A 72,089-nucleotide genomic window follows, 5' to 3' on the forward strand; every position below is an offset into this window, starting at 1 on the left:
TAATTTTTCATTTTAATTATTGCTGTAATATTTCATATTCATTATGTATATGGGTCATATTGTACTTACATGCTCCTTATTTTGGCATTGTGTCATTAATATTCAAATAATACTGAGTTCATTTATCTAATATTTGTATATTAGAATTTACATTAATAAGTGAAGTTGGGCTGGGATTATGATTTGTATGAACATGTGGTTTATGTGTGTGCACATGTTTACATATGCACATGCATGTGGGGTTGCACCTTTGTTAATGTGCATGAAATCCAGGAGTCAAATGTGTTGTCCTTCATTGATCCTCACCCCCTTCTCTATGAGACAGTGACCCAGAGAGCCTGCACTACTATGTTTGCCTTAATACAAGGGTTTTGGAACCTAACATCAGTCCTCATGGTTAAGAAGCAATCATAATACCAACTGTGCCATTCCTTGAGCCTCTGGAATCACATCTTATACTGGACACACTTTTAGTAATTTTCCGATTCATAAAAATTGAGCCAAGAAGAGAGGGAGTTCCTCTATCCTCTGGTCCAGCCCAGTTTCCGTTGTTATTATTGCCTTCCATCAGCCTGATTAATGTGTTGCATTAAAAAGTCAAGACAGATGCATTGTCTAAAACTCAGTTTATATTGAACTTCATGCTTGAGGTAGTATTTCCTGTGTTTTCCTAAATGCACAATATGTGCCCACCATTGTAGGATCATACATAATGGTTTTGCCTCTTTAAAATTCCTTGTCCTTACTTCTGCATATCTCTCTCTCTCCAAATAGGTGGTTTTATTATTAGTGAATATCCTGTTTTATTTACAAGGTTTAGTATGTATATACATGCATGTGTTGAAAAGCATGGATCTGAGTTCTTATATATTGTGCTAATGTAGTTTAAGAGTGCCAACTGTACTAGAACGGTAAAATATTGTGGTGATATTTTTGTTTATGATCTAACAAATAAAGCTTGCCTGAAGATTGGAGTGCAGAGCTGGCCACACCAGTTAGCTATAGAGGCCAGGCAGTGGTGGCACACACCTTTAATCCTAGCACTCAGGAGACAGAGGCAGACAGATCTCTGTGAGTTCCAGGCCACCCAGGGCTACACAAAATTGAATCTATCTTAAAGAGAAACAGAGCTCACCCTTAGGTGTTCCAAGCACTAAGTGTGACATGCCTTTAATCCCAACACAAGGGAGGTGGATACAGGAGTGACATGGCTGGGTGGAGAGAGGCAGGAGACAAGAGAGAAATGCAGTGTGAGGATTTGTAGAAATGGACGCAATCTAGGCAGTGAGTCTGAGGATGCATTTGGTCTGAGGTTTCCTAGAGACAAAATCACCAATTCTGGTTTGAGGATTCATTAATGGTAAGAAGTCTCTCTAGTGGCTTCTCTGACCTTTCAGCATATACTCCAATATCTGACTCCAGGTTTCTATTATTAAGACCTATTAGAATTTATGCTACGAATTAGTTTTCTTTTTCCCTTTCTTCTGGATGACATAAAATTAAGACTGTCTGAACTTTGAAATTTGGTGAGAGTCTTTTCAAAACCACTTGAATCTCCCCCCTCTTTTTTCCCATTTTTAAAATTTTTTATTTCATTTTACATTCCAACCACAGTTCTCCCTCCCACACCTCCTGCCACCCTTCCTTACCTCCTTCTACCCAGGCTTACTTGCCTGCTAGCCCACCCCCCAGTCTGTTCCTCCCATGAGGAGTTAACAGAGTCTGGCACAATAGGTTGGGGCAGGACCAGCTCCTCTCCTGTGCATTAAGGCTAAGCATGGCATTCCACCATAGGGAGTGGGCTCCAACAAGCCAGCTCATGTACCGGGATAATATCATGATCCTCTGAACATGGCACCCCAAGCTAATTTTAGACTATAACAACACTTATTAGGAGAAGGAATTGTAGAGCACAGTGGAAGTGTTTGATTTTTCCCTGGGGAGCTGTGAACAAATGTCACTATACCCATGACAGAGTGCTGACATCAGACCAAAGAAGTGATTCACTTCAAGTCTGCTTGGTGTACTCATGATTGGGGTTCTTTGTAGAAGGATGGGTGAAGGGCTACTTATAAGAATACCCAATGATGAACCAAGGAAATGACCACACAGTATGGCTGATAACTCATATAAGTTGCATTTTTCTAACTCCCCAATGATCAGACTACTCAAACTCTATGAAAAAGGGTCTCTCCTCCCCCAGAAAATGTTTATATAACCTTGAGGAGGGGTCTTGAGATTTTTGCATCTTTCTGTTATTCCTAAGTTTTGTGAGCCACTGTCTTTCTTCCAAATAGAAATATTTCAGTCAGAGGAGGCACATGTAAGACAAGGTTAAAAACATAATAAAAGTAATTACCGAATGATATCTAGAGCATTTAAAGACTATGGATGTAACATACACATGACAAGTCATGACTACTCTGGCAGAAGTATAGTGCTCAAGAGAAGGACAAATTGGAATAGGGTTATCACCTCTTACCAGGTATGAAGGCTGATGGAAACTTCATTATTGCATGGTGCTGATTGGAGAGCTGCTAATGAATGTCCATAAGCTTGCAGAAAGTGAGGAGCCCCCTGAGAAATTTCCTTGGAATTCCACTGACATGCATCAGCAATCAGCCCATGGAAACCAAAGAGAGATGCCCCTTATTCTTACTGCCCCTCTAGCTCCATCTGTAGATGAACTAGAATTTTTGCCAACTTCCAGAAAGGAAAAGTGATATGGTCCCAGCCCACTGTCACAAAGTGGGGTAGAGGAGGCAGCGGCAGCAGCTCAGACATAGGAGACTGACAGCTGGAGTCACGGTTTGCTTTTTTTTTTTCTTGGGAAGGATAGCCAACTCAGAGAAATTTTTATTGTCATTGTAGTTTTTCTGGCTCCTGGACCAGATTTCTTGGTCCAATTTAGGCTCTTATTCCCACCCCCCCCCCTTAATCTGACTGTTGTAACTAAGCTTTCCACTTTTGAGTAGTTTTTCAAATATTAAAAATATATCTTTAAAACTCATAACATTTTATCCTTTTCATGGTCTACATTACTTCATTTGCATTTGATGCAGAGGCTAATGGTGCTTATGGAACAAGACATATAGTTTCTATAGCCCTGGCTTCTCATTAAGGGTGCATGCATGTGTGTATGTGTGTGCACACATGTCTATTCTATGTGCGTGTGTGTGGCTCTGTGCATGTGTGTGTGTGTGTGTATACATGAATGCTTGCGTCCATGTATGTGTGTATGTGTGTGTGTGTGTGTGCGTGTGTATGTGTGTAAGATGGCAACCAGAGATGCTCAGAACATGTGATAACCAGGCTGAGGAAGTTAACAATTGTTTCCACTCTTCTTCCACGGCCATTTACAGAGCCCAGATCACTTCATCTGATTTACTAAGGATTCTAATGTAAGCAAGGACTATTCTGATGCAAGCAATACCTGTTGTGTTAAGCCTGCAAAGATTGCACTATTTCAGGGCTTTAGGCTGCTGTCATCACCTAGCTTAGTCTCAAACTCTAACCAATCATTTCTCCCCTCCCTCTCTTCTCATATTCTTCATTCATCTTTTCCAAACTTAAACTTAGTGTAGCTCAGCTGAATGCAAACATTGTCTGCTCCTGGTCAGCTCAATAAGTCTTATCATCTTGAGATAATTTCTTTACCTATTACATTAACTCATGTGATGAGAACAAAAAGTTTTTCCTTTCTTCTTGACTGTTGTGAAAATCGATACACACAAAGCACTTAGAATTTACCATAGCAGACAATATTATGCTGTAGACACATTATTATCACTGTCTTGAAAATATTCCATTAATTTCTGTTTCCATCTTTGTTGCTTGTTTTCTCGCTTGTTTTTCTTTTCTAATTTATGTTTAGCACATTAACAATTATCTAGCTTTCTTCTGATGAATATTTTGTGTTCTGCACGTCCCTCAAATTACTGCCTTTTCTAGTTCCCAGAAATTTCTGGCATAGATTACTTGTAATCTCTTCAACTGTAAATTCCATACTTTTACTTATTTATTTATTTTTAATTCTATCATTGCATAATTGTATGTTATTTTTGCTTACAGGTAACCAGTTTCTTTAAGAATTTCCATGTGTTTTTCATTTACACTTTTATAAGGTAGTAACGGCGAAGTCTTAGATGCTGGTTTTTAGTCAGTTGTTGCTTTTTTAACTCAGCAGCTTGACTGAATCATGTGAAGTTGGGAAAAGAACTTTCACTCAGTATAAAGTTATTTGTGTACCTTTGTGTTTGGAGTTATTAATTATCATATATGTGAAGTTTTTATTTCCCTGAGTAATGTTCTTGTGACTAAATGCTTCTACAATCTCTGATTTCAATTACAAGGCTAGCTGTCTCCACAGTCTCTCACCTGATGTCAGAGATTTTGCATAAATCTTGTGTACTAACATCATCATTATTATCATGTCTTTTGTATCTTTTGTTTTTTTTTAGTCTGTCAGTATAAAAGGTGACCATGCATCATTAATGATTTTGTACCTAAATTTGATTTAGTCTGATATTAGTCTTACTTTCCCTGTTTATATAAGTCCTGTTGTCAAGTATATTACCTTCACCTTTTTCCTTCTTTGCTTTTTTTTTTTTAGATGTATTTATTTATTATATATTCAGTGTTCTGCCTGCATGTTTGCCTGCATGCCAGAAGAGGGCACCAGATCTCATTACAGAGGGTTGTGTGCCACCATGTGGTTGCTTGGAATTGAACTCAGGACAGTAATCTTAACCTCTGAGCCATCTCTCCAGCCCTACCCTTTTCCTACTTATAGATTGGTGGATAAAGAACATATGCTTAAATGTTCCTTGTCTTTCATTTATACATCTATGAATTATTGGTTTACTTAATAATAATGTCAGAATCTAATGGGAGCAAGGAGGTAAAGCAGCTATAAATGACATCAGCACATCTTGCCATGACATCTTTTCCTTCCTCCACATCTGTGTGGTGTGTGGCATCCAGAAACATTTTTCCAGAAGCCTGTGTCCTATAAGACTTGAATAAAATGGTGAATTCTGATTGTGCCTCTGTCTTTTAAAGCATTGGCTTGTAATGTGATGCCAGAAGTACTTTTAAAGCATTGGCTTGTAATGTGATGCCAGAAGAACTTAAACTACAAATCATCTGCTTTGGCTTATGAGATGACATGTGCACAGTTTGCTTGATTCTTGAGCTAAATTCAGCATCAGACCTGTCAGATTCCCATCAGTGCTGAGGACTGTCCATATGGTCAGCATCTCCACTTTCAACCTGATATTCCTCCGATGAATCTGTTCTTAGGAGTAAGTTACGAAGAATTTATTCTCTCTATTAAGTGTGGATATGCTAATGAGCGGTAACAAGTAAGAGCCCCAAATAGTACCATAATGACACTATTTTCATTGAAATTATGGCTTGATGGATTAATTACTGTTACTGTTGTTATAAAATGTCTGACAGAAGAACATTAAAGAAGGAAGGGTTCATCTAAACTGGCAACTTGAGGGTATAGTCTGTCATGGTGGGAAAGGTAGGCAGTAGGGGCATGAGGGAGCTACTCACATTACATCTGAGGTCAGAAAGTGGGGAGAAAAAAATTGATGGTTTTCAGGTCACTTTTTCCTTTTAATATAGTCCAGGATCCAGACCAAGGAATGATGATGCCATCCATATTCAAGACAAGGCTTTGCATCTCAATTAGCCCAGTCTAGAAACTCCCTCACAGACTTGTCCACATTCTTGCACCTTAGGTGCTTCTAGGTGTTTCAAGTTGACAATTGAATTTTAACCATCACAATGGGGACACAAAACTTGGTATGAGTCTACTACATTTACTGGTTTGTGGGTCGAGGCTGCTATTCTTAGGGTAAAGAGTTATGATTTGATTCAGAGATTAACTTTCAAGTTAATCAAGCAGGGGAAAGGAAAAATAAAGGTAGTCTGGTCATAAGAACAAGCCTTGAAAATAGACTATAGCATTTCTGAACACCTGCCATAGTCCAGAACTCAAGCACGTGGCCCCAACATAGCTCTATAAAAAACTAAGATATGGAAGATCAGAATATGTCATTTTTTCTTATATCAGACAGAAAAGAGAAGGTAGCAGTATGAACATTTACCACTGTCCCTGTCAAAGTCCCCAAAGGAAATGTTGGTTTTCTAACTAGCCTCACCCCCTTCTCTCCCTCCTTCTTGCTGACAGGATTTGACATAATTCAAACTGGCCTGCAAGCAATTCTGTGGCTAAGCCTAATGCTGAGCTCCTGATCCTCTTGGCTTTACCTTCCAAATGCTAGGATTACAGACATGCACCATCATGCCCAACTTTGACTGGCATCAACCTATTTAAATTTATTGCAAATGTTCATTATTTCAGAAGTCTCATTGACTGCTTTATACTCACATTGCTTTCTTCGGGCCCTTGTCCTTTTTTTACTCACATCCATATATTGAAGCTTGCTTTTGTAGTTTCAGAAAAAAAAAACTTAAGTTCTATTTTAATTTGAGTTATAATCCTTAAAATATTGTAACATAAAGATTTTATTTATTTTCTTAAATTTATCAGTACTTGTTTCTCTTTACAGCAAACCTGTCTTTCTCTTCCTCTTGTCTTTCCCATTGGTTCTCCTACATTATGGGTGGGAGGCATTAGTCATTATGTTATTTACTTACCACAACTTACTGTTTTCATTTTTATTTCTGGAGCATGTACTTGAAGATTTCTTTTTAAAAAAGTTTTTAGCTGTGGTGAATTTTCTCACCCATTTCTCCATAAGAATCATATTTTTATTTAATATATATATTAAATAAACTTATACTAATTGGGAGGACAAGGCTCCCCACAAGAGCCATAAACTATCGAACAAAACTCTTAGTGTAGGCATGAGAAATTCCCTCTGAGTTGGTTAGAGGAATCCAAAAATCTCTTCAAACAGGATAGATTATTGCTGTTACCCCTGATTGACTCTAGAAGGTTGAAGTCCCTATTGCTGAAGAAGCCAAGTACTTCAGACACAGATTATTTGAGATGAAGCTGACCTGGAAGCCTCCTTCTTTAGGACTAGCTTTCAAAGTATTGGAAGATATTATGCATGTTGCCAAAGGTGTGAAACTGTTAATACTCCTACCCAACTATGATGTCTATGAACCCAAAAAATGATCACTTTCCACCAAGATATTCCTAAAGGCAAAATAGTGACTCACATACTTTGGTGGTAAACAACAGCTATCTAGCTGGACTTACAGTCTTCTCAATAGGAGAGAAATAATGCCTGATAGTGGAATCTACCAAACTTCCTGGGCTAATGAGGTCGTGGGTTTACTCCTGTATTAGGAAATCTGTAGGATCCCCAATTGCATTCTAAGTATTTAGCATTATACTCACAGACAAGTATTTCTCACACCTCATTAAATAAAATTCTCTTCTCTATGCAGCAGGTAATGATAGAAAACTACAATGAAGAGGGAAAATAATCATGGGGTTCCAAGACACAAAAGATACACCTACAGCAACATTTGCACCTAGGCTCAGGTAACATCAAAGAAAGGCAAAGACAGACCGCAAAGAGGGAGAGGACCAGGAAGTCAGTTGCAAAATTGTATCTCCTAGAAATGACATGAAGCTACATCATGATATCCCAACAATATGGCTGCCATAACAGGACCCGAACAATGACAACACCAATAGACATGCAATTGTTGAAGGGGGAAATCTCATGGGTTCAACTCCTAGACAAAGCACTATAGGCAAGGGTTAGCTAGTTCTCTCTAGAGATGATCCCCTAATTGGTTATCCAATTCCAATTTTTCATTACTGAAGTAATATGCACAAGAATGATTAACAGACCCAGAAGGCTACGATTATATTTTAATGCATGTAAGTCCATAATATATTCATACTTGTATATATGATAAGTAAAGAAAAGGAAGCCATGAGTTTGACAGGGAGCAGGGAGCGGCAGAGTATTATGGAAGTGGATGGAGGGAGGGAAGAGGGAAATGATGTAACTATGTTTTAACTAAAAATAATATATGTATATAAAAGAATAGTCTACTTCAATTAAGTAACAATTTAACTAGTATCTGGGTATAGCTATTATTATTATTGCTGCTACTTTGAAACAGATGCCCTGGGTGACCTTGAATTTGAGATGCAGGTAAGGATAACCTTGGACTTCTGATCCTCCTACCTCCACTTCTCAAAGGCTAGGATTGTAGTCATGTACCACTAGTTCTTGTCTTTGTTGTTGAGGATCAAACCTAGGTTCCTCTACATGCTGGAGAAGCACTCTACCAACCAGGTCACAGCCACAGTCTCTGGGGGATGGATGAGTAAGTGTGTATTGCTTATACAAGCAGAGCCATATCAAGGATCCAGTGCCCCAGACCCGTGGAAATGCCCAGACCCCAGGTCAAGCTCAGCAGTGCATTCCTCTGGTTTTAGCATGGTTATTGATGAACAGTTATCCATTAGCTAAAACCAGTACTTGTAGAAAATGCCCACCACAGCTTCCTCATCCTGCATGACTAGAGCCAGGGCCTGCTCCTCTACAGAGACACCCAAGCCCCACCAAGGTTAGCTAACTCTCCTTTTCATTCCTGTTAATACACTATTCAGGGGCAGAAGACCCTTCTTGGCCTTTAGGACTATGTTGTTTTTCTTCTACTTGTTTTCAGATCATCTGTCTTTGCTCATCATTTTTTTTTCTGCGTGTTTTACAGCTGGCTAAGTTTCATAAGCAGCATAGGTATTATCTCCCTTATGTGTATGGGCTAATGTAACCCAAATTTTGTGCATGTCTTTAATTTGGACACATTCCTAGTCAGCATCTTTCCTCCCCATCAGTTTCTGAATCTCATCTTATAATTAATATTAACAAACAATGCTGGTATTGTTGCTTTTCAAGTTGCTTACATTCCTAATTTTCTTTCTTTTTTCTTTTTAGCTAGAAAACCTACTTTCTGACTCTTAAGAAGCAGATGTTTTCAAGGTATTTCAGGCCAATGTCACATTTTTGGTGTGATGCTTGATTATTTAAACGGGTAACTCTATGTTTAAAAATTTTATCTCACATTTTCCCAGTTATTTCCTTATTCTAATTTTCTTCCATAATTGCTTGTTTCCTCCCTGGCACTTTAAATTCTCAACTTTCTTTTTGAACATTTTGGTGTTAACATTTAAAATTCAGTTTCTTTCTTGCCCATTTTTCTGTGCCAATTAGAAAGACTTTTTAGTGCTTTGCTTTATGTATTGTACCTTTTAGTTATTTATTCTGGCAGTTGTTTCATTATTTACAAATAATATGCATTTTAAGATATCTCATTTTTGAAAAAATTCTCTTTAAATTATCTGGTTGTTTATTTTATGTAGTGCTGGAGATGGAATTCAGGACACCATACATATTAGGCAAGTGTTCCTACCACTGACCTACTTCCTCAGCTCTTCAGAAATCTCTTGATTCATCAGTTATGAATTAGTGCTGATGGACCTTCTATTATTATCAGCCAACCTATGACTTCCATTAACTTTCCTTTCATTACAATTTATCATAGCATTTTGTCCAATTCTTATTTAATATTTATACTGTTATGACTTTGAAAACATTGCTCACTGTTCAGTTTGATAATTTATGATTAAATTTCCTTTCTCATACACTATTTTTGTTTGTTTGTTTTTCCTTGAACATCTAACCAGTGGTGTCCTACCTTGTCACTGCTCTTTAAGTTTTTCCACATGACAAAGTCAAACCTGTCAAATAATCCATCGACTCCATTGATTCAATACTTTTTACAAGTCCTTTGTCCTCCTGCTCTTCAAGTTCATTGCTTTAGTTGTTATTCTCCTCATCTGTAGACTCCATCTCATTATATGGGGAATACCCATGTTTTGGGTTAGTAGTGAGAACTTGGAGGGTGTGCTGGAATCCTAGGTTCTATTTCTAGTCATGGTGAGTAAGTGGGACTAGTCTTAGAGTTGTTTGTGTCTGAAGAGCCATTAACACAAGTACTGCAGCTGTGTTACTCTCTATTTTACCACACTATTCCCAACACTTGCTGTGAGAAATTGTTCTTTTTGACAGCTCTTTGTTGTCCTCAAAAACTGATCTCACCATCTATCAAATCCCAGAGCAGTTTGTGGAAACAAAGGAAAGAAATAAAGAAAACTGGCTTAGTGAATCAGACTCCAAATACACTGACTTGAAAAACAGATATTTATGTGGTCATAAGCCAGTGAGTCAGTAACTCTGATCTACACTAAAAGTTGTTGGTGTGATTGTCTGATGTTACACCTTTGAGTTATCTACAGATGGCTACAGAGATTTGTCCTTGTTCCACAAAGCACCAGAGCAAACCCTATGCCCAAGCACGATCTTAGACTTTGTGCATTTGCTAAATCCTATTGTCTGAACCAAAATTCCTGGCCAAGCTCACAGTCAGAGTGGCAGTATACTGTAAACTCACACAGCAAAGTCTACCTCCTTCAACAAAGATGCACTCATGCATTTTGCACAGTTGCAATGAAACTGTCATAAGTGAAGACCTGTGGCATATATACCATTCATTTCTAGGCGGAATTAGCATTCCTAACTACTGATTTTACATATTTCTAGAATATTTTCACTATTAGACTTATGTCACCTATATGTGTAACCTATAATATGCCACCTATATCTGGAGATGTTTAGATATCAGATATTACTCAATCTTTAAGTTATGAAAATTGACCTATAATTAGAATCAACTAGGTCTGGGTTTTCAACATTCAGGGGTTCAAATTTCTCTGGCTGAATTTGGGGATTTCTAATGCTTGCATGCAGTGCTATTAATTTTGGTAATGGGCATCATCATCTAATGTTTGCTATGATCCAAATAGAGAAACGATTTTTTGTTCATCAGTTCCATTTAGTCATACCAGAATGTGCATGTATTTCAAAATAATATGTTTTCACAGTACAAGTTGCACTGGCAACAAATAAAACCCCAAACTATGCCAATCAAAAGCTTGCTTCCTTCTGATCTACTGTCAAAGTCAACCATGTTCTTTATTGTAACATTGTGTGTGTGTGTGTGTGTGTGTGTGTGTGTGTGTGTGTGTGTGTAGTCTCCTTAGAAATCTGAATAGGTGATCAGAGAAACGACAGACAAATTTGGAAATATTTCAGTTTACAAAATGAGAAGTTCTGTATATCAAGCTAGAGAACATCATAAGTCTTGGTTTTAGGTACACCATGAATTCACACCAATCGAAAAAACATGGTACTGGCACTAAAACAGACCAAAATGTCAGTGGATGAGAGAAATAGAGCTTAATGCTCATATGTGTGCTGACCTTTCACCAAGGATGCAGAAATATGTAAGAACAGTTTCATCAAAGTATTTTTGGGAGACTAGTTCATTCACATGCACAAGATGAAACTAGATGCCCGTCTCTGTATACAAAAACCAACTTGAAAAACATCAGAAATTGAAATTCAGTAAGTTGGGCTTAGTATTGTGACTCCTCTGAATTTGCCTTCTTCAAAGCTCCTTTCCATATGGTATTCTAGTTCTTAGCTTTGTATGTGTACTATAAAAACAACTTTTCCATCTCTACAAAGAATCTAGTCAACAAATTCTTTAAGGCCTGTCCTGTACAAACTCTCATTTTGTAAAATCTGAACAGTCCAAATCTAATTTTTTTGGATGCTTACCTGGATTTTTATTAGATAAAATTTGTTACTGTGAAAACATCACTCAAGACTGGGGACATTCAAGCCAACATTTAAATTCTTTTATTTTTTACTTTTTTTTGGTAGGAGCAGAAAAATACTTCCATAGGAAGGTAGCTTCAGTTATTTTTAATTTAAATTCTAAATGTTTTTGAGACTTTCATATGTGAGCATTGCATTTATGTTTCTGCACATACCCCTTTAACTCATCCTGTGTCCTTCATACTCCCTCTCAAATTTGTCACCTCTTTATTAATTATTATTGCTACTTATATAGTCATGCATCAGCATATGAACACAGTCTCCTAGGCCCACTCAGTGTTGCTTCTATATAGTATGTATGTATGCATGTATGTATGTATGTTTATGGATAACTACTTGGGACTGGATAACCTGTCAGTGGGCTTATCCTCGAAGAAGATTAATTCTCACTCTTTTGATAGCTACTAATTTCCTATAGTTCTTCATTGAGCTATATGGCCTTATGAGATTTTCTCTATCCATATTAGCAAATCACCTGGTGTTGTCATTATACAGGTCTTGTTTCAATGACTTTATTTTTGAGATTTCGTTGGTGCAGGTTCTCAAGCTCCAAGTCTTTATATGTGAATACATAGCCTAGAGTAACTGTAGAAACTAGGTAATCTTTGAATTCTTGCTTGGATTCTTAGAGAAAGGATATGAAATTAGGTTCAAACTAGATTTATGTATTTTTCCTTTCTCCAAGTATGTGTCAATATGAGTTGCATTCCATGCTCTTACAGAGAAACCAACTTTGTTGTATTCTAGTAATTTCTAGGATGCTATAGAGTTGAGCTCATTATGATTCATGCTTTATACAACCATGTAATTCCAGAAGAATTAAAACATGAGTATCTATCAAAGGTCAAAGGGCAAACTCAGGGGCTACATACTGTGAATTCATTGACTACTTTTGACTTTCATAAATCCAGTTTGGCTGAGAAAAAATAAAACCTAGAGATGAAACATTTGCTTTCCCCTTTGTACTAGGAACCAAACTCAGGCCCTCCAGGAGTGCAATAAGCAATCTTACCATTGAGCCATTTCTCCAGACAACTCCTCCCCCAGCATTTTCTGAACAGAGCTGCAAACTTTATTCTTCTTTCCACTAATTTTAATACGTCAGGGTGGCATTTGTTCAGAAGCACGGTGCACATTGTTTACAGAGCAGAAGATGCTGGCAGAGAAGCTTTTTAAAGACTTTAGCCTCATGCAGTTCTTTACTTCAATAATAGTTTGCTTAATGCTTCTACAGCAAATAAGGTGCTGGAAGCAGGAACAATAAAGACAAAATGTTTTACAAAGCATAGGAGAGAGAAGAGACTACACTGCAGTGTTGTGAAAAGTCAAACACCAGGCACAAAGAGAGCACAAGAGAGGATCAGCCCTACACCCAGGAAAAGCTTATGGGAGAACTGAAATTGGACCCATCTCAGGAAGAAAGAGAGACCGACGTTGATGGGAGATGTCATTCCATAAATATGTTTCTCTCATTGGTTAATGAATAAAGCCCTGTTGGGCAATAGGAAAGCAAGCAAGATAGGCAGGACAAGGAGACAAGGAGGAGAGAGGAAGTAGTAGGGAGGAGATTCAAGATGGAGGACACAGAGAGGAGAACGTTGGCCCCTCTCTCTGGTAACATGAGACCACATGGAAATACTTAGATTAGTAGAAATGGGTTAATATTTAAGACAGAGCTAGCCAATAATAAATACTAGTAACAGGCCAACAGAATTATATCTAATACAGTGTCTCTGTGTGGAGCGGCTGTGGAGTCAGGCTGGCTGGAAAAACTACTCTTAACACTACGTAGGTCAAGAGCTTGTGGGTACAAAACACTGAACCTAACTCTGCTCTTTAGCAACACATGTCATCTTATTCAAAAATTGTCACATATTAAACCCTAAATCAATAATCAACCAGTCTTAAAGCATTGATATCCTACAGATCATATTAAATTAGGTTTAAGCTCAAGTGGATAATAAAGATTGTCCTCTCTTTTTATTTTAATTGATATTCAAATCTTCTCTTACACTGTAAGTTCTGACCACATTTTCCCCTCCCACATCTTCTCTGAGTCTCCTCTCCCCTAGATCCATACCGGCTATTTTCTCTTGAGAAAAGGGCAGGCTTCCCAAAGACTACAGCCAGACAGGACAAAACGAGATACAGTAAGACAAGACAGCACATTATGTGGAGAGAGAGTCTAAACTGGAGGTCTCCATCATGTACCTACACTCAGAGATGTGAGAAACCCCAGGAAGAAGGGCAGGAAATATAGGAATCAGAGGAGACAGAGAACACTAGGAGAACATGGCCCACTAAACAGCAGGGCTCTTGATACAGTGGGGAAGGCCTTGGTTCTGCCTCAACTTGGCATGCTAGAGATGGTTGACTCTGCAAGGAAGGCTTTATCCACTCTGAGAAGTGGATGAAGTGTGGGAAGGGGGAGATGGGAAGCAGGGAGGAGGAGAGGAAGAGGAAACTGGGGTTGGTATGTAAAATGAAAAATAATATTTTTAATTAAAAAAAGAAAGTCTCACAGAAATTAAAGTGGCAAGCCCTGAGCCTGCATGGGTCTGTATCAGGTTCTCTGTATGTATGTTAAGGAATACCCCTTTAAAAGACTCCCAGGTCAAAGAAGAAATAACTAAAAAGAAATTTATGTGGCTGGAGTTAGATGATAATGACAATTGCATGCACTTAAACTTAGGGGTACAGCAAAAGTACTATTTGGATGGAATGTACATATATATATATATATATATATATATATGAGTAAAAGCACTAAGTACAAGGAACTTCATATCCAATTAAAGCAAAAGGAATTAATATCTCAAATGATGCAAAATAAAAATAAACATACAAAATGTCAGTTTTGAAATTCTGACCTGGTTTAAACATAGCTCCATCTCTTCCCCAGCTCTGTCCACACCCTAACCCTGGGACGTGTAGACTTCTCTAATATGCTTAAAAGGAACCTGAAGTTGCAAGTGCATTGAGGCTTATGAGACCGGGAGATTAATCTAAGTTATCTGGCTATACTAAAAATCAATCTTATTTATAAAGAAAAGATAAACTTGAACAGTGATAGAACCACTAAAGTTATGGAAAAACAGTCAAAAGTTTTCTGCAAACAGCCTCCAAATATTTATGAAAAAGCACTATCACCTATGTATTATTCCAAAGCATTAAAAAGGAATATGCCCAGGGGATTTAGTGAGGTTATAAACTTATGCCAAAGCAATCTAAAAGCTATACAATAAAGTAAAATTGTAAATCAATATAACTATTGAACATAAATGCAAAATTTTAAATAAGATGTTAGCAATGGATTCCAGGAATCTATTAAAAAAGAACATACATCATGATCAAAATGGGCTAATTCCCAAGAATAAAAGTTTGATTAACATTAGAAAACCAGTTTGAATGTACAGGAGAAAAATAAATTATAAAAGCATATTATTAAGACTAGAAAAATCTTGCCAACATAGTTCAACACTTATTCATTTAAAAATCTTATTAATAGAAAGGCCTCTGATAAGCTGATATATGATCTATAAAAGAACACTTAAAATATGAAAGTAACAAACAGTTAAAATAATTCCCTTTAAGTCAAGGAAAAGACACGGGTAGACCTAAACACCTTTTGCATGTAATGTTTTCCTAGAAATTCTTACCAATTCAGCACAGCAAGAAAGATTTATAAATTACATGGACTGAAATGGAAGAAATAAATCTATCATTATTCTTGTAGGATTGCCTCTGTGGAAAACATAAAATAATACATGGAAAATTTATTACAATTGTAAGGGAATACAACAAGTTTGCCAGACATGAAATCAATTATAAAACCAATTGCAACTCTATGCAACAGTACTAGTTAGAAAATAAAATTTAAAAACACCATTTATTAAATTGTGAAGAAAATATAATATACCTCAGAATGAATTTAACAAAATATATAAAATATCTTTCAGGACAAAATTATGAAACTAAATTACGAAAATCAATAAGTACAACTGAAAGACACCCAATGCTTTAAACTTTACGTGAGCACTTCCATCAATTCAGAGTAATGTCAATCCATGATACATATTTTAAATAAATATTTGTAAGAGTCTAATTCCTTCTTCTAAGAATTGAGCTTTGACAAGATATTTTCACCAAGCTTTGTCAAATTGTAAGAATAATTTATATGCTAATGTGATAACTTTTGAACATTTCTGCAGAAAGTTTATTAAAGATAACACATTTATTCTTGCACATAAAGATTTATGTGCACAAACAAGATTACTCCCTTGCAACTGCAAAAGGGCACTGTGTTAAAGTGTTGTCATGAGAGCTCAGAGCCCCTAGCACTGCCCCTCTCTGGAAAGTCTGAATTGACTGAGGCAAACCACAAACAGACTGTGAGGCAATTCCGGTCCCCCTGTACACTCTGAAAGAAACATATAATGTTAGGAATCTCTGTGACTGGGACTCATCTCCTCGGAGGCAGAGATATGGCTGACCTCATTAAGCTAATGAATGAGCTCTTTCCCACCCTCATTCTCAGCTCTGTGACTACTGTGTCAAGAACACGTGGAAATACTTAGATTAATAGAAATGGGTTAATAATTAAGAGAGAGCTAACCTATAAGAATCTTGATCTATTCTCCAAATAGTTTAAAATTAATATAAGCCTGTGTGTGTCTACTTGGGACTAAACCAGGGGGAACAGAAACTCCGTCTACAGTTGACTAATCTCAACTGCCAACTTGATTGGGTCTACATTCAACGAAAAGGCAATCCTTTGGACAGGTCTGTGAGGACAACTCCCAGAAGGACTGATGGATGATGAAGATGCTCCTCCAGGGTTGGCAGCCCTTTCTGGCCTCAGCCCAGATCTAAGATGCCTGAAGGAAAGACTATTGTTCACTTTCCTGTCTTCAGATCTTGCTGGCCAGTGCATTGATTCTTTGCTTCTGTTTCTAGCCTTCCTCACTGTCAAAACTCAGCTTCTCTAACCTTCTAACGCAGACTGAAGACCAGGGACAGTGCAGGAGTCCTCCAGGTCACCAGCACCAGTTAAGAATTGCTGAGGTAAGCATTCAGCTTCATGAAATGACCAGCTACTGGGTTCTCTGCTTCTGAAGTATACACACAGGTGCTGCTGGATTACCCAGCCCATGTGCACATGCCAGTGAAAAATTATCTTCATGTATTCATCCCATTGGTTCTATTTCTCTGACTAGTATAAGAAAATTAATGTCAATTTTCATTTTGTGGTTATTTTCAGTAATACATCTCACCACCCATGCTTGAATGTTATAGAACTTCAGTTAAACACAGTTTAACCCCTGTCTATGACTTGTGGACTCAAACATTTTAGAAAATGTTCAGAGAATCATTAGAATATTTTTTATAAAGAATATTAACTTGTTTTACCAGACAAAAATTGCAAGAGTACAATATGATGACAGTGTCTTCTGGAGACTTTCACAAGATTGAGAGTCAACATCCTACCATGGAGGGGGAGGACACTGGGGCCTAGCCCCTAACTGAGGAGCCATGGAGAGCTGACAGTTTCTGGCAGAGGGACAGTCAGATTTCTGTATTCAACCATGCTCTAGTGGCTGTCCCCACACCCAGAAATTTATGGAAGCATAAACTGGACTTAACTGGTTACTTAAAACATAAAAGGAGACAGAAAGTTGGGTGGGGATTATGGAGATAAGGATGGTTCTTAGAAGAGTTAGGAGTGGAGGGAGACTATGATCAAAATACATTGCAATTCTCAAAAGAATTCACAAGAATGTTATATTAAAAAGAATAAGAACTTGTCTTCTTGAACGAAAATTCTGAAAGTTCAATAATGGAAGCAAATGATGCAGTAGATGGATGGAAAATTTGTCAAACACAAGAGAGCTGTGTGCTCATAGAGAAAAATAATTGTTACTTATGAAACAGTGACTAGAAATAGAATGACAGAAATGTAATTAATAAGTTGAATGCTCTGAAAGCTGATTGTATCTAAGAGGGATGTTGAAATTTAATATTTACTTCATACCATACATAAGATTTAATCTCAGATAGATTAAAAACTTGAGTAGGAGTTTTTTCCAGCACAGTAACACATACCTGTGGTTCCAGCACTGAGCCCTGGGAGGCAGAGGCAGGAAGACCATGAGGTCGGCTTCAGTTACACAGGGAGTCTGGGACCACACTGAACTTTATGAAGCTCTATCCCAAAAAGGAATTAAGCAAAATGAAAGCTTAAACTTACAAAAGATGTTGCAAAAGTTTTCTGACCTTGAACAGGGAAGGGCTTGGTCATAATTTGACAGACAAGTTAAATTTTCTACCATAAAATAACAGCATCTGTTGACTTAGACAACATTAATGATACAAGAATGCAAACCACAAAATGTATAATTAGGATTCAAAATATATAAAATCTCCCACAAATCAAAACTGCATGAAAACAATCAAAGACCTAGTGGCATTTGGGTAAATGGGGAAAAGGAAAGCTGAATGATGAATAAACAATTGGAAAGACATTCCATTCTGCACATTTATTTGTAAACATTAAAAAACTAATAATACTAAATCAACTACAGAATTAGACACCGTGAGGGACATGCATAGCAGTATAAACATGTCAGAAAATTCTTCTGAGATGTGATAACTTACGACTGATGAAGCATCTAAACCTAGACAAATACTTCACAGAAACACCTTCATGTGTGCTCCAGTGATCAAGGTCAATAATTCCACAGCAGCAAGGCCATTTGCAACAAAAATACCAGCAACATCCCAGATCCATAGACACAGGAGGCACCATCTGGTAGGCTCATAAACCTGTTGACTATAATCTTAGCATGATGGAACATGCCTGCAATTCCAGCACTTGGAGGGCTGAGGCATTAGGATTCCAAGTTTGAAGGTAAATCTGGGCTACGTATCAAGACAACCTCTGAGTAATAAACAAAAAGCTTCTTACTGTAAAATCATGATGATTTGTGCACTTCAGCTCTGAGGAACAATGGTCAACTCCAGGATTCCGTGTGCCACGTATCCCCAGGTGTTAATAGTCATGATTAGGAACACAACCACATTGAAAGCACGTGTTAAACAAATTAAATGCAAATAAAATATGGGGTGGAGATTGGCTACAAGGTGAAGAGGAAGATGACCCTATGTGGAGGCAAACCAGACATTTCAGTTAGAGACCATATTTCTGGTATGCTCATAGCCATCAGTTTCCTGGTTACTGGTAGTTTCGAGTCTTTTCAAAGTGTGTTTTATATTCATTGTATGAGGAATCTGTATGTCTTGGGGGTTATTGAACCAGGTAGGTAGAAGGAACCATATCTGCGAAGGTCAGGAGGGTCACATATCTCTGTGCTTGGGAAGAATATGAATAAAGATGACAGGAACTAAAGATGTAGACATGGTGAATGAAGCACGAAGGGCTTAGGCAAAGTTGGAGAAGAGCTGAGTCAGAAAGGGCCTTTTAAGCCAGTGTACTGCTTCCACTTTCTGAAGCAAGTGATAAAAGTAATTTGTATGAATGGCTTTTGAATGGAGAATGGCTTAGTCATGGTTCACTGTAGGTAAATTACCGCAATAGTAACCTAACGGAGAGTTGGGGTTCTCAACAATGGATGCTCAAGAAACCAAAGGATGGTGGGAAGAGTCCCGATACTGGGATCCCTTAGGCTTTGTTACACACACACACACACACCTACACACACACACACACAGACACAGACATACACACACACACACACACACACACACACACACACAATGATAGAATTCACAGGAAATGGCATTTGGTTCAAATGTCACCAATAAAAGAGGACAAGATGGATAAGAAAAATCAGAGAGTAATGATAGAAAACAGATTTCTAAGATGACGTCTGACTTTTGCCTTGTGACATCCACACTCTTGGGTATAGGATGGACCTCGTGATTTTCTTCTAGTGAACAGTACATGAAGAAGGTGGGAGACTATCACCCCTTGGGGGAGTCTGTCTTCTCCTCCCCTCTTTTTCTTCATCCTTGCTCACTCTGATAAAGCCTTACTCTCTCTCTCTCTCTCTATATATATATATATGTATATTAGTAATATATATATATATATATATATATATATATATATATATTAGTAAGACCCATGTGGTAAGGAACTAAGGAGTGAGTTAATTGCCCACCCATGATGAGACACTTGACCTAGACAATGGAGAAAGGATTGCTTTGCTTTGACTGATGTCCTCAGCGTTTTTTATACACGGTCAACTGTGTGGCATTGTTTTGAGTGTGAGGAAGGACAGAGTGTCACAGTAACAGGAATGTGTGACAGAAACTGATCACTTCATAGAAGCCAGGAAGAAAACAGTTATGAGAGGAAGAACTTGGAAGCCAGAGACAAAGCGTATTCTTCCAGACTGGGTATGAATTAGTGGCACAGTATCTCCCTAGCAAGACTAAGGCTATAGATGTGACCCCCAGCCACATGAAAATGTATATTTTTGAAAGGAATTACTGAAGGAATTTCTCCCAGTTGTCACTTCCTCCATCTAGGCCTCATATTCCACAGCTTTCATAATTTCCATATTGTATTCAACTATGAGTCCATCAATGCACTAATTAATCCATGTACTACCTCTAGAGTATGCATTACCTATTCAATTCCTATCAGCTGGTAAACAAGTCATTATACGAGACCCTTAATATTAAAGCCATAAAAGAGGCCTCTGGTCTGTAGTCCATGTGTAACTGTATTCTACCTACAGTCAGAGGAGTGCAGCAAGCACTCTGGACTGCTAAACCATCTCTGTTCTGTAGGCCCTCATTCATGCACATTGTTCAGGCAGGGATTCCAACATAACACCAGTTACGTTGACTGAATGGCTAAGTGCTACAATGGCATTTCAAGTATAGTTTCTACTTACCTCTTCTCAGATCAGCACCTATCACTTTAGCAGACGTGGACTTTAGGGTCTCTTCCTAGTGTTCTGCAAATTTCCTGAGAGAAATCTTTTTTCCCAAGTGAAGTCTGGGTTTAAACAAGGCCACAAGACCCAAGATAAATGATTAACAGGTACTTATTAGGACAGCACTTACACAAATAATAGTATATAACTGCCAAGATCTTCCTGCTCCTGAAGATGCAGCCTCTGGAGTTCTGACTACTGCTCAAGAGAGTGAGCCAATCCCTCCTCTTCCTTACAAGGGGTCATGCCTGCCCACCTGAAGCCACACCGCTAGGAGGCGGCCACCACTGCAAGTCCACTGGTGAAACAAGATGCCATTACACCGAAGTACCAATGACAGAGGCCCAGCAGAGCTCTGTAAATGCTTTCAGGACAAAGAAAAGAGAAGAAAGTCCATGACGCAAGCACTTCATCTTCATTTTTTTTTCTTCATAACAAGCACTGTTATCCTAAGATGTTTATGGATCCCTTACTGGTTTCCAAAAGATGAAGTAGGGACTTGAGCATTAACTGCTTCTCATCACTCCCAGAAGGCACTGACCAGCTTCCACAAGATGGATTTCTCTTAATTGTTCCCAAACTGAGAGTGATACTAGTTTTATTGAGTGGCTTTAGGCATATTACAGCAAATTGAATTTTCTCCTAATCAGTCCATGCAATTAGCACACACTATCTGGAAATCCCAGTGATGGGGAAGCCATGAGACAGACCCTCAGCACTTCATATTTAAGAGGTATTTCAGTTAATGTACATTATTCTCACAGATCTTATTAGAACAAAGCCACTGCCATTGCTACAGGGATAAAGTAAATCAAAGCCATGCGGTAGGGTTGGCCGAGAACTGGAATTCCAATTCGTTTTTTCCTCCTTGAGTTGTCCACAATTAAAATTGAGATCCCTTTCCTTATTTTTTTTTAATGAGCCAAGCACACCCTGCTTAATTTATGGCTTTAAAATTACCCCAAGGACTCTCCATTCTCCTTGCCATTTCTGTGATTAAACACCTTGATCTAAAGCAACTTGGGGAAGAGAGTGTTGACTTCATTTTACTGGTCGCAGTCATTCCTTGAGGGAAGTTGGAGCAAGGAGTCAAGGCAGGAACATGGAGGCAGGAACCAAAAGAGAAGCCATGGATGGATGCTGCTTGCTGTCCTTGCTGAGTACCTCTTGCTCACTCCAGGACCTTCAGCCCATGAACTGCACCACCTGCTGTTTCCTGGACCCACCCATATCAATTACTAATCAAGGAAACACTCTAGAGACACACCTGAAGTCAACTTAATGGGACCAATTCCTCAATTGAGATTTCTTCCTCCCAGATATCTCTCTGTTTGAAAGTTGACAAACCTCACCAGCATCAGTCCTTTGCCATTGTGTTCCTGACTGTCTAGAAACATAGGCACAGATTTCAAAACTTTTCTTTTTTACACCACTCTTGAGAGTTAAGTGGACCTACTCCTACAATCAGTCAGGAAGTCCTATTGAGTCCTAAATTTCTCCAAATATTCTCACACTTTTGCTCCAGCCATGCTGTGTTCGCAATGGTTCATCACTTGTCCGGATTAGTTTCCACAGCCCCCTAGTATTCAGCCAAACCTGAGGTTTCCTTAATTCATTGTGCAAGATACGATCAGTTTTCTGCTAAAAACTTAAATATGATCTTGCTTTCCAGAACAACAACAACAGGAAATAATGCCCATTTTTCTCAAAAACAATATAGAAGATATAAAGTTTCTATTTCAAATGTGGATAGTTGAAAAATACACATTTTTCACTTTTACCACTAAAAAATACTGAATACTTTATAAAGTCACAACCTTTCTTCAATATTTAGAAAGGAATGAGAATGTAGGACTACATTTCAGGAGAGACAGGTCACTCTGTAGAGGGCAAGATCCTAGATGCCACTCAAACCAGGAAGAACATAATACAGCATGGTGCCCAATTGCTGAGTGCATGATTATTACATTCAAATCTCACTCAACCCAGCTCAGCTGTTAGCCAAGTTCATTTAATATACCCCTATTAAAATTCATTCAAAGGAAGGGAGGAGGGTAATGCTACCAATTTCTAAGGGTAAATTTATTTTCATTTGCTTTTTTGACTTCACATAATATTCTGTTTTCAACCAAAAATTTTAAGACATACAGGAACAAAAAGTTTTAAAGAGACAAAGCAATCAATGGAGTTGACTCAGGTATAACACAGACATTAAAGCAGAGGAACAAAACTATGTGATCTTTAGTTCCACAATAAGTTCTGAGATTTGATCCCAAATTAAAAATAGAATATGGATAACAGAGATTGTTAAGAGAATCAAGAGATGAGACATAGCCCGGGTGAGCTTGTTTTCAGATCACATGATAGACAAAGGACCTGCCTACAACATGTAGACAATTCCTCAGTTTCAGTGGTAGTCTTTCCAATTAAAAGTGGGTGAAAGTATGAACACATACTTCTCCAAAGCAGCTAACGTACAAGTAAACAAATGAAAAGACAACAGTAAGAGTCACCAAAGAATGCAAGTCAAATTCACAATGGCACAACAAATCCATGTGAAAATAGGAAAAGGACTTGCCAATGTGAAACACTGGTTACGTTTGATTAATGGTGTGAATTAGAAAATGTTACTGTTACCTCAGAAAACTGCTTGTCAATTTCTAAGTAAATATGTTTTCACATATCTTATGAATGATAAGGGGTCCCACTCCTCAAAGGTTGACTAAATGAGTGGAAAACTTTGTTTTCCTGTGAGTAAATATTAATATTTTTCATGTATGACACCAATAGAATCAACACTATGTTCTTTAGCAGGTGAATGGATAAGATATGACAAAACTCTGATGATGGAATGCCATTCAGCAACAAAAAAGGAAAGAATTGTTGACTCAGGTAATGAATCCTCTATTGTTTGTGTGGCTAAGTGAAAGTCAAATAAAAACCCTATCCAGCTAGTTTATAAATCTGTTCTCATGGGATTGTAGAAAGGATGAAACTATAAAGGCAGGAAGAGATCAATAGATGACATGTGTTGAGTGAGGGTTTAAGGAAAAGGGATCACAATAATTAATTTTAGGACAATGAGACAATAGTATACAATATTTTGACAAAAGACACACAATTCTTTATACTTGTGAAAATCCACTGAACAAAGAAAAAACCTAATTACATGGAAATTAATAATGCTTCCTCTGGAATACCATGGGACCCCAAGATCAAATATGTACAAAGATAAATGAATTTACTCTATTACATATGCATGATATTGTCTCACTGAAGAGAATGGTAGGAAGAAAAATGAGCTGACCTAAGCAACTTTGGGAAATAGTTTCACAACTGTATTTTGAAAAGTTGAAGATAAAATACATACACAAGTTCTGTAGTCTAGTTTGAGATTTATTTTTCACTGGGGTATAGTCTTGCAATTCTGAATCTGCTACAGTGGAGCTAAATAGAAGAAGATGATATGTATAATAGAACCCAGATTCTTCACTTTAAGAGAAAAAAAGAAATTACCAATAGGTAAAGGAAGAGGGAAAGAAGGCTACCGTATTGGTGTTGTATTAAAGTCAGAGATATCAGGAAGGACTCATGTTTAATGTTGCTTAGCTATTATTCATATCTATTCACCTATTGTTCATCTATCCATATATCATTTATAAATGATCAGTGTATTTTTTCACTCTACCAGACTTGTGCATGTGCATGTGCAATATATATATATATATTTTTTCCCAACTCTACTGATATAGAGACAGCCTAGCATCTTCCAGCAGTCAAGTGTACACCCTACCCAGGTAGTGGTATGCTTGCTATACCACTATTTAGTAAATGGAGCCCTGACTCTCTCCATAATGCCTGACTCTGGGAATAAAAGAAATTAAACACAGGATGAGCCTGGAGAATAGTTTTTTCTTTGTATATGCCCATGTATGTATGTTTATGTGCATATGTCTGTATGTGAAGATAGGAACATATACTGTATAGCAGGTACATGACAATCAGAGGAAAACCTCATGTATGTCCTCTGTGCTTGAAACAGGCTTTCTTATTCACCGATGGTCTGCATACATAGCAGACCCATGAGCCAGGGATTTTCCTCCCATCACACAGAAGAAACCCTGGGTTATGGGCATACATCACTACCTCCATCTTTACATTTGTTCTGGGATACAAACACAGATCAAGTCCTCATCCTTATATGTCAAGCTCTATTAATAGATATGAACCATATTTTTATTTTTGCTCAAGGCTGTTAACTTATATCTCTACTATTAAACTATGAGCTTCTCATTGGACATTTGGATGATGCCTTTGTCAAAGATTTTATTTATTTACCTTTGGGTATTTCTGTACTTTTATTGAAAATGTCTTTCAAACAATAGTCTGATCATGGGTCTCCCCTGCCTTAACTCCTTCCACATCCTCCCTATTTTCCCACCCAACTCTGGTGATACATTACTTATGATCTATTAAAGCTTGCCTGAGGATTCAGAACGCAAAAGCAGCCTCAAGCTATAGAGATCAGGCAGTGGTGATACACACCATTAATCCCAGTAACCAGAAGCTAGGAGGTGATGGTACACACCTTTAATCATAAAACTCAGGATTAAGAGGTAGAGGGATCTCTGTGAGTTTAAAGCCACCCAGATCTACATAAGATTGATTCAGTCCTAAAGAGAAACAGCTCATGCAAAGATGATTTCAGCACCTGGGATCACACACATGGGATTGAATGCCTTTAATCCTGGAATTAGGGAGGTATATAAGACAGGAGCAAGGTCTCAGTATCAGACATCCATTCTCCAACCACACTGAGGATAGGAGGGATTCATTCTCAGGCCACATTGAGGATAGAAAGACATTCCTTCAGTCTCAGGAGGAGAGGCAGCAGGATCAGCCCATTCAGCCTGAGGTATGGGTAGGAGCTAGTGGCCTGCTACTTTGCTTCCCTGATCTTCAGGTTAAACCCCAGTATCTGTCTCTGGGCCTTTTATTTTTCATATTATACCTATCAAACTCCATGCTCTTTCTTTTTCTTTCTATTTAGAAAACATACAAACAAAAATCCAAGCAAACTTAAAAGTAAAAGACAAAAGAAAGCAAATAAGAATCTCTCTCTCTCTCTTTCTCTCTCTCTCTCATACACACACAGAGAGACACAGAGAGAGAAACACAAAATCGCAGACTACATATATAAGAAAAGGATACGGTAAGATTAAAAAATGCCCAAACAAAGCAAATCTATAAAGCTACCTTTGAATTTGTCTTATGTTTGCCATCTCCTGCTGGGCATGGGGCCTACGGCTAAGGGAAGCTGATGTACCCAGTAAGACACCATTGGAGAAAACTGATTTTTTCTATTTGAGTGAGTGCCAGTTGCAGAGAGCTTCTCGGTTAGGAGTGGAAGCTTGCGCTCTGGGACTCATCTGGATTGCACCTGTGCAGGCTGCCACAGTCTCCGTGAGTTCACGTGTGCATCAGTTGGTTTGTGTCTGGGAGACACTATGCCATTGTAGTCAACAAGCAAAAAGTTTTTTTTTCATCCAACAAGAAGCCGTAACTTTATTAGTGATAGAAACAGTACAAATTTCAAACCAAGCTGTAGTTCCACTTCTGAAACACCAAAAAAATAAATAAATAAATAAATAAATAAATAAATAAATAAATAAAAATAAAGGAGGGGTTGGGTGGGAGAAGGGGAACGTCTGTCCTTGCAGTCAAATAGTTACATTGTTAATTCCTTAATAGCATTTACAATATTGTTACTGTTGTTTTTCAGGGCTCAGACTGCCTTTGCTCATGAAGCATTTGCTTATGACATGACCAATTCAATGTCCCTAACTTCCACAACCTGTTTCATCAACCCCTTCCCCCTTGCTTTCCTGTTGTATGGTCAGAGTCTTGAGTGTTTTCCTGAATGCTTAAAGCGGCTTCACTTTGAACTTTGGATTTCTCAGCAGCTGCTAACTGTGCTTGCTGAGAAAAATCTTTAATCTTGGCTTTTACAAAAACTATGTAGGTGTCTGAAGCTGGGCTCTTGTACATATCTGGTTTTGTAATGATGAGGAGGATATTTTTGGATTTCTGGATAGTGACTCTAGTAACCCCCATAACCTATCGAAGGCCCCGTTTGGACATAAGCTTCCTTGCCTTTCTTTCACTCCAACTCTATTTTGCCTTACTGACTGGTTCTTCATCGAGTTCAGCTGCTGATGCTGGGCTTGTGGTGTGGTTGTCTGTGTGGAGTCTTGTTCCTCGAGCTCTGGAACTGATTCATCACTGTCAGCAAAAACATGTTTAATGACAGTGGGTACTGGAATGTTGAAAAAGAAAGGTAAAGTAGGAAAAAGAAAGAGAAAAAGATGAGATTATGCTAAAGAGAAGTAGTGGCCATCTTACAAAAGCTTCCAGGGGCCAAGTAGAACAATTTGAATGACAGTGTAAGCATAATAGTACTAGCTGTTACTCAGAAAATAAATACCCATGAGCCCACAGTGATATTAAATTAATAGATAAATATTTATGAAGGGGTGGATTTCAATAAATTCCAGAAGAAATAAATTTGTAGCCACCACCAGAATGTCAGAGCCACACACTCGCTGCAGGCAAAATTTATTGTTGGATGACAAAATAACTGGCCAAAATTTTGAAGAAGAAATCCTTCAAAATTAATTTTTCTGGCAATTTTGACACATTCAATTTTCTTAACAATCTTCTTCTAGAACATGATGCACTTCTTTGTGTAGACTGTAATTAGCCACACTGCAGTTTAGCCAACAGAACCTAAAAGATGAAAATATCTACTCTACCGGGCAGAAGTGTGTGGAGGAGGACTAGTGACTACCCTTTTATAAAGTGATCTGAGTTTTACATGAGCAGTAACATGCCATGTTGAAGTCACATGTCTAAGATGAGATCACACCAACTCTGTGATGCTCTTCCTGGGCTCTATATTCTAAGCCTATTGAGGATCAGATATCATACAAACCAAATGGGTTGTGAGCCCTGGCCCCAACTATTGATTGTGAGCCATGGCCATGACAGATGGGATAAACCTGAGCAATTTAGCAACTGAAGACTAACAATAATGTGACAAATGCAACTAGGTTGGGGTTTGGAAGAGAATGGGTTGGTAGTGGTGAAACAGGAAAATTTGAATAAAGTCTGTGTATTATATCAATTCAAATATATCAGTTTTCATATAAGTCTTTAGTAAATAACAAATTCAAATTAAATCTATTTATTTAAATTCATTTGAAAAGAGCTCCCTGGGTTTGAAATACTGACACCAGTGACTTTTTAGGTGTCTAATGTGATGCTAAGCCTGTAAATTAATGTTCTGGGCTAGTGGTTCTTCTCTGAGAGACATTTGAAATGGTTTGGATAGTTTGATTGTCGTGAATGCCAAAGTCAGGAAATCTCATTCGAGAGTTTTTGTCAGGATGTGGTTCCTGGACGGCCACTTCAGCAGGAAACACATTAGAAATGGAAATGGAGCCAGTGTTCTCAAAAAGTGCCATGCACTGGAATCACACGCAAGTCTGTCAATGTCCAGATTGTTGCACCCACCCTAGGTTTCTGACTCAGTGAGTCCAAGGCAGCTCTGAAATTCACAATTTAAAACAACTTGGAAGTGTTCTCTAGGTACCGCTCTTACAGATGCCTGTTGTGCAGGAATGGAAGGTATTGGAAGCATTAAGGAAGAGACATGCATCACCAGGAGTCATTTTGTTGCATCTCTACCTCTCAATTTCCTGGACAGAGAGCATAGGTCAGCTTGTTACCAGTAGTGCCTCTCTCTCTCTCTCTCTCTCTCTCTCTCTCTCTCTCTCTCTCTCTGTGTGTGTGTGTGTGTGTGTGTGTGTGTGTGTGTGTTTTCAAGTTCTTGGCAACTTATTAAAGGAATTGGAAAAGATACTCAAAGAAAGATAACACCAGGAAGTTTTATTAAGGAAAAAAAAAAAAAAAAGCAAAATTATACATTTTAGATACCCTACCCAGAGAGTTGGCAGGTCATTTCTGTGAGAACTTAAGGCATTGATTTATTGTTTGCTCATCATTTTATTGGATATTAGGGACACAGTTTCATTCTATGTTGTTATTCACAGAGGTCTTTACCAAACATGTCTCTCCCCATAACGCATATGACTAAGATCATATGCATTATGTATCAGTTTAAGATGTAAAGTATGAGATTTTGCCTAAAATTTCATTCAGAGGACACAGTATGCATTACCATTTACATACCACAGACCAGACAGGTTTGGCCTGGTGTATACACATATTTGGTGTCCATTTCTCTTATATAAATTTGAGACGTATTTCAAGAGGTTGCTAAGAGAAGTAACTTATGCCTACTGTTTAAAATGGGTATATATGTAGCTTAATGCAGAGGATAGGGGTCCCAGGTTGCTAACAGGCTCCTATGTATGTTTAAGACAGGGATTTATTAATTGCCCAAACCCAGTGGTGTTCTAGGTTGCCAAGCTTTTCCCTATGCTTGCCTACATTAACTCTGTGCGGTTAATATTTGGACATGACATTTCCTATGCTACAATGACACATATTTTCCAGTGAACACTGTGGACCCATTGTTCAGAGGGGGTGGTTCTTTGTTCAACCATCTATCACTATACAAATGGCAAAGTTTTCTGATTAGAAAGAATATGTTTCCTTTATTCCTTTTTTTAGAACCAGAATTAATGCTAAAGTCAACATTTCCTGAATTTGTGTGCCTTTTGACACATTAAAATAGATTATTATGTTAAACATCAAGAAGGTATGATTTTATCCATGCAGTGAAAGGAACTGTGTAAGCAAAATCTTAATGGTTTCCAAAGTTACGATTTGATGATTTGCTAAAATTTATAATAGCAGTTGCCTACTCAAGAGTACACACCATTTCACAGGAGATTGGACTTCAAAATCTCCTGCAGTTCTTACATGCAGTTCTTAGTCAGTATTTGTCAGGAGAGTCAACTGATCCATCCTACTGGAAGAAAGGGACTAACCAATGACTAAGCCAAGATTTAAAAAAATAAAAAAGTCAGTCTTCTAAACATGACACAAGGCAACACTGAGTCCTTTCCATCCTTGACAGTTTTAGTAACATCACATCCATAGGAGCCTGATACTACCTCATGTAGTCCAAAGAATGACAAACCATGATGTACAAAATGACTGAGGTGAAGGAATTCACTCTAGAGGTGAGTTTTGGCAGGTTGGGACCCAACACACAGTCCTCTGAGGATGTCTAACTAGTAATACACAATTCTACTTGTTGGTTTTATTTTTATTTCTTAAAAACGAGTGTGGTTTGAGTACCATGTTGAAAACAGAGAGTAAGTACAGGAAATAAAACATCCAGCTTGTTTTCACTGTGGCACAGCCGCAGACAGCGTTGGGTGGGTGAGATTCTTTGTACTCAGTGAGCTTACATTTGTGTGGCGTTGGTACTGATTGCACTTAGTCAGAATTGGAATCCCCACTTCCCTTTCTGATCTCAAGTGCATCACAGATAACAAAATTTGCATAGTCAGTTGGATGCGTGTTAACAGATTTTAAAGTAGTGGAGCTATGTTCTGGCTTTGTTACTCACTGGCTCTCTAATGTTAAGCAAATGGATTAGTATTTTTGAGTTCCCATTTCCTCATTTGTAACATGCTTTTTACAAGGATTAACTGACATAGCACACTAGAGTCCACAGTGAGTGCTGCACAATGATGGACATCCTAGTTGCTGTTTCGGCTGGCAGGTACTCAGGTTGTTGATTGTGTTGCTTGCTAAGGACAACCATGAAATTTTTGTCTACATATGAGAATTAAATCTCTCCCACTATGCTTTTATTATTACCAGGACATACGCTGATCCCTACTTGGTTTTTATACTATGTGGGGCCGGGGTGAGAGGTCATATAACAAACAAAAATAGAAGAATCAGGAATAAAAGCAAGCTTCAAACCATAATACATGCAAGGTGCAAAATGAATGATCAAGTTAGTTATAGGGTCAAATTCTTCCACTAGTGTAAAGTACAATAAAATAATTCCCTTACAGTCTACTTTCAAAGTACAATGTGCTACAAAACCCTGTAGGTTTTAATGTGAAGTCAAATTTGAATTGTTACTCATAGATTATGGTAAAAAATCAACGGCATTTTTGAGAACTGGTATAGTTCAGGGATGGCCAACATGTCTCTACAGGGATAGATAGTAAATGGTTTCAACATTACAGAGGCTCTCTGCTGCGCTATGAGGGACTCACCCTTACACATCTATGCAGTTTGGCTGTTGTAAGATGAAGGCCATTACAGATAATATATAATAAGCAAATAAGAATGTTTGTGTTCCAACAAAGCTTAATTTATAAAACACAGACCATATCCATAGCAGAGGATAAAGGAGAGATTGTCCTAGACATCACTACATGATCATCAGTTTTTGTCAATTATGTAGCTAATTGTAGCAAAATTAGGAGCAATTTCCCTCTTGAACATGAATTACTACACTGCATTTTGTAGACTGTGTCCAGGCTGCATGTCTCCTGGAACAACTGATATTGTGGAGAACAACATGCATCTGTTCCTTGACCCTTTCTTCCCCATGATCTCCATTCTTAATGTAAAAGGTATTAACTTTCTGTTCTAGTTTCCTGTGGCCTCTGCTGGTCAGATTGGGAGTTGCTACATTTTAAGGCTAGGTTAGCATGAGAGACGTAGCCTGTCAATGGATCTTGAACACATGATCAATGTCATGATGGATGCACTACAGTACGACTCAACATTGAGTAGTTCGCTCCCCCTGCCCCCCGTGTGTGTGTGTGTGTGTATGTGTGTGTGTGTGTGTGTGTGTGTGTATGTGTATGTGTGTGTGTATGTGTGTGTGTGTATGTGTGTGTGTGTGTATGTGTGTGTGTGTATGTGTGTGTGTATGTGTGTGTGTGTGTATGTGTGTGTGTATGTGTGTGTGTGTGTATGTGTGTGTGTATGTGTGTGTGTGTGTGTATGTGTGTGTGTGTGTATGTGTGTATGTGTGTGTGTGTATGTGTGTGTGTATGTGTGTGTGTGTGTGTGTATGTGTGTGTGTGTGTGTGTATAAGGCAGACCTCCTACAAAATCTATTTAGCCTTAAATTCTCACTACTTTCTGCCTAATGGCATTTTATATAAAAACACACAATATGCACACAACACAACAATGGTAGGTAGATTCTTCATTTCTCTCCTTAATTTTTAAAATTATTTAAGAAAGTCATACCATACAATATATTTTAATCATACTCCCTCATCCAACTCTTGTAAGCCACCTAATTTTATAGCCCCCCCTTTTCCCCCCTAAACCCACCAGGTCCAATTTGTGATGTGGATATACTCTTAGATATGTGACCTTTCACTGGAGTGTGGATCTATTATGGACCACACCCTTAAAAAGGAACTGACTCTCCATCTTCCAGTTGCTGGTGGGTTTTTGTGCCCACTTCCCCTTTCTCTGCTGGGATCTTGTCTGGCTTGAGCTTGTGCAGGGCTTATGTACTCTGCCACAATTACTGTAGGTTCATATGTGTAACTGCCCTGTTGTCTGGAAAACATTGTTTCTGTGGACTTACCTACTATGTCTGGCTTTGATATTATTTCTGAGTCTGGTTTACCTCCATCCATTTACCTGTGACTTTCACAGTTTAAGTTTTCAAAAGTTCAATAGTATTTCATTGTGCAAATGCACCTACCACAATTTCACCATTCAGCAATCAGTTGGTGGACATTTGGGTTGTTTCCATTTCATGGCGACTATAAATACTACAGCACTGAATATGGATGAGCAGATATCTCTACAGCAGGACACGGAATTCCTTGGGTATATGTTCTAGAGTGGTACAGCTAGATCATGCACTATATCTCCTTCCAGCTTTTTGAGGAACGACAGCATTGATTTTTGTGGCTGCACCAATGTGTATTTCTACCAGCAGTGAATACGTGTTCCTCTTTCCTGGTGTCTATGTCAGCATTTGTTATTATTTAATGTTATACTGTTCTGACTAAAGCAAGATGAAAGCTCAAACTAGTTTTAATTTGCATTCCCCTGATTGCTAGCTTTTAAATAGCTTTTGAATAGCTTTTAAAACATTTCTTGGCCATTTTGGGTTTCATATTTTGAGAACACTGTTTAATTCTATAATTTTCATTTCTTTTTCTATTTCATTTTATGAGTTCTTTATATATTCTAGGTATAAGTCCTCTATTGGATGTACAGTTGGTAAAGAGTTTTCCCGACTCAGTAGGCTGCCTCATCACCCAAAGAATGGTGTCCTTTGCTGTTCAGAATCCACTTAGTTTCCTGTAGTCTCATTCATCAATGGTTGGTCTTTGTGCCTGCATTACCAGGATCCTGTTCAAAGAGTCCTTACTGTGCGATGAGTTCAAGCACATTCCTTATGTTAGACTCATCAGATTCAGGGCATCAGGTGTTATATTGGAGTCCTTCACGTATCTGAAGCTGAGTTTTGTGTGGGGTGAAAAATAAGGGTTTAGTTTGCTTCATTCTTCTCCTTACAGTTGTGGAAGTTAACTAGCACCATTTGTCTTTTCTTTAGTGTAAGTTTTTTGTTTCTTTGTCAATATTGGATGGCTAAAAGAGTACGGGTTTAAATGTAAGTTCTCAATTCTATTCCTTTAATCAGTGTCTTTTTTCCCCTGATGCCAGGACCATGCTGTCTTTATTACCATAGCTCTGTACCATAACTGAGGCCCTTCTTAAAATAGTTTATGCCTTCATGTTCTTTAGCTTTCAGAACTTATCATTATAACTGTGCTTATCTTTCCCTTTCCCTATGAAACTGAAAATTATTCCAGAGGAATTACTGTGTAATTCTGGTACCTAATCTACTAACTTGTAGCTGTTTTGGCTTGCAAAAGTATCCTGTCTCAATGGCACACTAAAAGTTCATTTCTTACTCAAAGTGCAGTGTCATTTTCAGGGAACGTGAACATCTGTCATGCCCACAGGGGTCCTCAGGACCCTAAGATCCTTCCACTAATCATCACCCAAAAATACAAGTATTGGGCTTGAACGTTTTGTGAGCTAGTGTCAGAAACTGTGTTCTTTTACCTGTAACACAAGTTTTTGACCCGAGCCCATGCATCATGGTGTAATAAGCACCACTCTTCAAGAAACCAGTCGAGTCAGAGATGTCTTAATGAGCCACCCTTTAAAACTCCCTGCTGACTGTACATTTGCTCAACACAGTGTGCTTAGCAGACTTGCACTCAACATCTGGCAAGGCAGACTTGGAATGAAGGTTTGAATTTCTTACATAATGCATGAGGCTAATTAGCATCCTGTGTTGGATAAGTATGTTCTTTGTACTCAGTCAATTATGGCCAGGACTCAAGGTGCTACTCCTGAGGATCCCATACCATTTGGAGAACCTTCTAATTATTCTAAGTTGCTAACTCCTAAAAGCAGCTAGGACTAGCATTGATTGGCTAGCACTTCTGTCCCTCTACCTCAGGGTGTTCTTTGGTGCTACACCCTATGGATGCAGCTGACCAGATGACTGACATTTACTAGATTAACACCTGACTTCAGGAAGTCAGCTGGGCACACAGATTGATTCCCTGGGCCGCCATGGTACGTCCTTCTTGATGCATGTAAGACTGGGTGCCAACATGACACAAATATTGATATGAGGTAATTCTGAGCTAGTGAATTCAGGGTTTTGAACTGTTAAATGTCTACTCTCAGCCTTGTACTTGAGTTTCATGTATGTATCTATGACCGGCGACCAGTCTTCTGTATTCCTTCCAAAGATCTACCTCTGGGAGTTACTTTGGAATGGTAAGTATAACAGTAGTTGTTATGTACTCTGTGCACCTCAAGTGTATATCTTCAACATTGCTGTATTAGTCACTGGAAGAGTTAATGTACTGACCACAGAGAGCTTTATGACTCTGCTTAGGAGTGTCAATAAGTGCTTTTTAATAGAAACTTCATTTACTTTAGACCATTTTGTTACCATAGTCCACTATCCATTCCATGCCATTCTCTTTACTATCTGGCCTGCATTTCTGGCCACTTAGGAAAACTTCAAGTTTCCTTTCCTTTTTCCTTCAGGTGGTAATAAATGGAAGATGTGATCAACATTGTACCGAATCAAATTCTCAAATGTACAGCGACACTAATTGAAGGGTTTAAGAAAAGATGTGAGTCAACCTTTCTATCAAAGTTGTTGGAAGTTTATATGATATGCTCATAAATTCTGTAATAATTTATTTACCATCATCATTAGCAAAGCACCATAAGTGACATGAATCCTTGGAAGCCATTACTCAACATTAACTCTGCAGATGATGAAGAATCTTAAACGATGGTATAACCATCATGAAATGAATAGTATAGTGAAGAGCAGAGGGAAGAAGATAAATAACATTTACTTATAAACAAGTTGTAAACCAAGACCTCATGAATGATAATTTCAATACTAGCATTTTCTCATAAAAGGGAATGTGAAATTACCTGGGAAAGATACCATTGACAACCAAGAACATGATGATGTTGTGGTTTCTCAGTATACAAAGAAGGAGAGCACCTGAATATAAAAACAAGTCAAGTTTTACATACTTATTAGATGGTAAATAAAACAATATTTCATCTGCCAGGAGCCATCCCTGGTGGTGGACTTGTCCCAGCAGAGGATGGAAGGAGGAGGTGAGGGACAGAGTGAGCCAGGCCATGGTGGTCTGGAGAATCTTGCAGCCTGACTGACTAGCTGCCTGAGTGCTTCTTTATTTATACAGTATTCAGTAAGCAGGGATACATTCATGTTCCAAAACATAGATCATATCATTTTTGTTTGTTGGACAGGTGTTTCACTTCCTTTTGCATACTTTTAAATCTTCATTAATAAACTGACAGAGCAGAGTTATCATTCCCAATCATTTTCCATAAAGTTTTGACATCATTGATAAACAGTTATCATTTTTACTCATTAACCCTATACCCATATTTTTAAGAATTTAGAAGTATATGACAGCTGGTACTCAGGCTGGTAGCTTTTGTGGTTACAAGGACACTAGACCAAAACAAAATCTTCACTCCATCCTTGGCATTCTGCCATGTCCCAAGCAGTGTGTTATTAACTCTTAGTAGTCAGAGTGCCCAAGAAAAATCCTCAGACAAAGCTGCTGCAGTTATAATTCAGATTCTGGCATAATACAATTTTTATACTTTATAACTTTATATAGTTTGTCTGCATGTCTAATTCTGGCATTCTATTGTTCCTTAGTCATATGACACCACAGTAGCTCTGCTAACGTTTCTAAGGATGGGAGGTCCTGATATCTCATTCTTTTGTCATCTTTCTACATCATTATTTGCTCAACTATATAAGTCTCTATATAGGAAAGAGGTAGCTTCAGCTCATCTAACTTTGTTGCTGTATATGCTACAAAAGTTGCCTGCGTGTACAGTGGGAAGAGACTTGCAGTCTGGTCTGTGGCCAACTCCTCTAGGTCACCGAGTCTTGTTGACCTTTTTGATTTTACTTTGTTCTGAATATCTTGTTCATGCATAAGTACAGGGATAGACGTTTCACAGATGTCTCAAAGCCTCGTAAAGAGACCTCTGGCTTCTTTATATGTGTGACAGCCTTCAAGGTGTAGGAAGACCTTCAAGTGGCTAAGGAGATCTCCCTAAAAGCAGGAGGGGTGGTGTGTTCAGGACTTTCCTGGGGAAAGCTGAGAAGAACGCATACATGATTCATGAGAAATTTCCATCAATCCAATATCCCCAGATTGTACAAATATTAAAAATCTCCCATCTGAAATAGGTGGAGATGAAAAACAAAGATGGCATGACAGCCATCATGTGACTCAACTTTGCTGCATCTTTGTCAAAAGCTGTGCTGGCCTTGTGATTTTACTATCCTGTTAGATATGATTGTGCCATAATCAATAATTCTTAAGTATGCTCATTTATTTAATGATATACTTTAAAACCAACTTAGTGATATGAGCGAGACTCCTAAAAATAAAACTTGTCTGGGGCCGTGGACACTAATGTGGTTGTGCCTGTATATCTCCATAACTATCCTGTCCTTTGAACAGAACATTGGTTTATGTCCAAATTTCAAAAACAGGACAAAGAACTGTTCCCCAGTACAGAATCTGGTACTCTGTAGACTATCTTTGGACATGGAAATGCAGAGAAGCTATTCATAGGACAAAGCAGAGATCCCAAAGGGCAAACACAAAAGAGAACACGTCACACAGAAGCAGAAGATTGCAACTGAATTTCGTATTTTCACCAAACCACCCTCGTCCTTCACAAAGAAAACATTCCTCAACGTAAGTTCATATTAATCAACTTGATGAGAAAAGCAGTTAGCTATAGCATTACTGTATTTTAAAACAATCCCTATAAACATGGGGAAAGAGATGGAGGGATGAGGAGCTAAGTTAGTGGAGAAGTGTTGCCTTCACACAAAACAAAACAGAGAGGAGGGAAAGGGGAAGTGAGTGCCCATGTGGCACACATCCTCTGAATACAAGCGGTCCTTCCTCTACTTTCACATGCCTGTTCATCTGGCATGGCCTTGATGACTTGGGACCAACAGAATTCAGTCCATGTTTGTCTTTGGAGACTAGAGTATAAAGTATCATCTCTTCCAACTTTCAGCATGCTGGCTCAAGGGATGACTCCCAACCTCGGAAGCTCCCTGCATAAGAGGACCCACCATTCTACTGGGAGAGAAGCCTCATGGAGCAGAACTGAGATCCAAGGCAATTGAGAGTCATCTTTCACGTCCATCCCACTGGAGTCTGTGTGTGGCACCAGTCCCAGGCACCAACTACTGAAGTTCCACAAGAGACCCAGGTGAAAGCCAACTGGGTAAGCCACACCAATCCACTAGAAATAATTATAAACCATTGCTTTAAAACACTAAATTTGGGAGTATTGGGTGGCAAATGATAACAGTGATAGCCAAGAAAATAATTAAATCCTCCTTTATGGGAAGAATAAGATTGATTGACATGTGTGTCTGAAAGGATATTAGACTAATCAAAATTACTAGGGGTCTCTGGCTTCTCAGAAGATGAACTGCCATGATTTGACAAGGTGATTATCAGAAACTGTAGATGGAGTTTCTGTCTCACCTGGTCCCACAGCCATTTAGCCCCAAGTAAGCACACAGAGACCTACATTAATTATAAACCATTTGGCTGATGGCTTAGGCTTCTTACTGGCTAGATCTCTTAATTATTAACCATAACTATTAATCAATGTATTTCTACATGGCCTTATCTTACCAGAGAATGCATGGGTGAGTTCCCTCACAGAGAACAAAAACCATTATGAAATAACTAATAGTAATTGCTGGTAACTGTAGCCCCAGGTCTCAGATCCCTCAGAACCATTACCCAGCTGGTGTGAGGAAGACAGAGACGGGTTTATGAAAAGGTGATTCCGCAGACTTGGTAGATGCAGAGGAAAGGGTGGCCCATGGCAAAGCTGGAGGTAGGGAACTCAATTAGCAACTTTATTCATGCTCTGCATTTCTGTTTCCTCTTTTCGGGTCTTTGTTCTGTCTTTTCCTAAAGGGTTTTTGTAGTGTTATTAGTCAGTATACTGCTTTCTATTTGTGTGAGCCATTTCTGTACTTAAAGTAAGTAGTATTTGCTGTCCTACTTAACCACAAATCCCTTCTAGATTTTATTCAGTTGGTTTTATTTTTTATGCATGGAATTATAACATTGTATACTATTCATCCCTTTTAATGCATCCTCCCATTGCTTTGTAAAATTCTAAACTTCTCCCACTGTATACAATTCGATTCTTTTAAAATGTTTTTGAGGATACAATACTAAGTAAATCCAAATTATTTTTACTGTGTAGCATTTTTGGCCTGAAAAAAAAGAAAGCTAAACTATTCAGTAATGATGAAACACTTAATTAGGTATCTCTAATTGTCTTCCTTATCCTATATAGTTTATAAAGGAGCATGCTAGATTAAGCATGAGGCTTAAGCAAGCTAAAATAAGGGATTTCAATAAAGACATGTTGACTTTTATGACTGCATATAAATTTATTTGAAATAAAAAAGTCTCACAATATATTTATATTTTGTTCATACTGATTTTTCAGTTTCTCTCAATTCCTCAAGTGTGTAGTATGGTCCTTTGAAAAATGTATATATCTCAGAAGTTAATTCTGAAGGTTATTCTATTTTTATTGCATGAAGAAATAGCTTGTGATAAATCGGAAAAACGAATTTAAATTATTTTTTTATCTGAAGAAGTATATGTTACAAATGTTAAGGAATGTAACATGGATACAATTATATAATGTGTGTGGGGTCCCATTTTTCCTCACAGTCTGATGATGGCCACTCACTAGTGCACAAATACAAAGGGGCAGAAGCCATGACAGAGAGCTTTGTACAGCCTGTGAGCATGAAGGAAATAGCCTTCTGGAGACAGCTTCAGAGAGGCAACTCAGCTTTATTCCAGACTACGGGAGGGGGGGATATAGGGTTGAGAATAGTAGCTGGAGAATCACCTAATTTTCATTAAGTGACGTGCTCCTATTATATAGCTGGTTTAGTAGCATCATGACCCTATCAAAATAGCTAAAGCATGGCACTTAGTTACCATATGGGCAGCCAGGGAAGAACATTTGTAATGTCAAGGGTCAGACTAGAGATGAACCAGGCTTCTAGGCTTAGAAACATTCTCCAAATAAGGTCAGATAAAGAGTAGAAGTCCTCCACCAGGGAAGGGAGTCCTCCATGTTGCAGAGCTCAGAAAAGGCTGCCGGGCCACAGTAGACTACAACAACCTCTGACCAGCTGGGTCTCCCACAAATATGTAGCTACTGTGTAAGCTTACTCAACTTGACCCTTTTACACTCTGCCCTCCCCTACAAACCATCTTACAGGTTTTGTTGTTGTTCTAAAGGAATATAGTTAGGGAAAGAGTGATGAGTACAATACATCAACATGTGTCAGGACATTTCAAAGGAGGTCATGCTACATCATCTTCTTTCTCATCTGCACACTAGGCACAGACTATTACAGTAGCTACATGTCAGTGCAGTGTCGTTCAATAAAGTATGAAGGCTATTGGTGCCCCAGTGTTCCCGTGGGCCCTTTGTAAGTGCTGGCTAATGAAACCACACTCACCCTAACAGCACCTGACACTGGTGACATTTCTTCTAGATCTAATAATGTAGACAGATATTGGGTAACCTCCAAGATCATTTCCACTCTAACTATTCTTAGTCTAAAGGTCAGCACTGGCTTGTAGTGTGGAAATAGCATACACTGGTCTATGGGCTATAGTGCTGTCTCATCAAGGACAGATTAAAAACAGTGATGCCTATGGTTAGGACATTATGATTTTGCTTCCCCCCTCCAGCTATCTCTCTCTTATACATAGTGCTTGACCATAGCCATCAATGACATCTCATTTCAATTATTTTGTAATGTTTGAATTTTTAATATTTGAAAAGTTCTTACCCCTCCAAGAACCGTGATTCCCCTTCCTTCCCTTCCAACTTAGTGTTCTGTCTCTTTTTTCAAAAAATGTAGAAAGTCCAATTTGTGGTGCCTATTTTCTCATGGGAGTGTGGCTGGAGCATAGAGGACTTATGAGGTCCATACCCTTGAAGACCAACAGATTGCCCCCTCCCAGAGGCCATCAATTTTCAATAGATCCCCAGGTATGGGTGGAGGTTCTTTATTTTAACTGAAAAGGTGTGTGGTCACTAACTATATACTCTGATTCCAAACATTCCCAGAGATCCCAACAATTCCTTAAGCAAATAGTACAGAGTTCTCTTAATGTCCTCTAGCTATACGTGCTATTTTATCTGGAGACGTGCATATCTATTATGACTTAAAATCTCTGTGAGACTGACAATATAGTTATCTTCATTGACATATGGAGAAACGACATCAGTGTGTCACCAAATTACAAGCAAACTCTCACCATCTAATACCACACCCCTGGCATTATTTTGAATCTACGCTGTAGTCTCAATGCAACAACGCCTATGGCTTATGCCTGGACTAACTGGGTGGCCATGCACCCCCTCCTATTGTCTGTCAATACACTTGTCCATCCCTTGCCTTTGCTTATGAGTGGCTTTCACTGTAAAGCTGCCTGCTTCAACTCTATCACAATGCCATGGTATTTGTTGGAATTTTACCAGCAGCATTGTCTCGCCCTTCATTTCAACCCATATTCAGAGAGCCCTCTGAGAGTCATAAATGATTCATTTATTACATAATCTGTTTCCAAGACCAAGACTGAATTTACACTTTCCAAAGTGCTCTTGGAGTGTAATGTCTTCACAGTCAGGGTTACACACCACAGGAAAGAAAGATCCAGATTATGAAACAATCCAGGGCTTCAAGATGTTGTTCAAACAGTATTTATATGAGGGAGTTGGGTTACCAATTTGGATTTCTTTTTGATGTATTATTCAATAACTTTTCAAGACTCAGTTTCCTCGTCTGTAGGAAAGTATTAACACATGACATGCCTAATTTATGAAGATTTTATATGATTATAAATAGATAACCCTCAGAAAACTGCTTTTAAAGTATAATGTGTTATAAAACTATGCCATGTTGATTATTTACAAAGCATTTTAGATTTACAGGTATATCTTTGTGGTTTGGGAGATTTACATGAACAGCATTTTCTTGAATTCAAAGTTCATCTGGAAACATATTTACCCCAGTAAATTCTATGGCTATGATGTGAATGGCAAACCATTCATTGATAAATCAACAATCAGCATCCAGGAACATCCTAAGCAAGCCTTGGGAGATACTTGGTGCCAGAAGCTGATGCCTAGATGACCCATCAAAATATAAATAAGCTTTCTCAAAAAGTTGACTTATTTGAGGTTGTAAGAAAGCAGGCATTTTAACATTTCTTGCATAATAGAAAATAATCAAGTAAGTACCCGAGGCTTCTGAGTCCTTTGCTCATTCAGACAACTTTCTTTTTTTTTAATATTTAAAATTGTTTTGTTAGTTTATTAATGTATGCTATTTCTCTGATCACATAGTATGAACTTTGAAAGTTATTTCAGGTTGACATGAAGACATTATAACTACATATATATATATATATATTGATAGAAACTAAATGACATATTTAATAATGTAAACCAATTTTTTTCAATAATCATAAATTGGAACTAAACAAACTAGTCTTAGAAAAAGGCAATCCATCATTTGTTTACCACAACAAATACAATGAGCCAGCCTTACAAGAAATATTTTGGCAGATCTTCAGCTAAAAATATCAATTGAACTAAGATTATTTAATTATATTTGGTCAACCTGTAACAATGAAAACTTGGAACCAGAGGTATCCTCAAAAGATGGTTCAAGATTTTCAAGACAATTAAATGTTACCACAAAAGGACAATAGGATTGGAATAGTATACTTCTATAAGTAACAGTAGTGTTATTTTTGTTTTTTTTTTTTGACAGTTTTACATTTATTATGCAATAAGTGCTGCAACTCAATTAAATTAGAGAAGTTTTTTTGACAAATTATTTTAGTAGGCCCTAACAAATGGATAATAAATCTATGAAATAGCCAACCATAGGAATAAAGTTGCAGATTACCCAATACCTCTTTTGGTGGGGATTTTTTTTATTTATTTTATATAACAAAGTCCATTTAAATGAAAACAAACATTTATAGACAATATTTGGGAATTTGGGCGTCGCTCTTTCCAAACTAGTTCCTGCTGGTAAGGGACACTATCATGGGGGATTCGAAGAAGATTCAGAAATCCTGGCTGTAGTCTGTAAGGCTACTTTGTCCAGCTGTTTTGAATGTAGGATCACCTGGTACTCTGTTTCAGGTGGTCTGGCTTGATCAAACCACATTAGTCTGGAAGGAATCCAATCTTTTCATTTTCTATGACTTATTGTTTGGTGCTTCTTTCTGCTCAGTTTACCTGCTTCCCATGGTGAGCATCTAGTGTGTCCCAGGTGTGTTGTTGGGCTATAATCCAATAACACTTGGAGCTGGAAAATTAATTTTCTGATGTTCCTACTTCAATTCCCTTTTATTGCACCTGAAGTTTGTCTTATATTTCCCCCTTAACAAAAGCAAAAACAAATAGATTTTTTTTCTTCAGTTCCTTCCATCCTACAGAAAGCCGTGAGTTAAAAGAGGCCGGTCTGCCCATGCTGTCAAATCCTTTAGTAAAGAAAGTCAAAGTACCTTACTAGTAAATCATCCAGTCATCCCTTAGTGCCTGATAATTGGAGAGACAGACAAGTATAATGTAATTAGCAGTTCATAGAATGTACATCTTTTTGTATTTCCTTCTTTAATGACTTGCCTTATAGAGCCCATTCCCTAGTGTCTTTAGGCTCTTTGGGGTAAATAATTTAAATTCCCAAGGTGATTTACATTGTAGACACAGCCTACAATGTCCCTCCTCTTGTCTCATTTTATGTAAAAAACAAAATTTTCCTTACTCAGAAAGGGGAAGAGACAGGGACTCACCCAGCAATAGTCTATCTTTGCTGAGCTATGTCCTCTCTGCTTTGTATAATTTATTTTGTGCACCCCTCATATCAAGTCAGTGAAATGGGTATTATGTGGTCACTTCTATGACTCAGTCCCCTATTTCTCAGAGATCTCAATGCAGGTGTAGAATTTGGACCTAGATCTACCTGAACACAAATTGTCTTGCTCTGTATCATATCAGCTTTGACTGTCCTACTATTCTGAGTAATCAAGAAGGAACTAGAAAAAAAGTTAATTGTATACTGGTCTTGATTTTAATGTCTCTAAAATATACTTCCTATTTCATCAATGTATATAATAGAAACTGAAAAACCCCTTTACCTTAGACAATTTTACTAATAACCCCTAACTGAAACATACACATTTCTCTGTATTCTTCACAGCCAACATGTCACAATCCCCTAGAATCTTCTTTATGAATGCTGCCATCCGTCTTTCCTTGGCACTAAACTGGACTCTGACTCTTAGTCATACAAATCTTGAATGAGATTTAGGGAGAATATCATATTACCAACTCAAAGCATGGGAACAAATGATTTTAAGAACTTGCTATGAATTATGGGTTATAAAAAGAAGAGGCTATCTCTGATCATATCAAATTTACAACATCATTGAATAGATAAAACATATTTATCTTAAGCCTACACAGAACTTAGGAAATACTTGCCTAATTAAACAACAACAATCTCTAAATAGAAATGTTAGTTTCGATGCTGAGGAACTACCTTAATTTATGGATATGATTAAGATTAATATCAAAATAAGCATGACATATACGGCATGAAGATAATTCTTTATAAAGCTAAAACAGCATATCATGAACTTCACTAAGTGCCAAATCAGAGGAAATTGCCTCAGGCGCTGTTCCGGACCACTGACTGAGTGAGGTTTTTCATCATCCTCACTATGGAGACCTTCGTTTCCAAGAGACTGAGTCACTTCAGTTCATACATCTTAAAGTGTTCAGACATTAGCACACTATTTTTACATGCAATGGATTAATAAACAGCAGCTGAATAAATGAACAAGTAACGGATCAAAATAGAAACCCAAACCTGTGTATCTGTTAGTCCACACTTATGGATTGCATTGCTTTCAGTGCGGCTTATGGACTTTTCTGGATAGGAGAGCTGCATATGATTTACAATGCTGCTCAGTGAATGTTCTTATTATGAAAAGTCTAGGAGGCTGTAAAGGATCCTAGGAGACCTTCAGAATCCTGAGAGAGTGACTTCATCTCCAGAAGTGTGACATCTAGACACACACATGTTAACACACTGAGCCTGTCCTTAATTGTTAGAAGCTCATAACTGAGACAGAATGGGTCTGATTGTTAGTTTTTAGTAGGGTACACATTGATTGGATTATTGGCTTATTAAGTTCCAACCATTTCTGCACATTACTTTTTCTATAAGCATGATACTGTCATTGGTTGGCAAAGGCAGATTGAAATGAGTTAGAATGAGTACTGGTTTTCAGAACTACGAAGTATTTCCATTAGTCAGCAACATGGTGACTTTATGTCTTCTGTCTTTAGTCTTCCATTGTATTCCTCCATTAGCCAAAGGTGTAGGAGAGACCTCTGTATAGGATTTCCACTTGGAATCTTTCAACTTCACAATAATAAGAAAAACGAAAAGCAAACTACTTGCATCCAGTAGAAACCATGCCTCGATTTTGTTCTTTGTCCAGGTTAGCACTACATAGCACAATATTCTCACGGTGTGGGACAGTATCACCATGCTGCTGCAGCCTCTCATTCCTGACCGTGGGGACAAATGACCACTGCTTCAGTATGATATATGACCGCATTATGATGTTGGGTAGGTCAACTACAAGGAACACAGTCTCAAATCACAATTCTTTTGAACAAAGATGACTTTATCAGGGCATGATCTCATAGCAAACTGAAGTTTTTTTTAATCAGGACATCATCCTCTATGTGAACTGTTAGTAGTTTTCAGTGAGGTTTCATTCACAACAGTGTTCCTTGCAAAATGATAAGTACAATTCTTGACTGTTTCTGTTGTGAGATTATCAAGTCATTGAAAGTGAGTACAAAAGAGAACACATGACTAGAAAATAAAGTATCTTCAAGACAAAAAAAAAGTCCATTTAAACAAGCGTAACACAGACTAAAAGTTACAATTCAGGGGTAAGAGGTTTACCAAACTCCAAGCTTGCAGAATTGTCAATTCTCCATTCATGGACTTTGTCAGAAGAACAAGTGTCACCCAAACCACAATGAGTAAACAGTATGTAAGCAGCTACAATGATGGAGATTTCAGATATGGAGGAAACAGCTGCTGCTTGCTAATCTGAAAATGGTGTCAAGTTCTCGGCTTGTGGCGACTATGGCTATGAGATTTCTAACTGGTGGACTCCCATGGACTAACTACTCACAGTGGGTTCCAGAGGAAGTCCTGGTTTGGGGGAATTTGCAATTGTTATAGGGTTTTTCTATGTTTTCAGAGTTGGGAGCTGATGAAAGGAGTGAGTTTCATGTTAAATCTAATACACCAATACATGTCACTATGAATTTTCACAACCTCATTTTAGTTACTGTGAGCAACACCAGTTTTGAGAATTGAGTGGTCTCAGAAATAAACACATGATTATTAGCATATATTCAAAGCAGCAGCAGGAATAAACTGTATGAAGTCCATTAGGAAATGCTGCAGGGTTTAGTTACAGATGTACTGAGGAGCACATCTTTTGGGAAAACTTCTCTAACAGTATTTAACTGTTCCCACATCATGGGAATCTCATCTTGATCCATGGAAATACCATTAAGGCACTTCCTCCATTAGATAATGGTAAGACAACTAGTAATTTCTGTTGGGACTGGAATTACATAGAGGCAAAGAATACAGTAAGCCTTATATGCTGGTTCAAGGCCACATATACAGTCAGTAGCCATTCATTGGAATGCCATGTTGTTATAGCACTAGCAGGAGTATCTAACACTTAACATTACAAGCATGACTCCATCAAGAGAATTCACACTCAAGAATTAAAAAAAAAAAAAAACCCTTCTTAATATTCTAAATTTTTGTTTGTTAGTTTGTTTGTTTACACTGCATTGGTAGTTCTTGGGCATGTGTGACCCATGGGCTATGGAATGGTATTTCTATTTTTTTTTTTTTTTTTTTTTTTTTTTTTTTTTGAGACAGGGTTTCTCTGTGTAGCTTTGGAGCCTGTCCTGGAACTTGCGCTGTATAACAGTCTGGCCTCGAACTTACAGACATCTGCTTGCTTCTGCCTCCCAAGTGCTGGGATTAAAGGCATGCACCACCAAAGCCCGGCTGGGATGGCATTTCTACAGCATTGCAAAACACAAACAAAGGAATTTATAGTAATCTAGAAAACTCAGTGATTACCTGCATTTTTATTCATCTTTACTTATTCAATGCCTCTGTATGAGGGTTTCTCCTTGAAGATTCAGGGATTAGTGTCAATTATTTAATTATTTATATAGACACACACATATATGTGACCATATTTGTGCCTGTATAAATATCAGTAAGCTACTATCTGGAAAGATTTTTGACAACTTTTAGTAGTAATTCTCCAAATGAAAACACACATACAAGGAACATTATACAAACTGAACAGGTAATATTTAGGGATATATATGTGTATCAATATACACAAAATAGTGAACAGAGGGGTCCTGAATGTGAAGGAGAGCAAAGATGAGTATATGAAAGGGATTGGAGAAAGGAAACAGAAGGGAGAAATTATAATATTGTTATTTTGAGATTATATGTTATAATCTCAAAAGTAAAAAGTAGAACAAACAAGTAATTGTCATATATTGACTATCCTGAATTAGGAAATTATAATAAAAGTAAACATTTTATTTTTATTTTAGTAGTGTTGGAGATGAAACCCAGGATGTTATGCATGGGAGGCCATTCCTGTAGCACTAAGCTGTACCTACAGCTCACACTTCATTTTTTTTCTGATAGTTTCCACTTGTGTACATATGAGATAATATATGAAAAGAGACAAAAGTTTTCATTACCTTAAAGTGCTGTGTACACTTCAAATACAGCTTGAGAGGTTCACAAAGTCTATTTTCATAAAAATGTTGATTCATCTTTATTTGGCTGTTTTGAATTCTTGTCCAATCTACTTTTCAGAAAAGGCTTCTTAAATGGCTTTTATATAACACATCCCATCTTGTATACATTACTACCTTGCCAAAGCTTTTTCAAAAATATTTCCTTCTAGATGATTTAAGCTCTAATTTCTTTTCTACCCTGCTACTAGTTTTTAACAAGTTTTCTAAAGGGTAATCATTCAGTAAACAAATTAATTCCATTTAAGACAAAATTTAATAAAACCCCCAATTTTATGGATGATCCTGGTATATCTTTAACAGTTTTAGAAACGAAACTAACCATAGGCCACAACTTTCTTATACTAAGGTTTAAACACTCTCATGTCTTTCCGATTTAGACATACAGAAGATCTTTACAATCTAGTATTTTGTCCCTCACTTTAGGAGCTTAGAAGAAGTGGCAAAAACAATAAGGGGCTGGAGAAGACAGGTAAAGAAAGAGGCGAGGAAGGAACTCAAGCTTCCCCTGACCAACAGGAGTGGACAAGGTCCTCTTTTGAGGTTTTCTTGGAGTCAGCAGTTTATTACTTCAAGTCAGCAAAAAAGTTGAAAATGCTCAATATGGATTTTTTTTATTATCTGTTCCCCATATATTCTGGAAGGCTTCTAAATTTCAACAAGAAGAGTTTCACATAATGGCTATTATTATTCAAAGTGAACATAAATTTAACTCATGAGAAGATAAAGCATAAAGGACACTGTTCATTCAGGAGAAGGGTGTGGCTCTTCTATGGATACACTCATGCACACTCGTGGCAAACAAGGAAATGCTCCTCACACTGGGTCAAGTGTGTGATTACATACATGTTCATCATCAACCACAAAGAGCCTAATAATGGGCAGTGTGACCAATAACATAAGTGTGGAGGACTTCTGACTGTGGGCAAACTGAGTGATTATCTTTACTGGGATGACAATATTCACTGTAGACCAATCACATCCATGCCTTCATCATTCTTATGGAATCATGCACTTCTACAAGCATTTGAAATAAGCCAATCAATGTCAAACAACTCAAGCCATCACTCAAAGCATGTTCATATGTATGGATACACAGGCATTACACCTTCATATGGTAAGACAAATCCAATAAAAGGCAATAATATCCTTCACTTAAAAGGAATAATAGATATGCACGTGATTGAGGAGGGAGATGAATTTACAGAATGGAACATCTTCAAATTGAAAGTTACAAACTAATCCTAAAGTTATTATAGAATGTAAGTTTCTTTGGCTACTTGACCCAGGCTAACAAAAATGGATGAGATGCCATCATAACAGTTTACAATTCAAATTGTTATTGGTGGAAGGGGGAGACATGAAATTTCTGGATCCCAGAAAGCTTGCCAAGATCTATCTTGTAGCTCCTAAATGATCACAATCCAGTAGAACAACTCAGTACAAAAGCACAAAGTTCTTGGTTGAACTTACTTAGGAGTTGTGTTCCTTCATCTCTCGACAAGCAAAGCAGGCTGCTGAGGTCTTTTGCATTTAGGGAAGAATGGCGTTTATGGATTGGTAGATTTTTGCACAGGATTGTGTGATTGAAAGGTCATTGGGGAAGCCTGATTCCTCAGAACAGACTGTCATAAATTGGATGTATATGAGAATTTCCCACTCTCAGCTGGGTGACTTCTAGGAACATGGCTTAAAGAAGTTTATTAACTGAAACAGTTTGTTACCCCATTAAATTTCCATAACACCAGTCCTAGTCTTAATGGTGACCTTTACTGGGGTTATAGAATTATAATTCTAGAAATCATGATTTATCAACACCACACCCATTCCCTTTCATTATTTAAACAACCCCATGTAGTTCTCATCAAAAATATGCCTTGGGGGTAAACACTTTGCGATAACTTTTAAGCTTCATGCTGCTTTATTCTAGACAAGACCAGGAAGAGCACGAAGTGCCTAGTGTAGCTATTCACTGAAAGAAGGAGACTAAACTCTTGTCTCCTTCTTTAAGGCACATAATCTTAATTTGATTCCAGGTATGTGTAAACCTGAATTGTGGTTTAAAAAAACCTGTTAGATTGATTCTTGATTCTTATTCTGGGTGGTTTTGACTAAACTAATCCTTAAGGAAGGTAAGTATATATTCTGTATTACTAAATGAGTAAGTGGATTAACTAGTTATAGACCTCTCTGAATCTGCTACTCTCTATTATTAAGATACATATGTTAAAGACTTTTAATAGTGTGTTTGCAAAAACAAATACAAAATAGAAAGTTGGAGCATTAAAGCAATGGGTTGTTCCAAATTTAGGAAATAAAAATATAATGTATTAAAATTTTAGTCGAAGTAGTAAATTGGCAATTGTATGTGTTCAATCCTATAAATCATGAGAGATTCTGTAAAAATGTTGTTTAAATGAAGTATATTTCACTATTTTTAATAATGAAACTGAAAATGAAAACATACAATATTAGAAACTGTGACAAATGTGATTGATGAAATAGCTACAGTGTGTTGGACAGAGAAGAAAGAGCCATCATTATTTCTTGTAGGATCAAGAGCACTTCAAGAATCTATTCAACCACTGAGAAATTCCAGCTAAAATGGACCAGAAATAAAAGGACACCTGGTTGCCTGGGTAGCAGATCTCTTGCTATTTGTTATATCCTAAAAAGAGAAATCATGAACAAATAAAGGAAAGAATATTGAAGAAACAGGGGATGTGGTTTGGATAAAACCTGCCCATGAAAAGGGTTTGGAGAGGCAGCTGAGAGAGATCTGTGATACAAAGGATTGATTAGGTTACTACCAGAAACTAATTGACTTCTGTTTCAAAGGATCAGTCTCTCAGCCCTCTGAGAGCTGAACATGTTTCTCAAGGTTTTCTTCAGCTGGTATGGTCCTAATACTTTTCGAGAATCTCGGATCTATTTACTGGATAGTTGCTACCAAATTCTTGAGATGAGCACCTAAGAATAAATGCATCCTTCTCATCCTCGCTGCACCATATTGGGAACTGTATACCATGGGTAGTATTCCTCTTTAAGCGTTCCTTACAAAGTCACTTAATCTTCAAGGAAGATCCCTCAAAAGAAGAGAGCCAGAAATGTTCCCATTCTCAAAGTCCTTGCCCTGGGAATACCATTTTGGATTCCAAGTTTACCTTTGTGTTTTAAAAATCTAATCCTTCCATTAGCATCAGCTCTATAGATGACCCAAAGGAGACAAGAACAGTGTTATCCTAACGGCAATTATTTGAATTTTTATCATTTGCTGTTGTGCCTAGGAAAAAAGCAAGTTATTCTAACAGCAGTGCAGACCTTCAGTGGAAGGAACATGAAACTATAATGTGAAAAACTGATCTAAATTCTTTATTGGCTGCCTAGTCAGGCTTCTTATATAGGCCAAGCCTTTGAACTCATCATCTGTAACTCAAGAGTACAGCTCATGTACAAAGTGTCCTGCAAAAATTAATTCATTAAGAACAACTAATGAAGTGAATCAGTATGAAAAATCTAATAGATTCTAAGTTCTTACTAAATGTCAATTATTATTGGGTCAATTTTCATTATGACTTAGGTTCAGGTGACACTTTTCTGTATCTTGTATTGCTTATTGAGCCTTCTTGAGTAAGCCCTTGCTTCCATGAATATATTACATTTTCTTTTGATTACTTTTTGATCTCTGAATACCTACTACATATCTGGGTTTCATGAGAGTCAATTGCATCCTTCTACCAGGTCACCCTTTTGGGGTGTTTACAGTTTAACATTCACATTCACCCCAACGTGTATTCTAGTGGCCTGTCTTACTTGTTCCTGGGTGTACCTCTAGCCACTGTCTGCATAAAAGCTGATCAGAATTACATGAGGGCTTCCAGTCTAGGTAAAAATCTAGATATTGCCCTCCCCCAACTTTAATGTCCTCAAACTTGATGCTTCCCAGCAATTTTGCTTTCTAAAATCACATACTTGTTTGATTCTTTTAAAAATGCTTGCTTAAATAAAAAATTATATGACAATAAAATTTTCAAATTTGTCTCACTGATGGCTTTTTAGTGCCTAGAACACTGCCGACTTAGAGTATATGCATACATATAATCTTAGAATGTATGTATACATAAAGACAGGAATATGAGTGTGTAGCTGACTTAGAGTATATGTATACATATAGACAAGGATATGAATGTACACACACGTTAGATGCATGAAAGAAAAGTCAGTAAGTGAATGACCACAGACTTGTTCTAATTTTAGGAACCATTTTAAATGACTGCCAGTAGTGAATACTCCTACAAATGCCATTGTGTGCACACCTGTGGCTTTTTTCTTTTTCTTTTAGTTTTCTTAGAATCAAACCTACTAGGTCATAAAATTAAAGATCTTCAATTCTATTTTATTTTTCCAAGTGTGGCAGTTAAATTTTGGTCAACTTGACATAAACTAGGGTCATCTTGGAATATAGAACTTCAATTGAAAAAAAAAAAATGCTTCCGTAAGACTTGCCTCCATTTGCAACCCCTTGCCCACGCCTAAATTACAATAAGAAGATAAACAAATACAGAGGACTTTCACATCCTGAGTCTATCACTTCTTGACATGGATACATCTGAAAATAGAACTCTCCAACCACTATAATTGTAACAAAAGTGTCCCCTATGGCTGATACCGAATGCTTAGTCCCCAGCCTGAAGTATCATTTTGAAGGCTATAGAACTGTGTGTGTGTGTGTGTGTGTGTGTGTGTGTGTGTGTGTGTACGGGGTTGGGGATTCGGATGCTACACTTTCCAATGGTTCTGTCCCTGCACTCTGTGCTTCACATCTGCCTCCATGTTAACAAGGTGCACTCCCTCCTGCTGCCAGCAGTTCTACTAAGTCTTCCCCCATTGCAACTGAGAAACTTCCAAAGAGGTTAGCTGCAGTCCCTCATTGGGATCGCTACTGTCACAACAAATGAGAAAACCGCTAATGCTAACTCCTGAGCTTCCCACCTGAGAGACTGGCACCGCTTGGGCAATATGTAAAGGCTTATGCTCATTTGTTATTATTACAGGGTGTATGTTGCCCATGGAGGATGTCTTGGAAGACACTTCCTATCTGTAGCTAAAGGTACTCCAGAACACATGGAGCTAAGGGCTCAGAGTGAAACTGTAATCTTTCCCTGTGACTTTTTATTTGGCTTAGTGAGTGAGTGGTTTGACTACCCACAGCCTGTAAATCCAGCAGGAGTTCCATTCAGTAGAGAATGCATTCTCCCAATAATAAACATATTTGCAACATCTCTAAGCCCGTCTCTCTTATATTTAAAGAAAATGTAAATTTTGTGTTTCCTGTGTGGCAAAGCTGCCTCCCACAATTTCCCACAGAGCTAGCTCTCAGCTCTCTAGGCTCACAGAGGGCTCAATTTTAAATGAGATTTTTAAATGATAGAAATTTCTATTTTATTTTGTACTATTTTCCTTTTTTCATATGCAAGAGTTCCACTACTTTACCTCCCCCACCCCAACACACACTTACACATATACATGCATACACACACACACAAATACACACTCTCAATGTAAACACATACATACCACATATGCACAGACCAGAAAGGGACCTTGGTCAGATGCACTAGGCAGATCTTGGTGGAAGGACAGATTTAGGAAATGAATAAGTTACTGAGATACAAGATGCTCTGTGAGCAGCAGGCAGCTGAAGTGGCCAAAGATTTGTGGTCACACATATTTCAGAGTGGGAAGCAATTTGAAAGAGTTAAGTGGCTTTTTCTCCTCTCCTCTTTTATAGACATTCAAAGTGGGGAAAACGATTGTACAGTTGTACTATTGAGCCTATTTTATGCAGTAAGACCAAAGGGAGATTGCTTTGTAATACAATCTGGGCACTTGGGGGTTCCTGGAGAGAGCTTCCTCCATCAGAAAAGATGCTGAGGAGACCCTGCACAGTGCTGTCTGTAAAGCTCAGCAGAGAGGTGCTTCCATTTCACTGAATGTGTCACACATTTATCCCATCCGTGCACCCACATAGCTGCAAGGAGGCTGCATTTATGCCCAATTATTTCCATAATACTAAAAGAAAAGCCATGGCTCACCCCCCCAAAAAAATAAAACAAAATTGGATCAGTTCCAGGTTCCATAGCTAGTATATAATAGCTGTGATGTGATAAGTGGCTTCACATTCTCTTTGAGTGGGCAATGTTACTTAGAAACTTGGTTGGAGATTATCCTGGGTGTGTCTGTGAGGCTGATTTAGACTGAGAGTAATATGTAAACTAGTGGGCTTTGAGTAACACTAACCGTGCTCCACAATGTGGATGGAGCACATGCAACCAGTCAAAGCTTGAAAAGAATAAAGGGCCCCAGAAAGAATTCCAGAGCATACGGATTTGGAGCTTAAACTATAGTATCAGTTCAACCCTGCTTTTGCAGCTTGACTGAAGATTTGGGACTTGCTTCCATAATCAGGTGAGCCAACGCTCTGAGAAAATGTAACCCTGTATGTAAACATCTGTCTTAGGGTTTCTATTGCTGATCATGGCAGCTCTTACAAAGAAAACATTTAATTGAGATGATGGTACACAGTTCAGAGGTTCAATCCATTGTCATCACGGTGGGGAGCAGAGCAGCCTGCAGGCAGACATGGTTCTGATTGCATCTTGATCAGAAGGAAACAGGAAATGGACCATGACACTGAGCAAAGCTAAAGTAAGAGACCCCAAAGCCTGTGACACAGTGACACACTTCCTTCAATAAAGCCACACCTATTTCAACAAGACATGCCTCCCTACAGTGCTACTTTCTATCAGTTTATGGGGGCCAATCACATTAAAGCTACCACAATCTCATCTGTCTATTTCTTAGGAAGTCCTAATACAATGATCCTGGGATTACAGGACAGCCTTCGTAATGTGTCTCCATTTCCAATAAATCATCTAGCCTCCCTAGTTTACTGTGAAGGCAGTTCATGTATGAAGTCCTGTACTGTCCACAATGAAAGAAGGTAACTCCCAAACAAAGTATGTACTGAAATCAATATACATTCCACTGAACGTCCAGTCAATAGTGAAGAATGTAAAAGGGAGACTCTTGCACAGCAGTAGAGAGTAGGTGTTAGAATTATACCAAAATCCAACATTTACTTACAACGCAAACAAGTGTAAGTCATCTGTGCTGGTTTGAAAGAAAAAGCCCCCCCCCCATGGGAGTGGCATCATTAGGAGGTGTGGCCTTTTTGGAGGAAGTGCGCCACTTTGAGATCTCATTTGCTCAAGCTTCCCTCAGTGTGACAGACAGCAGATTTTCTGTTGCGTGCAAGATGTGTCTCTCTCAGCTTCAGCACCACATCTGCCTGCACACTGCCATGCCCCCCCCCCCGCATCGTGCTAATGGACTTTACCTCAGAACTGTAAGTGAGCCATCCTAATTAAATGTTTTCTTTATAGGAGTTGCCGTGGTCACAGGGTCATTTCACAGCCACAAAGACCCTAAGACATCCATGTCATATAGGCATGAAGCTATATCTTAAGACTGACCAGTACTTTGATTATCACCTTTTGGCAACAAACCACCCCCAAGTAGCAATTTAAAATTGGAAATAATAACTTGTCCAGAACTCTGCAATCCGAACAGGGGTTGGGCCCAAAGGATTTTCTCTGTTCCACCCTCCACATTTTAGCTGGGAGAGCAAGGGAAACGGTGGGCTTGGCTTACCCTGTATGTGATGGGGCTGGATGGTAGATTCTCCTTCTCTTTACTCAACGCTCCATGTGACCAGCTTAATTACCATCATAGCATGTACTGTCTTACATTATGTGTCACTTCCCCCAAACTGTAAGTAGTTTCTAGGCTTTCTAAGCCTAGCCCAACAGTTGGCACAGCAACTCTTCTGTCTCACGCTGTTGATCTACTACACGGAGGATCTCAGAAGCAAAATAGGACTTAATCATGAGGTGTATCTCACTGGTAGCTGCAAAACTCACTGATTAATACAGTAAGGTTTAAATTCTTGGCACTATTTAGAGGATGCAGCTGGAGACCACGTATATAGAAAAGGAAGTTAACTGGGATTTATATAAAACTTGATTGTCTAGTTCCGTCATTATGAAAAATTTCTTTATAATTTATTTGTCGGGCATGTGTTTGAGGCCCCAGGTTTTCTTTGTGAACCAGTAAGGCAAAAATTATCTTTCTCATAAGTAAAAAGTCTCAGTAATATAAACTAACAAAATGTCACCAAACGTGTAACGCGGTTAAATAAGGATCAGGATAAACAAATAGGCCGAATAGATGTTTATTTAGGGAGAAATAACTTACAACCTAGACAGATGAACACCAGGAAATTTAACCCGATCCTTTCCTGTCCGAGTCACGCCAGCAAGAGGGCTTTTCCTCGCTCTCCCGACCTCCTTCCACAGGTCACCCCGCCCATGGTTCCACCCCCAATGGGCGTGGTCAGTGCCACAAAAAGACTATCCCACTACAAACGTGATGATATAGGTAGGTAATAGTTCAGACATCTGTGTGCTGTCAATCACGCTCACCAAATTAAAAAAAAAATATGAAGTAATATATAACATTCATCAATTTCCTTGGCACAAATATTTCTAACACAGCTGATATCAGGCAGAAACAAAAGCATGCAGTTAGCTCTCAAAGAAAGTTTATGTTCTGAGGGATGTAGAGATGGCTCAATGGGCAAGCCATTTGCCATGCAAGCCTGTAGACTTGAATTTCCAGCCTCCACATCGTTGTCAGATGCAATAGTGATGCATCTGTAATTTCAGGAAGATAAAAGAAGAGATCTGGAAGGCTGTGGGCCAGCCATCCTGGTATATGTAACAGTAGTAAGACCTAAGTCCCAGACAATGTATACAATACAGAATGACACCCACCGTTACCTTCTGGCATCCATACATGCAATGTGGTGATAGAATAGCAACAAGTTACAGGAAAATAAAATGTCTATACGTCCTTGTGGGACCAGTAGTAAGCTCTGAGAGTAGCAATGTCTTATAATAAACTCTTACAAACTGGTGAGCTCAGGAATTGAAATCCAAAAAGCCCAGACTGATCAAGATGCTGGCTAATGACAGCTCTTTGTTTAGTTCCTGGTTCTGCCTCTTCCTTGTCACTTTTTGGTAGGCTCCCTTTCCCTCCACTGATGGGCTAGTGCACATTCACCAAACAAATATCCTCTTTTATTTTCAAATTAACTAGCCTGGGATGTGCCATGCAAGCTTCCTATGGAGAAAAGCAATCAATAGGTCTATGTAGCTGTGATGCCTACAAAACACAACACTGGCCAGCATGAAAAGATATTCTGAAAAGTGCAATAGTGACACTTGTATTCTGGGAGCCATTTTTATTGGCATTTAGGGTTATAGGAAAACAGAATGTTTACATGCCCTGGCGGGACCAGTGATCAGCTCAGAGAGTACCGAGGCTTTACAAGTCTCCTAATTTGACTTAAGGCTCACTCAATAAAATGGAATTCATGCCTGGCATTATAAAATTAGCCAGCTACCCATGGCTGATAAAGTCCTGGAACCTGAGGAGAACCTACTGCATATATTTTCATAAGCCAGTGTTATGTCTGCATTCTAAATACGTATCATTACCTGCACAGATAAGGGTAGCTTTTCATGAAAGATGTTTTTTCCTCCCTAGTCGAAAACAATCATTACAGAAAACCACAAATGGTCAAAGCACTCACCAAGGGGTTCCCATTCCAATTAATATATATATATATATATATATATATATATATATATATATATATAACACAACTCTATACCTAAGATTCATGGAACATCTCAGAAAAGGGAGAATAAAGATTGTAAGAACCAGATGGTCAAGATGTGTGCTGCAAGATTATGCCTTCTAAAAACAAAAGTCATGAAGTGGAGAGGACTAGAAAGGAAGGGGTAGGTCTGAAGAGGATTGGGGATGGGCATGGGAGCATGAATCTGATTGAAATAAGAAAGTCTCATAATATGCTGGCTTTATTAAGAATGGGTTCTTATAGTTGAACGCTTACTCATCAGGGCGTGGCACTATTCGAAAAGGATTAGGAAGTAGGGCTTCTTAAAGGAAGTTTATCATTGAGGGTAAGTTTGAGATTTCAAAAGCTTAGGCCAAGCTAAGACTCCTCTCTCTCTCTCTCTCTGCTTAAGAGTGATAATGTAGGTCTTAGCTACTTCTCCAGAGCCTGCTTACCTGCTGTCATGCTCTATACCGATGATGATAATGGACGCAGACTCTAAAACTGCAAGCAAGCACCCCCCCCCCTTCTTTTTTTATAGGAGCTGCTTTGGTCATAGTGTCTATTGCCATCAATGGAGCAATGACCAAGACATAGAATTAATTAAATATATATTGATCTGAAGGCGTATTTATGAAATTTGAATAACTGATCCTCAATTGGCAAAAGAGAGAATCCAAGTGAAAATGTTAAGGGATGAAATATCCATCCTTGGTACCCTCTCATCCTCCTTTAAGTTTCTCACTGTGGGTAAAGCTCCATGGTGTTTACTATTTTTAATGCAGTAGCTGCCTATGCCTGTGGAGTCCAAGAAAATGCCAGTGAAGGTATTTAATCATTGGTAATGGGTTAATCTGTTAACATTCTGAATTATTACTCAAACACAAACTTATTGATGAATCTCTTCAAAATGCATCCGTAAGTCATTTCTTTGATGCTTAGAGCACATTACCTCGTATAAATTATAAATCAACCGTTCTTTGACAAAAGTCTGTTTCCCTAAAATCAATGACCTCTCATGATTTCCACTAAAATGCAGAAAAAATGGTAACTATTGTTTTTAAAAGTCAATAAATTCAGCAGACAAATAACTAACTTCAGTGAAATGTTTGAAACTCTTTTCCTATGTTTGGTTTGTTATTCCTTGTATAGGAAAATTACACTTAACAAGAGTACATTAGGCATATTATAGGACACTTGGAGTGATCAGGGTACATAGACATATAATGCTGTGTTTTATGTGTTTTATAGGTTTCTTTGAGAAAAATCACAAACAACATATATATATATATATATATATATATATATACAACATATATATACACAAACAACATATATATACGTATATATATGTTGTTTGTATATATATATATATATGTTATATATATATATATATATACACATAAAACAAAATTTCTCCCTTTCCTTTCCTCTCTCCAAACTCTCCCACCTACCCCTCCTTGCTCTCTCTCAAACTCATTGTGTCTTTAATCATTGTTATTGTATACATATTTTTAGTCCATATATGTACAGTATCAGTGTTATATATTCACATACATATTCCTAAATATAACCTTCTAAATCTGTATAATGCTAAGAATGAAGAGGGTCGTTTTCAGAATTATTTGGTGAACATGCTCTCTAATGCAAAATTAGAATTAAAGGAGTAAGACCCTGATTAGGATACAAAAGGGACATCTTTTTTTCATTATTTTATTTTTTTCCTTTTTTATTTTTATTTTACATATCTATCCCAATTCCCTCTCCCTCCCTCTTTCCCTCTCTTCCACCCTCTCCCCCCAAAAACCCTCCCCTTCCATCTCCCCCTACTCCACATGTAGGGTGATGCCTTCCAGGAGGGGTCATCTAAATCTGTCAAGTCATTTGGAGTAGGGTCTAGGCCCTAGGTTAAGGGAGTAACCCCCCATGGGGAATGTGCCCCCAAAGTCCTTTTGTGCACCAGGGTTACATCCTGGTTCCACTGTCCTAGGTCCCAAAGGGTTCATCTTCATAAGCATCCCACACTAAGTATCTTCGATACTTCCAAAAGGCTTGAGACCAGCTCTAGAGATGTCTACTTGGATCTCCATTTAAAAAAAAGAAAAAAAAATAATTGCTACTACTACTACTACTAATAATAATAATAACAATAATAGCCTTGTCACTTGGTTGCAGATGAAGTTACCTGGTAACAGCCACCATATTTAGCTTCTGATTTAATGTTCAAACCAAAGTCTGAGGCTTCTAAGGCAGTTTATAGTGAAGAACACACACTTGATCCTGTCCACGTTTCCCTAATGGTCCATAGTTCTTCAGAGGTATGTCAGAGTCTATTTCAAATCCTAACCTCAAGTAGTGGCTTTTTCTGCTAATTGCATTCCCTCTTCTTTATAGCTCCTCACTAACTTTCTTTTGATATGCTTATCTAAGCACCTCAAGTCTAGCTATTCCTCTTACACAATACTTGAAACACAATAACTATAAATTCCTTTAACACTATATTCAACACCCAACTCTTTCCCGCATGCTCTTATTCTAGAGACAAATACTACCTGAAAATAATAGTGCTATTCAACATGATTTCATATTTTTATCCTCAGAAACAAAGAAACCATAAAATCACATCAGTAGTTTACTATCCATTTCCTGTTTCTTTTAGACACAAAATCTCCAGTTTAATAACATTGACTAATTTAGTATGATGTTGCCAGTAGCCCACAAATTGGCTTAGCCCAATTTCCCTGGTTCTCTGTCCTGGTTAGATTTTTGTAGTCAACTCCAGATACTTGGTGTCTCATGAGAAAAGGCAACCTCAGCTGAAGTACTTTCTGGGTCAGATTGGCCTGTGGTCATGTCCGTGAGAGATGATTGACAGATTATTGATTATTGCTTTGGGATAGCCCAGCCCAATGTAGGCAGCACCATCCCTCAGGCAGGTGTGCCTGAGCTTTGTAAGAAAGCTACCTGAACGCGAACCACAAAGTGAGACAGCAAGCAACATTCCTCCACGGTTTCTCCTCCAGCTTCCCAATTGGAGTCTTGACTTCCCTAGAGGATTTCTGTGACCTGGATGTCACAGTAAGATGAAATAAACCCTTTCCTCCCTGCAAGTTACTTTCGGCCATGGTATTTTATTGATAGAAAAGCAAACTATAGTATTACCTCTGTAATCAGAGTGGTTTCTTCAAAAGACAAATTTATTCATGTCACAGTCCTTTTTGAAGGTTGTGTTAGGCCACTCCCTTACTTGTTTTGTAAGGTTGTATCTTGTTTTCTTGTTCTCTGTCTGTCTATCTACTATCTATCTATCTATCATCTATATATCTATCATCTATCATCATCTACCTGTAATCTGTCTGTCTATCTATCTGTCTGTCTATCTATCATCTCTTTCTCTTCCCCCCATTCTCCCTCTCTTGCTTCCCCCTTCATAAAGGCTGCTCCTCTTTAGCCCCTGCCTCTTTTTGGTTCACTTAACTCAACTTTGTTAGGCCAAGCATTACCACTCCAGGGGGGAATCAGGCTTCACGAACTTTCCTAATGCAATGTTTCCCATGAAGTATTTGAAAGAGCCTCGCTCTTTGTCATACAGTTTTTAATTCCATGGTGATTTTATTTCACATGAGACTGTTATGTACCTCAAAAATAGGTGAAATTTCATGGGCAGTTTAAAACACAGATCTTAAATGTATTCTGGAATGGATTTTGATAATTATGTATGTAGCCAATTATTAACCAACTAAAGATGTTGAACATATCTATTTTGCCAGAAAGTTCCATCATAATTCTTCCTAGTCAACCTGATTCTTCTGCAGGGAGAAGCCTCTGTTGTGACTGTTGGAACTATATCACTGTCCTGGAGTTGTTCATCAATGATTTGCTTCTTTCTCTTGCTGATTACTATTCTATCGTGTGAGTTTAGATCAATTTGTCCTTCTATCCTCCCGTTGATAGACAATTGATTTGTTACAGCTAGATGCTTATGAATAAATTTGCTGCAACACTGCTGTGTGAGGAGGTTTTTTTTTAATTTTTGGCAGAAATATGGTTACATTTTTCTCAGGTAAATGCTTGTGAATGTGATCAATACGTGGTAAGACTGATACATGTTCAACTTATGATGCAACTGCCAGATTTCAGAGGGAAATAGCATTAGTATTTCTATCTCAAGTATGGTTATCATAATATAAACTCAAAATTCTTGCTGATATTAATATTGCAATTTTTGTCTTTTACAACTTTTAATGAATCCAGAAGGCATGAAATATTTCTTTGTGAATGTTATACATCCACATAATGACTAAATATAATAATTGTATATTATTTCCACCATACCTCTATACTCTTTTATGATGTATCTTTTTTGAGATTTTTATTTTCTATTGTTTTGTTTGCCTTTTTGTTATAAATTGCTAGGTTTTATTTATGTATTTTAAACAAAAGTCTCCTTGTTATTCCTATGTTCAGTGAACTATTTATTTCAGATGCATCAATTCCCTGCTCATTTCTACAATAATGCAAGTATTATACACATATATATATATTATTTGCATTTAGTAAATAAAAAAATTAATTTTGAGAATTTTATAATCATTTATTTCAATGTCTGGTATTTTTGTGTTATGTCTTAACTAATATTTGCCTTTCCCAAGTGGTCTGGAATAATAATTGCCTTGCATATTTTCCTAGATACTTCAAGTCTGTAACATTTATATTTACATGTGCAATGCATCTTGTGTTAATTGACAATACCAAAGTAACTTTGAACTCTCCGGAAAGAAGATGGGGCCCCATGTCATCGTTTCCACCTGACTCAACCTGATGCATCTGAACTACAAACATCACCCTAAAACCGGTTTGAGACTGTTTTGATCCAGACAACTCATGACTAGCTAGCTGTAATGGTGTACCTTCTTAATACACCCTGGCCAGATTTTCAAATAGAAATACAGTCAAGCATTTTCTGCCACACAGTGACTAGCTACATATGTCACAGACAGTTCTGTTAAGAAATTTGGTTGCTAAATTTTCTTCCTACAGGATCCCATGGAGCAATCATCATCCTATTTCAGCAGGAAGTAACCTTAAGATAACGACACCCCCTTTCCCTACCCTTGGAATTTTGGGATAATAGTCATCTTCTTTGGGTTGGCTTTAGTTATTTAGGGTCGGGTATGGAAGGTAATGCTTACACTCGGGTTTATCTTTTAGACAGGAATAGAGTATGGTTGGAAAAGGTATGGTTTAGAATGGATATAGGTAGATTAGCCTATTTTCTTGTGAATTTGAGTAAGAGTGAGATAGTATTTTACAGCTTACATTGTTATATATTCTTATATGTGGTAAGCTATGTAAAATTAAGTTTATATTTTGTTATATTGTGTGAAATCTTTCCACTTATGATGTTTTATGCACATTATTTTTACCATATTCTATGTATGTATACTTTTACTTATGTTCAAGACATTTCGTATATTGATACAATTTATGCACATTTATTCTTGCCATATTCTATGTATGTATACTTTTCTTGTATTCAAGACATTTTGTATATTGATACAATTTGGGATATTTATCATGCTGCCCTTTATAGTTCCAACTCTTGTCTTGACATTTCTACTCTATCTCTATTTTAGGGATTTATATGTATGTATATGTATATAGTTATATTGTTTAAGTATTTGTTCCTGCTTTACTCAGGGAAGTTTCAATCAGTTTTTTAGCTAAGTTCCTGAGTATTACAGATTATCTTCACTCATGTTTTCCTGTATATATGAGATTAGTCAGATATAGATGCTTAATCTTCAATCACTTCATAGACATGCAGAACATGGCATTTAAATGTTATAATATTAGTACTCTGTTGACATGAGACACTGTTTCTCCTGACAGCCCCGTGCACTTTCCCGAAAATATGTTGGACACTGTTGTTGCTCCTGCTGGAGTTCATTCTCGCCTGAGCTAATGGCCTGTTAGGCAAAGAACTGCCCCTACCTTGACCACTGATTTGGACATGCAGTCCTATGTGCTTGCAGGAGACAAATATAGAAGACTGCTGAACCTTGCCAAGTCAGGGTAAGACAGCCATTCTACCTCCCTGCTATTGTTGTGGTCTGTCAAGTTCTCTTGGCCTTAGCCAAAACTGGGTGTACCAACGTTGCTGTGAGACCTAGGGTGACTGTTCAGGTGGCTTGCTGTTTCTGTCCTTGCTGCACCTTTTGGAAGTTGCCCATCCGCACTTCCTGTCTACCCTAGTTTCGTTATTTTCCTTGTCAGGTCCTGATAAGGTTGAAGATTAATCTATCACAACTATTATTCCCTCCTCCTAGTTAGATATATTAGGTACTAGACTTACGTTTTCCAGCTTAGGACAACTCTATTGTAAACTCTGTTATGCCTTTACCCTAGGACTAGATATGTAGGTCATTTTGTTCTCGATTTTCCTTTATTTAGAGCACACTTGTTATTCACTCTTTTGTATATAGTTTTGTATTAAGCCTAAATCTTTAAACTAAAAGGGGAATTGTAGTGAGATAGTTACTTTGTCTCCTTCTGTGGCACTGACCACGCCCATTGGGGGTGGAGCCATGGGCGGAAGTGACCTGTGGAAGGAGGTCTGAGGAAGAGCCTGGGAACGCACTCTCTTGCTGGCAGGATTCGGACAGGAGCTATCAGGTGGAACTTGCTGGTGTTCATCTGTCTAGGCTGTAAGTTATTTCTCCCTGAATAAACATCTATTCAGCCTTTTTGTTTATCCTGATCTTTATTTAACTGCAATAATACTCTTTCTTAAAAATGTATTTTTCTATTTTTAATCATGGGTATCTGGGTATGTCTTTCCGTGGGAATATATAAGAAGCTGCAGGTGCCTGTGGCAGTCAGAGAGCACCTAGGATTCCCTGGAGCTAGAATTACAGGCAGTTGTGAGCTGCCCATTTTGGGTGCTGGGAACAGAACTTGGGGCCTCTGCAAGAGAAGTGTAGACTGCTAACTTCTGAGTCATTCCTCCAGCTGGCCCACTTCATGCCCTTAAGAGTGCCTTTCAACCTAGATACTGGGGGAGAGCTTTGGTGTCCTCATTTTATGTTGACTCCCCATGGGAGTGGATGGGGATGTGGTTGGGAGAAAAGGGGGAGTAAGAGAAGGGGAGAAGGGGGAACTGGGATTGATAGATAAAATTTTAAAAAGATTGTTTTAAAAATAAAATAGTAGTCAGAACCTCCCCCCAAATGAATGCCTTTAACAGGACATTTTTATATTTTATTAAATTCCAGTTCATTGTAGATCATGCTTTAATACTACAGTGCTGCAAGCTTATCAACAAACCCAGAGTGACCCAGATTTCTGCTCTCCTCTAGAGGTCCTTCACCTTACATTTTGCATGTAAGTATATACTCTGCTTTGAGTTAAGTTATTTGGGAAAATGTAACACCAGTATCTAGGTTTCTGTCTTTTTGTTCTTTGTGTGTAATATTGTTACAAGTTTGCTGCTTCTCTTTTTGTAATGTCCTTTGTTCCTTTGTCAAAGACCAATTAACTATATTGGCACATGTCTATTCTTTGTAGCTATTTCTCTCTTTTTTTAAGCTACAACCCTACCTTTTTGATTACTACAGCTTTGTAGTACATTTTGAAGTGAAGTACAGTCAGTTGCTCAGAACTGTTCTCCTTCTTCAATATTATGTTGACTATTTGGTGATTTTTATCCTTCCACAAAACATTTAAAACTGTGTAAATACCTAGAAACTAAATCAATACAAATTCAATTAACAATGCACTAAATCAAGTTGAAAAAAAAAAAACCCTAAATCCTAAGGTTGATTAATCCTTCCATCCACGAACATGAGATATTATTCGTAATATGATACTCAATATTTTTGTGGCTTTTATGTCTTTCCTAATTTTTATTATACATAATTGTCACTACTAAATATTTTGCTTAAGGGCATTTGTATAAATTGTGTGGTACCTTTAATTTAAAGTACCAAATATCCATTTCTGGGGCATAACAATCAGGTGATCCTATGTCTTAACTTTCTATGCAGTGAGGGCTAATATTAATCATTTAATGTGAGAACCGCTCAAGAGTCAAGGAGATCTGCAGCCTCTTTTTCTTTGTTTTTCTGTTGCCCTGTGACTCTTTAAGTCTTTGACAGTTTTGTACAATAATACATAGCAGATTTTAGTTATTTTCACCACCCATCCCAACACCTTCTCCCCTCCAGTCAAGCTGTCCATATACTCTTCTGTTCACTTTTGGTCTGTGACCCACTGTGTTTAATAAGGGTGTACTTGCAGGAATATGTGTAGGATTCTATTTACTAGAACACAAGGAACTTCCCAGTGGCTAGAACACTGAAAAAAATGATCAAATTCTCCAGTAACTCCTGCCTGCCAGCATTCTCTCATGGGGTGGGGGGTACCTCAAAGACCCTTCTCTTATCTGTAATGAAATGATGAGGGGCCTGTTCTTGTCCAAATCAAGCAGTGCAGCGAGTTCATGTCATGTGACTATGATGTCTTTTTGGGTGTATACCTTTCCATTTTATAAGTCTTTCGTCCTCTCAGACCCAGTAATATAGATGCCCTACTTATGAATCATAATGTAATTTCCTCGTTTTTCCAATAGGGTTGTTTGACTCCAAGGTGGCTGCAACCCACAGGTTGAGAACATTGACTTTGAAGTCAGGTTTCTTCTTATCCTCTCAAGTTCCAATAGGAACAGTTTGAAAATCATGCTTTTCTGCATAAGTTCCTAAAATGAAACCTTAGAAAATAAATCAATTAAAATTCCATTTTAAGTGGCCCAAAAAACAAAATCAGTATGTGTGTGCTGTACACTCATCATCTTTTTATTTACAAAGAATACAAAAACTTACCACATATATTTTTAAAAAGTATGCTAGTCAGAATGCCCAATTACTAATATATACGGTCTACATGAAAGCCATTACTAAAAGCCTCTTTGTTGTTTCCAAAAAGCTTATATATGCACTGAAATTCAACATTCTGTCTTTCTTTATCAGCTTGGCATGAGATTTTAAAAGTAAATTACTTTGGAATATAAATGTTTATATTTGTCAAGCTGAGAAGAATAAGTTGTTAAAACAGTATGCTGAGATGTTTGTTCATAAATGATGCCAGCTTTGTAGTCCATGCAGCTATCAGCTTGGATTAATGTAACTACTTTAAGGATGAGTGGAGGCAGATGGCGTTGGTTGCACCATCACAGTTTTGATAGGGAACAAAATAATCTTAACAAAAAGAGCAGAATAAAAGCTCTGAACTTCACCTGGGGTTTTAATAGGCATGGTAAACAATGGCACATTGAAGCCCAGTTTTTTTTTTTTTTTCAATTTGTTTAAAAAATACCAGCAAATGTTTGCTGTGGTAATCTTTTTCTTTCTGGCCTACAAATAAATAGAAGATGTTGCATTTTGTTTCAGAGCATGGAATTTTTCCCCAGTAATTATGATCTGCTCTCTTAGCTGTCCTTGTAAGGCCAATACACATTACAGTGACAGATTCATTTGTAAAGATACTGGAGACAGAACATCACTTCAAACTTCTGTCATTACAGTAATTGGGCAAGTCATTCCTTGAGCCTACAAATCTACAGGGACTGACTCCCAATGTCCTCGAAACAAAGCTCCAATGATTGGATTTGAAATTACCACCAGGACACAAAATTATCTTTTAGATGTGTATTCCTGGGCTCAGAGGCCAGCCCTAGTGATCTGCTTCTACCAGTTACATACCCCTTTCTTAAGACCTAGGAGCATCCCCAGATAGTATATGTTAATGAAAAGGCAGCCTGAGTTTTTAAAATTTTATTATTATTCAAAATTGTGAGTTTTTAAACTAATAGTTATATGTAGTCAGAGGTAGAGCTCACTTATTAAATTCATCCAATAACCATTAACTTCCAGTGTATGTAGAGTTTTGAGAGAAAAAAATCATACTGTAATGTCTTCTACCTTGTAGAAATCATTTTTACTTTTTTCATACATTCTAATTATGTGGGTGATTAGATCATAAGTTTATTTCTCACCCTCACTTCAGAAATTTCGATTCCATTTAAGTAACTATGTTTTAAAGAGCATACCATATTTTTAAATTAATTTTTAAATTTAAATTAGAAACAATCATTTTGACTATATATTTCAGAAATTTGTGTCACAAACCAACTGCATCAATAAGGCGGCGACTCAATGTAGTTGTTGAAAATATGGATGGGTTTGAAGAAACAATGTTGTATTATATATCCTCCTTGTCTTTGTTCTCTACTTCTTGGTACATTTCGAATGTAGTTCTGCCTTTAAGCCTCTTCCATTTTCTCTTCTGACTCTGTGCACAGTGCTTCCTGTGAGAATCTAGTGTTGAGTAATTTCAAGAAAGGAAAACAGTGGCCTTTGAAAAAAGAAATCTTGTTTCAGACTCGTTGGTCCGAGTCTAATGAATGAATGATTTGGTTAGTGTTCTGGTGTCAACAGAGTCCTGTCAAGAAAGCAAATACACCAATGCATATCAAATACCTCACAGGGACAGCTTAAGGGAGGAAGAATTGATGGGAGATGTCATTCTGTAAATATGTTTCTTATACTGGTTAATGAATAAAGCATTGTTGGCCAATAGGAAAGCAAGATAGGCGGGGCTAGGAGACAAGGAGGAGAGAGGAAGTAGTAGGGAGGAGTCAGCATGGAGAGTCTGGAGAGACTAGAACCACCAGCTGCCTCTTGCTGGTAAGACCACGTGGAAATACATAGAAATGGGTTAATAAGACAGAGCTAGCCGATAAGAAACTAGTAGCTGGCCAACAGAATTATATCTAATACAGAGTCTCAGTGTGTTATTTGGGGCTGGCGGCGCAGCGGCGGGACAAGACTGGCGGCAGGCGGCAGGCGGAAAAACCTTACTCCATACAAAGAATTTATTTTGGCTATCAGTTCCAGTCGACCAAGCAAGGAAGACAGGACAGGGAAGTTGAGCTGGTGCTGGAGTGAACATGTAACAGAGCTTGTTCACATCTTTACAGAGATAAAAGCAGGATGAATGAAGCAACATCCAGCCAGCCAGAATGCTGAGAGGCCAGCCTTAGTGATCTGCCTCTACCAGTTATGTACCCCTTTCTAAGACCTAGGAGCCTCCCCAGATAGTACTATCTGCTGGGGACAAGAATTGAAAGCATGTGTCCATGAGGGCACGCAGTTACTGATGTAGAAAAAGTAAATAAAACATTACCGCAGACACTATTTGTTATTAGTGAACCCCATGTCTGGACACTAGCTCAGTTAAGGCTTCTACATGATGCAGAATCTTAGACAGATGAAAGTTGGGAGTTATCAGTTCTGTCAGCTTATCAGCTCTGGGGGAATGAAGCATGGTTCTGGGATTGTAACTGGCATGGCTGATTCCTTGAGGGCAGAGCATGGGTAAGTGTTGCCGATTAGCACGAAGAGGCCTTGAATCCTTAGTGCTGCACTCCATATGACAATTCTAGGGTGTTTTCCTGTGACTCATTAAGACCCATAACCTTCTCCTATACACTTTCCAATGTATTTATGCATTCACCCTGTTGAAATCCACTGATTCCTGATTGTAGCTGGTCTCTGCCTTACTGCTCTGAATAAATATGAAAGTCTGATACACTGAGTGTTTGTCACGGTAATATCCATGAAACTGCTTCCCAAATCAGGGAGCTTTGTCTGAGCATTTATGCTGCTGTGGTAAGCAGAAAGGTTTAGTGAGGAAAAGTAATTTTAGTTAAAACTTAAATATATTTTGAGATGCTACCAAGGCAGTTAAACTATATCAGATAGAAAGGCTTCATTCCACTATATTTTTTTCCAAAATCCATACCATAATTTGTTATTCTTGCTGTTAATACATGTGACAAGTATATGTAGCTAAACAAAATTGAATTCACATGACAAAATTCTGCATATGCACCTTTTAGTAGCTGTAGTATATGAGACTCTAAGAAGGAAATTCGATAAGCATCTTTCCAAGGTTTCGATTTCCTTTATCTCTTACAGTATCTGAGGGACTGCAACCTCGTGGGAATACTTATGGAACAAAGTTGAGTGACTGTCAGGACATGAGAAACAATGAGAAAAATTGACTGAGTAAATAGTATTGGACCAACAGCCAAGCGTACACTGTGGCCCTGTCCCACCTCTACCTGGACACAGAGCTTTGGACTGGATGGTTTTGGGGTTGCCTCTTATACCAGTTAGTTTTATGTCAACTTGATACAGCCTAGGATCGTTTGGGTAGAGGGTCTATCAATTGAGAAGATGTCCTTGTAAGATATCTTTGTAGTCAAGTCTGTGTTGTGTTTTCTTTATTATTGATTGGGAGGCCCAGCTCACTAGAGCAATTGGTTCTGAATAACATAAGAAAGTAGGCTGAGCCTACCACAAGAAGCAAGCCAGTAAGCAGCACTCCTCCATAGTGTTGGCATTAGCTTCTGCCTCCAGATTCCTGCCCTGACTTTCTTTAATGATTGGGGTGTGGCCTGAGAGTTGTGAACTGAAATAAACCCTTCCCTCCCCAAATAGCTTTTGCTTATGGTGTTTTATCACAGCAATGAAAACTTTAAGACAGCTGCAAATAGAGTTGTGCTAGGAATCAATAGCAACACCAATCAGAACTTCCCCATCCAGGTCTAAAGCTGCTTGCTCTCTGGGACACTTACTCCCTCCTCTTTCTTTCCCTGTGTCATTGGGACATACTTACGGATGCATCGACAATGCTGTATCAGCTCTTTAGCACCTTCCAGGAATTTTGAGGGGGGAAAAAGTCAGTTTCACCCATCTGTGTGTCAAACACTTGAGAGAGTTCTACCTATAGTTTGTTTGTATGTATACAATGGTATAGTTCATCTGTCTGTAGACATTGTCAAAGTACCTCCGATATTCAGATATCTGGTTATGTTTTCTTGCCTCTCACCTCACTTATCATGTGTCGCATCTGTCCCTTCAGTCATTTCCTTTCCTGACATCTCTTCCAGTGAAACTTCATGTCATGTTGAGTTGCTATAAGCTGAAAAAACTGTCTCAAAGTCTCTGTGCCCAGAATACCTAGAATAGTAATTCATTGGAAAGAGCATCAATCTGAGATTTAGAAAGTTTATTTACTCAGGGCCATCTAGATGCCAAGCTGGGAAAAATACAACGTTAACCTCAAGCCCATTCTGGGCTCTGTGCTGATCATTAACCTCCCAGGTCACATAGGCATTAGGAGTGTCACCTGTACCTATACTTAATACATTTGTATTATGTACAGTATGTTGTAACTTCCTCAACACCATGAGGGATAATTAATGCATGCATGCATGTGTATGTGTATTTGCACGTGTGTAACTATATATTTATATGAATATATGTGAATATATGAATATATTTTCCCCTTTAACTCCCCAAGTGTATCAAGAAAAGCTATAGTCTTAATATTGAAGATACTCCATTGGACGGGGTGCAGTCCCCAGTTAGAATTTCCTCATCTTAGGTGATGTAGGTAACTAAACTGCAGCTTAAGTTGAACACAGTTTAGAATTTCATCTGCATTCATTATGGACAATGATAGAAGGGGAAGAGAGAGGGAGAAGAAGAGAAAGAGGGAGAGAGAGAGAGAGAGAGAGAGAGAGGAGATGAATAGAGAGAAATTTCAATGACAAGGAAAAGAAAGGAACTTGAGACAAAGTAAGATTTCCTTGGCTTCTACTTCTGAAAGGTCTTATGGCTTTTTTTTTTCTTTTTATACAATGATTTGAGTATGGCTCTGAAGCAAAACCCTTGCAGAGACCAAAACAGTCATTGTTACTTTTCTTCCTCCAATTAGACTTTTATCGTAAAATAGATCATTTACATGAAAGAATCTATAAAGTGCTTAAATTATAATAATAATAGCAACACTAGTAATAATAATGATTAATGGCCAAAGGTCTACCACTCAGCTCCAAAAAGGCACATGGCCTATGTTTCTGCAAATTATAGCTCAGCCCCAGGCACCAAAGGTAACCACTGGGCTGAGTTATCTTTCACCGTTTTTGAAACTTCATGCTTATAAAGAATTGACATCAAGCTCTGTTCCTTTTAAAACTTTGTATAAATGAAATTATTACTTACATGCTTTTCTATGGCATGTTTTAAACATTAGAATTTTGGAATCCATTCATTCAGATGTATGGATATGTGATTTCTTTGTTTTTTTTTCTGTCATCTTGTGAACAATTTCATATATTCATAATGTATTCATATAACACACTACTGATTAACGGTGAGGTTTTGATTTATTAATTAAATTTGCTTCTCGACGGTGCATTCTGATCACTCTTATTCCTCCATTTCTTTTACCTTACTTCCACCTGGTAGGTTTCTCTCATCCTTCCAAATCCCTGCCCACATTCATGTCTTTTTTCTTTTTGTGATCCACTCAGATTAACTAGGTTGTCTGTGTGACCATGTGATTGTGGCTATCCACTGGAGCCTGGGCTCTGCAGCTATTACATAAATGACAGTAATGACTGTCCCTCCCCCAGGATATATTAGTATCCAATAATTCCGCAGAGGTGAATACGTGACTGGTGACTGGCTCAGTTTTGCACAAGTCCAGTGCAGACTATTGCAGCATCTGTGAGGTCACACCTATAATGAGTGTGTCATGACTGCAATGAGGTATTTTGCTCCCTTTTATCTGACCTTCCAAACTCTCCATTATATGCAATGTGCCCGAGCCTTAGAGAAGGTGCCTTATTTAGAGTTTCTGTTGCTGTGAAGAGACACTACATCAATGACAACTCTTTATAAAGGAAAAACAATTAGTTTCAGAAGTTCAGTCCATTATCATCATGGTGTGACACAATGGCATGCAGGCAGACTTGTGTTGGAGGAGAAGAAGATGAGAGCCCTACATCTTGACCCCCATGAGATGAGGAGTAGTCTAAGACATGGGGCATTTCTTGAGCAT

General features: G+C 38.0%; 1 pseudogene; it reads right to left on the minus strand.

The window, feature by feature from the left end:
- Positions 1 to 26,441: 26,441 nt before the first annotated feature.
- LOC127235239 (nascent polypeptide-associated complex subunit alpha-like) lies at positions 26,442 to 45,084 on the minus strand (annotated as a pseudogene).
- Positions 45,085 to 72,089: the final 27,005 nt, after the last annotated feature.

Source organism: Phodopus roborovskii, unplaced genomic scaffold (assembly GCF_943737965.1).
Source record: "Phodopus roborovskii unplaced genomic scaffold, PHOROB, whole genome shotgun sequence".
NCBI classification, from domain to species: Eukaryota; Metazoa; Chordata; class Mammalia; order Rodentia; family Cricetidae; genus Phodopus; species Phodopus roborovskii.